Below are 72,089 nucleotides of genomic sequence, written 5' to 3' on the forward strand. Positions count from 1 at the left end.
AGGAGTTCAGCGTTAAGTCCAAACTCTACGAGAGCGATTTTGCGCGCGATGGTGACGAGCGACGGCTTCGAGCGACAAAACGGGCCGTCGCTTGAACAAATCGCTCGGTGTTGTCGCTCGATGGCACGTTTCTAGAAATCTAGAACTCGTCGCTCGTCGCCCGGAAATGCTATGAGCGACTAGCCAATTGTGCGAAGCCGAAACTGGATGTACATAACGGAAATACTACTGTTTGTCGCACGGAATGAGCAAACTAATGAATTTTACACATGCATGGATGGATGGATGGAAAAACTTTATTTTCGTCAGAACGCATGTGCGGACGATTCCGTGCTAGATGGCCATCAGCTCATGGCTGACGGCGACCTGGGTGGCCCACTCCACGGCCCTGGTCTGGACGACCGGGTCTGAGCTGGCCAACACGGCCTCCCACTGCTCGAGAGAAGGATCACGCATAATATCCGCCGGTGGCGGCGCTATGCTACAGCTCCATAATATGTGGTCATAGGTGGCCAGTTCCTGGCACCATTTGCATTCCGGCTGAACGTCCGGGTAGATTTTGTTTAACACGTATGGGTTACAGAAAGATCTCGTCTGCAATCTTCGCCAGACGCTTTCCTGCGCCTTCACCAATTGCTTGTCCGGTGGAGGGTAAATTCTCCGCTCAAGTTTGTAATGGTTAGTAATGTCGTGAAAGGACACCCGCCCATCTCTCGTGGACCTCCCTGGAACGTCCGGCTCACCTGCTCGGCTGACGAAACCTCGAGCATTTATGTGAGCTGCCTCGTTCCCAGGGTTCCCAGAGTGGGCCGGTACCCAGACAATTTCCACCTCCGTAGTCCCTCGCCCCGTGGCCCGATTTAGTAATCCTGCCGCTGTGACAGAGATTCTGCCCCTCGCCAAATTTCGGATGGCTGTTTTAGAGTCGCTGAAAATCAGGTCAGCTTCAGTATTACCTATAGCTAGCGCTATCGCCGCCTCCTCTGCAGTTTCTGAGGAGCGGGTTTTGACTGATCCAGAGGTGATTAAGCGTCCCCGCCCATCCACCACCGCAACTGCAAATGCGTCATTGTTCTTATACTCGGCGACATCTACGTAGACCGCCCCGTTGTACTTCCCGTACTTAGCATGTAAAGCTCTGGCTCTTGCCTTCCTACGGTTCTCGTGATGTATCGGATGCATATTTTTAGGTAAAGGTTTTATGTACAAGCCCTTGTGCATTTCTCGCTTCACCTGAATTTTCATGTCCCCAGCTGGAGGATCAACTCCAATGCCGATCCCTTCCAATATATCCCTCCCTACTATCGTTTTGGAAAGTCTACTGAGTTGCATCGCCAAGTGTGCCTCCCGCAGTTCTTCCAAGGTGTTGTGCACCCCTAATCCCAGCAGCCTTTCGGTGGAAGTATTGTTAGGCAACCCAAGGGCCGCCTTATACGCCTGTCTAATCATAGCCTCCACCTTGCCTTTCTCCGTCGCGTCCATCTTCACACTCTTAGCACGGTAACCTTTACTAAAGGGGTACATTCTCACAGATTTGTGCACCTTTAACTTATAAGTTACAAATCAACCTTTACAAATTTAACTTCTATTAAAGGTAAGAAAGCGTACACCTCAACTAGAGGTTACAACACTTTAACCTCTAGTATAGGCATACAGTATTGAGTGTCTTTGCCTAAATATAAAGGTTACTTTTACAATATACCGGTTGAACGATTAAAATGTTCACACAAAGCGGCTTGCAGGAGGTCCCAGATGGACACCGTGCAGCGCATGCTCCGTATATAGAGCCGGTGTCGCCTAGCAACGGGGACGCGGCTCTTCTTTCTGCGGTATGTTTCATAAAAGCCCGTTGCTCTGCGCATGCTCCACCAAGGCAGTTGTCGCATAGCAACAAAGGTGCGTCTCTTCCTTCTTTCGCGCTTCTTTCTGCTTGCGCCTCTTCTTTCTTGCGCGCTTCTTTCCGCGGCCGGATTAAGCAGACTACAACCGTGCGCGGAGAAATCTGAGCCTTCGCGGAGGAAGCCCCTCGGCCAGTCCTTTCCGGACGCTGCCTTTACATGCGCTTGCGCTTCGAAATAGTTCACGTGTCCACCTCGTGCGGTTTTCGGAAGAAAGGGTGTCGCTGTGTCTCTCTGAACCTAAGTAAGAAAAAAGAAAAACAAGAAACTTTGCATTTTGCAGGCAACTTAGACCTTACGCATACCGCAACATCTCTTGTTTGGCCTAAAAAATATTAAGACAAAATGCAGCCTACTACCCCAAAAAGTACAACAAAGGTGACCGCGGGAGCCAGAGAAATTTCTTTACTTTTGAATAGTATATTGTAAGTGACAGACTCATTTTTTTTGGGCTACAGTTCTGTAGCTGATAATCAATAAATGAGGCAAATTTTCGCTTTGCCAACGACAAGTGTTCAGACTTTTGGCTCACGCTGTTGCGGTTTTTATCCTCCTGCACATGCGTTTGTGTTTACTCGGTGGATTGTTCCTAAGGTATCATCTAGCACGCGAAAATGAAAAAAAAATGAATTTCAGCTCACTGATTCTACTTTTTAATTTTTGCATGCTGAATGATACCCTTGGTACAATCCACACAGTAAACAAAAATGCATGCGCAGGAGAAAAACACAGCACGGGTAAAGGGCCTGAACACTTGCCGTTATTCATAAGCAAAGCAAAAATTTGCTTCATTTATTGCTAATAGCTACACAATTGTACCCAAAAACAGTATGCGTCTGTCACTTGCTATGCCATTCGTAAGTGGAGATCTGTACTCCCGCACTCCTCCTTGTTGTGCTTTGTGATCGCTAGATAATTTTTTGACTAGATATCATTGCAGTCGAAGAGATGTTACGGCTTGCGTAAGTTGCCAGCAAAACGCAGTTTTTTCTTTTCTTTTTTTTTGCTTAGGCTGAGAGAGACACAGGGACACCCTTTCCTGTGGAAACTACACGAGGTGGATAGGTGAACTATTTCGAAGCGCAACCACGTGTAAAGACAATGTCCAAAAAGGACTGGCCGAGTGGCGTCCTCCGCGAGGGCTCACGTTTCTCCGGGCATGGTTGTCGGCTGCTTAATCCGACCGCGAAAAGAAGCGCGCAAGAAAGAAGAGGCGCAAGCAGAGAGAACCGCAAAAGAAGGAAATGACGCACCTCTGTTGTTTGGCGGCAGCCGACTCGGTGCACCATGCGGAGATTTGGCCTTTCTGGAACAAAACCCAAGGTGGCGCCTCCCCGTTGCTAGGCCGCACCGGGCTCGTCGGACCATGTAAAGAGCGGGGCCCACATGAAATTCTCTGAAAAAAAAAGGAACGCTCAACTGAATGTGGTGTCAAAAGTTTACTTTCATTTAAATCACTTAAATCATTGTATTTCAGCCAACGAAGGGCTACCATGATACTACTATACTGTATCCCTTGGGATTTCTGACGAAATGAAACTCCCCGTGCGGCACCTTTTGAGCAAATATGTAACGGTAATGTTCTCAAAAATACAGTTCAAAACACAATTTGAACGCCTGAGGAGGAGGCGCCATTAGCTTGTATAAATAATCTGAGTATAAATTGACAGTTCCACAGGCAGTATAAGGTTAACTTCAGAATGCAACATCTTTATTTGAAAATACAACATAGAATACACCAGAAGTACAGCAGGCCTTGCTGGCACATGACTAGATCTGAAAATTCAACAGAATACTATCACTTGCATCATAACACAGGAATTTTTAAAATCATATCACCGTGTTTCAGCCATGCATGTCGTCAATAACTTCGTCTTAACTGTCCATGTAAAAACTTGTACTGCTGTCAGGAAGCAAGAAAACAAGGCAAATATTAGTATATGGGATTGAAGGAACAAAAACTGGACACTTGTGTTCAGATCCACATTGGACACTACATAAAAAAAGCTTTCCACATCAATGTGCAGCATTAGAGCAGGTCAGTAAAGACGTTGCCAATGCAATGTAGTCGATGCAAAGAATATACAAAGTATTGGCTATAGGTGAACCTAAAAAAGAAGACTGGACCACAAGGCCATGCATGCATGCAGCCCATTTATACCTGAGCAACGTTTCCTTAGTGTTAGCATTGACCACCACTGGCATCAAAAGACAACTTGTTGCTCTTACAAACATCAGACAAAGCTTAACCAGGAGATGTGCGAAGTGCTGGCTTGTGGGCCAAATGACAAAAGGCTGGAAGTGGTGATGCTTACAGCATAGTGAACTCTCAGTTTAGATCCTTGTGACAATGCAAACATGAACATTTTTTTATTAAAATTACTACATGACACATTTTACTGTCTAGCTAACAATGTCAAGGATGGGATTCAAACTTCTTGAATGCACTACCTATTTAAAATAAATATTGAAAAAGGTCATTTGGGCACTGCTATGCAGAGTACTGCACAATTACGCTATCATCTAGAGGCTAGCAGTTAGAATAACTCAGTGACAAAGAAAGGCCGCCATAATTCACATTGCACGAATTTAAGAATGTTGAGCAGCTAAATAAAATACTTGTGCACAATACTAAATGCCACTTGCATGAATGGATGTATTACCTCAGTAATTTTCAATAAAACAGTTATAGAAAGGCATGCAACTGTAATGCACAAAATGATGCATCTGTTCACCGCCTCCTGGCAACAAGTGAACATTAATGCAAGGTGAAAATTGTTAACTAGACTTTGAATCAAATCACATTCTTTTTCTTCAGAAGAGCAAAGAAACACTTCAATCTGTTATTTATGAGCCCTCTAGGCACAACATTGCTGGGAAGCACAAGTTTCTGCATCAGCGCCAGGAATGGTGCAAATGCATATGGATAATCGAGGTTCTTGATGTAGTAGGTTAAAATACAATAAATTACAGCTAGCTCCAGGCTGCCGTTCGAGACCCAAATTATTTCTTGCCTGCTGCCAGCATAAACACACGTTTGCTCGCTGCATGTGTAGACGTGGGGAGCTGCAATCTGGATATCACCACTGGGCAGTGGAGCCTACAAGGACACTTAGAGCCTATAAACATTCGCCTATCAAACATTAAATATGCAGAGCATAATGTGAACTGACGAAGTAAAATTTATCAAAAACGTGCAGTACTGCAGATGCAGAGCACAACTCAACCCGAAAGAGCCCAACCATTCTACATCAAGGAAAATTAGAACTGGCTCACCTTTAGCTCTCATAAAAGCATGCAGGAAAAAGCAATGAAATGTTATTTTACCGAAAGTAATCAGTATAATACCAATTTTCGTTTGTTTGCTCAACTATATACAACTGAAATCTCACTAAAGGATACTACTGTTTAGCGCGTAATTATGCCCTGTTCCCACAAGATACGCATTAACGAGATTTCACCAGGTAAATTGGTGCAGCATCGCACACTTCATGAGCTGGCTGTGTGCACGTTCCGTCCGGCAGGATGTCTCTTACGGTTTTTGCTTACCTCACCTTTACTAACTTTGAAATGCAATAAATCACATTTAAATTAAATTGTTAAATATAAATTAACAATTTCGTCTAATTTCATTAATTTGCTCCTTCTCTACATTCTGTGCCTTCATGTGTTAATTATCGTGCAGTCTAGCTAAACGGAAGTAGTGAATAAAAATAGCACCAAAATACTACCATACCTCAATTTAAGCGCATATAAAGTATGAGCAATGCCTCCATCCTTAGTATTATTTCAGGGGAAGAAAATCTAAGGCGACAACATTAAATCGTGCAATGATGCTCCGCTCGACTCGCACCACTGACCAATACAAACGATAATGCTACAATATAAGTACTGAACAGGAACACAGATGTGAGTAAAAGTAATCACAAGGTGAATGCAGAGAGCTTTCTGGACGATATGTGAAAAGTTTGCAAATTATTGTAATATTTAGTATCGTTACATTTGAGATGTTTTCCTTATGAACTAGTAAATTATATTTCCCCTCACATACCTTGGCCGCATTCAGTATCGCGGATCTCTTTGCCCATGGCAACCACTGGGCTGTCAAGTGGGGGCTCTTGCACATGGGACTACGGTGCGGAGTCTGGAACAAACAAGTGAAAACAAAGCACCCAATAAAACCAATTCTTTCCTGTATGCGCTATGCATTTACCTTTAGAGCAGCTAGGTTGTGATTCCTGCACAGGCATTCAGGCCGATTCATTTTCTATGGAGGCACCAACTGGGACAGTCCTCTCTAAAGCAAAAAAAAGAAAAAGCATATATATAGATCCCACGCACTGTGGGAATCGATGCAAGCAAAGCTTTCTGTGCTGTTTGCGTTCAGTGGCAATATTTGGCGGTGATGTTGACGGCCTACGACAGTCGTGATGCGATGTTAAATGTTACCTTACGTGCACCACTTGTGTTTGCCTACGTAGTACACCAAACAGCGAGGCGTGTTTGCTCGAGGCATTGTTGTGCGCCATTGTTCGTATGCTGCAAGCAATTTAGCACTGCCATTCTTCACACGGGCGCATGGCATCGTGGCTGAAATGTTTATTTGCTCGACAGCCGCTTGCGTGTTGTCGTCTTGACACTGCGTGTTGTCGTCTTGACGCTGCGGTACTGAGTGCAGCTTTGCGTCTGCACGCCTGCATCAGTTGTCATCATGTACAAACTTGCAGGGTGTTTATTTTTCAGAAATAGCAGAAACGTGCCGTTTCATTCTTAAACTAACATTTTTACAGTTTCTCCGCAACTGTTGCCATGTCTAGTAGCGACTCTTCTTTTATTTAGGCGACCCCAAATGAAGCATGCTTTCTGGTGGCGTCTTTCCATTCTTCCACATCATAATATGTATGCAAGGCGCCACGAGCGAATATCAACTATTATTCATCCGTTTGGTCAGGGCGTTGGCTTTACAGATTCTCTGTATTATCTTTCCATTGACTATCTCCCCTCTGGAAATTTGCACGTGAGTACAAAAGCGCTGCAGCTTCTACAATGCTTATACCGCAGGCTAACGCGTAATTACAGCGCTCCAGAGGTAATTGTGTCGATGGCCGAGGAGTTTCAGAGGACATTGTGACGACTAAAGAACTCCAGAGGGCATTGTGGCGACGCCCGCGCAGTTCTTGCTGGAAAGGGCTCACAGACGTCACTCCCGCGTCCCTACTATGTACAAGTACAATGTAATTTCTCGTACACTGCGTACATTATGTACATTACGTACTCAACCACTCCCCGACGCCGCGTGCAGGTCAGCGACAGCAGCAGCAGTGGAAAAGCCGAAGGAAGAGGCAAAAAAAGCTTCGCTTTAAAATATTTGATACACTAGGCAATCAAAAAAGCTTTGGCCAACATTCCACATTATACTAACCATATTGCACTGAGGAGACTAGATGTGCAAGCTTCCACAGTTTCATGTGACACTGAGGCCTCGAACAGCGGTGCCTGGCACATTGCATTGCACCTTTGCCTCGGCTGCATTTTTCGTTTCTGAAATTATAGACGCAACGAAACGACATCATTAGTGTTCACAAAGTAATGCAGAGCGCATTGCAGAGCTGTAGGCAAAAAAAAAAGACGCGTACATAAGCAAAATTCGTGCGAAAGCTATACAACATGTATTCTCTGAAACAACGCTGTATATAATTATACATCATTGTGCGAAATTGGAATGCAAGTTGTAAGAGAAGGGGTGACGTTGCGGTAAAAAGAGAATTGTGTATTCTTCGCAGTTAGTCAATGCTAACCACCGATTCTTATGTTAAATTACTGGCCCGTTTGACTAAAAGAAAATAAAAAACACGCATTTTTACTCAAAAAGCGAAGCACTAATAGCGATAGCAAAGCATTAGACCACTACACAAACTAAGGTACGTAGTTTTACCTGCCGTAACAGTAATCATTAGCTTACTAATAACCATGGTGTCACGCGAGCACAGGCATTAATGAACATATCTCATTTGACGACCGCGAACAATCGCTATCAAGTTGACTTGAAGAACGCAGAGGGGAGCGAACGTTTGTTTTGTTGCTCCCTTAAACGCGTCTCCGAACTTTTGAGATTACGCGACCTCCAGCACTACTCGCACCGAAAGAAAGCAGAAATGCAACCACGAACCGTCTCGGCTTGCCCGACCTCTGCACACACCGCAGATTACCTCCAGGCCAGGGCGCGGGCAGTCACGCACCACCACAGCATGGCTAACGGAGGGTGCACGAGGCGAGTTGTGCAATACTGAACGATTTCTGTCAAGTACATCAGCCCAAAGCACGGCGTCAGTACAAGAAACGTATTGTTGAGGTCATTTAGTTGCCCTGACACAACTCATCCCGCCGACAAGCTCAATATTTTAGAAAGGTCTAATCCAATATTTGCACAAAATGACAACATGACAACATCGAATTTAGCTCAATGTAAATCGAAGAGCATAAAGAAGCAAACATATCAACAATAACCTTTTTCAGAAACACTTACGCGAAGCGAGAGCATGCATCATGTCAAATGTTGAATTGCGAACTATAAAGAATTCACGTACTATCCACCCAAAAATAATTTAAAGCAAAAGTTCTGCTTACCGAGATCACATATTTTTCCGTGTGCATTTGGGACGTGGTCACAATAGTCACACCTCACCAGGTTGTCACTTTCCGACAGGCGCAGAATGGTGTATCGCTTGCACTCACAACCCGGCTCGTTGCAGCGACCGCGCAACACACCGAAAAGGTCTCTGCTGCACAAAGGCATGAGGGTGCAGCGGATGGCGCAAATTCCCAGTAGAAGCGGTAATAACTACTGCAGGCTACAAGTGGTGGCAGCACACAATGGTGATCGGATGGTATCCAAACAAGTCAAACATAATGGCCGTCTCAGAACGACACCAACGACAGGACGACAGCGCGCTAACCACTCCCGCCGGCTCCGAGCCTCCCGCTCCCGCTTAAAATCTTCCCAGCGTGCAACTCGAGCTATCTCGATTGGGCCGAGGAGGAGAGATGATAGCACCGTGGATGGCCGCGCTCCGGTGTGGCTGATGCCTGCTCGCTGCCGCCATGTTAGAAAAAGGCACTTAGAGGCACAAGCAAAAATGAAAAAAAAAATGAGAACAAGCAATGAATTACAGAAATAAATGTCAGAGGTGCCTGTGATGTTATTGGTGTGATGGTGGAAGCATTTCGTGTTTGGACAGTGGTAAAGATTTCATTTCTCAGTTGGCGGCTTCACACATTTAACGCTCTTTTCATCTGTCTATGTCTCCTAAAAAAGACAACGGAGCGGACGGCGCTCGCTTGTATGTGAGTGTAGAGGCATCCTGTTCATTTCACTGAACGTTTGGCGCGTTTCGTGTCTGCTGTAACTTAAATCTGCGGTCGTTGTAATGCCAATCTTCGGCACAGCTTATAATGCCCAAAGAAAGTTGGTGGTGGAATCAGTTGCTACAAGTTTTTAAAACATCCTAAGTGCAATGCAGAATGGTTCGCCGACATGTAGGTTGTTTATTTCAAAGCAGTTACGCCGGTCGCGTAGCGCGTACCGCATCCCCAGCTCCCTCGCCGCGCGTTTATACTTCAGTACACACGCTGCCTAGCTGGTACCGCGTGTCGGCATGGTTTTCTTAGGCACGCGCTTCTTGCACACTAACTATTAACCTCATCTTGAGCGCTTATGGTTGAATTAAGCATGGGAAATTTTTGGTTGACAGCATCAAGGCAGTGCAGGGAATGAAACGAACCCGGTTAAAGGCAGAAAATGTATGCAGACAACTGAAAGGTTCTGAGCAGGGACATTTTAGTAGACAAGTTGAATTATATTGATATGTGATAGAACCATCCAATGTTTTCAACAACCTTTTACTGAAAGACCCAACGCGTTCGTGTGCTTTTCTTCTGCTGTTCTTCCTCGCCTCGTACATGAATTTTGTTAAAACATATTCATTTTTTCTAAAGAAACTCGCCCGCTATTGTTTCTCGTGTTGAAATACCGATGTTCCATGCCTGTCTCATGGTGGCTAGAATGCGTGCGAGAGCAGGGGGCTTCCGTCACGTTCGACCACTGGGTTTCGGCAGGCAGTGCACGCCACATCATTCGATGACACAGTCTTCGTTGCTGATATTTCAAATAAGGCTGTGTGCCAAGTATGGAGGGTAGTCAAAGAACAGCGCGCAGATGAACTTGCAAGTGCGATCATGCTTGATTTATTTTTTGGTTTTAAATCGTGAAAAATGTAACTGCTTGGCTGACAGAAATTAAGACCGAATACAGCCCGAACTGCCGAAGTCCTACGTTTGTAATAACCAGATCATAAATGCAGAGCACGAACACATTAGGATACATTTATCAGCAAACGTCCAATCCATGATGTAGGTCTCCTCACTGATGCGCTGCAGTGTTCTTTAGAGGTTAAAATCTAAAGGTTACAAGGCGCTTTGCGCTGAATTAACCTTTAAATCCGTCAATTTTGACTCTTGTAACCTATAGATATATATATACGTAACAACATTTAATCAAAACATCAACATATTTCGCATGTAACCTTTATTTTATAAGTTACTCGTGATTACAGGTTACCATAAAAGGTACCGTGCTAAGCGTGCATATAAGGCGTCGCATACACTATTCTACTGAGCACAAACGCCTGTACCAGCTTACACAAGTCCTTTTCCTTGACGCCTTGTTTACGATTGGCGATTCTCCTGATAAGTCTCACGGTAGCATTGACTGTATTTTTGAGCCTTTCCAAGGCCTCCCTATTCTTCCTGTTAGTCTGCAGATACAGACCCAGGATCCTGATCGTTTGGACCTCAGCGACCGGTGCACCCCCCACTTTCACCTTCAGCGGTGGTGGCGGCACATAGTGCCTCGCATGTATCCCTCTTGGTTTATCCCTAAGCACAAAAAGCTCGGACTTAGGCTGAGAGCACGAGAGTCCTGCCTCCCCCGCTAGCTCCTCCACAATATCCACTGCCTGTTGTAAAGTTTCCTCCAATTGTGCGTCGCTTCCCTTTGTTACCCATAGAGTAATGTCATCCGCATAAAATGTATGTTTAAGTCCCGATATCATTGCCAGCCTGGGCGGTATCTTGATCAAGGCGAGATTAAACAAGAACGGCGATAAAACCGACCCTTGTGGTGTCCCCCTGCCCCCCAACGGGAAAGGATCCGATTTAAATTCTCCGACTACAATCTCCGCAGTCCTATCCTCCAGAAATGATCTGATGTATCGGAAGGTTCTCCCCCCCGGTCCCATGTCCGATAGGTTCCTTAATATTGCCTCATGGGTGACATTGTCAAAGGCCTTTGTGAGGTCGAGCCCCAAGATAGCCTTCGTGCCCGTGCCGTACCCAGGATCAACCACGTCCTTTTTGAGCTGTATCATGACGTACTGCGTTGATAAATTAGCCCTGAAGCCAATCATCGTTTTAGGTATCAACTCCTTGTCCTCCACATAACCCTGAAGCCTGTTGAGGACCACATGCTCCATCAATTTGGCCAAGCAGGACGTCAGTGAGATGGGTCGAAGATTCTCAATACAGATCTTCTTCCCTGGTTTAGGAATAAATGTAATCCTAGCATGCTTCCACTCTGCCGGGATCTCCCCGGCCGCCCAATATTTGTTCATCAAGTCCGTGAGCGCCTCCACTGACTTGAAATCCAGGTTCCTCAGCATTTTATTAGTAACCCCATCTGGACCCGCTGCCGACGTAGTACGAAGCTGCCCCATTGCAAACTCCACCTCCGCCACCGTAAAGTCCGCATCTAATTCGAGGTTTTCCTCTCCCGAGTAATCCGGCAAGAAACCGCCCGCCTCCCCATTTATGTAACGACTTCGGAGTTCTTGAATGAACTCCCCAGTCGTGCCTTGATATTGATGAACTAACCTAGCCATTTGACCCTTCTGCGCCGATTTGGTTGCCGCCGGATCTAAAAGGTGCCTCAACAACTGCCATGTTGTTTTGCATCCGAATTGCCCATTCATCCTGTCACAAATTTGACCCCATTGTTTGCACTGCAAGTCCAACGTGTAGGTTTCGATTTCTCGTTCTAGCTTGGCCACCTTCCTACGGAGGACCCCATTATGCTTTTGTTTCTTCCATCTCCGAAGGAGACTCGCATGCGCTTCCCACATGTGTAACAGTCTAGAGTCCGCCGTAAAACCTTCCTCCACCGTCGGAACCTCTGCTGTGGTATCCTTCACGTCCTGCTTGAGCGCCTCAACCCAGGCTCCCAAGTCCTCGATTTCCCCGCTCACTGGGTCATTCCTGACTTTCCGAAATCTGTCCCAATCCGTCACTCTAATTCCTTTTACCTTGTCTTTGTGCTTAGCAGCACTAAATACCGTGGAAAGGATGTAGTGATCACTGCCCAGTGGCTGTCCCGTGTTTACCCACTTTGCATCCCTAATACCTTTAACAAATGTGAGGTCCGGAGAGGTGTCTGCGCTAACGCTGTTGCCTATCCTCGTATGATCTAGCGGGTTGTTCAAGGTTGTCCATTGTAGGTCCTGAGCTACCCGCCAAAGCCTATTTCCCTTTGGAGTGGCTCGGATGTAGCCCCACTCCGGATGAGGCGCATTGAAATCTCCTACCACAATGAGTTGAGCCCTAGCCGCTAGCCGTTGCGTCTTTATCAAGAGGTCTGGCAAGCCCAGCCCTTTATCTTTAGGAGAAGAATATACATTAAGTACAAAGAGACTCTTATCGTCCTTTCTTTTGGGCAGAACCTCTAGCAGGACGTAGTCCTCTCTGCTGCTATCTATGGTATGCTGAATCGCCGTGGCGTTGCGATGGACTAGCATGGCCGTGAAGACGCTCGATACACCCCCCCGATCAATCTCTGGCGGTGTAAATGCCTTAAATCCCGGTAATTTCACCCACCCACTAGCCTCTTGCAAAGCTATAATGTCAGGCTTACTGTCCAGATTTTGTATGTGCAATTGCAGGTTCCCCCGCTTGCGACGGAAGCCCCTGCAGTTCCACTGCCAAACCTCAATTTGCTGGCGAGGGGCCATGATTAGGCACTAGGTTTACTAACATCGGCGCTTGGCCGACTACGGGAGGCAATCTAGCCTGTAGCGTTGCATTGAGCTGTTGAAACATGCCCATAACCTGTGTTTGGAAAGCCCGCATGTCATTGGTGAAAGCGTCAAGACGCTCCTCAATCTTGTCTAGTCTGGCTTCGATCCTGTCGACCCGAGCTTCCAACCTATCCTGTCTTTCCTCCAGTTTTCCTATTCTGTCCGCAAGGGCAGACATTTCCCCCCTAAGACTAGTGACTTTAACGACTGGCTGCGGCGTGTCCGCCGTTGAAGTTTCTGCCACTCTTTTTGCATTAGCTCCCTCATCCGCCGATGGCGGCCTCTTAAGCTTCCCCCGATTCTCCACCTCCATAGCTGTGCTCTCGCTCTCGCGAGAAGCAGTCGCCTGTGCCGCTTTCAGTGGGGCCTGGACCACCGGCGTCTGTACCCTTTGTCCTTTGTCGCTTTTAAGCGCGCGTTCCATCTCTGCCATCCTGACTTCCATCTTTTTAATCGTCTCAGCCTGCTGCTGCACCTGCCTTTGTAGCTCCTTCTCTCGAGCAGTCTCACTCTGGGAGGCCACGTAGGGCCAGCTCACCTTTTTTCTCGTGGCACTGGGACTTGCAAGAATAAGAACCTAGAGCAAGACCTTCAGAAATACTTTGTGCTGCTTCTTCAGTAAAATATATCAACTTAAATTGATAAAGCATGCGTCACGCTGGTTTAGGCGCGTATATTGCTGCCCTCATGCCGGGAAGTCGTCGTTCAAAGCCGTCGCTCGCGTGGAGTTCGGCTTGCAGACGACGAGTGAACGCGACAGCCATCGCCTCGCTTGTAGCGCTGTCGCTGTCGCGTGCAAGATCACTTGTAAGGGGTTTATACTTGTACATACTACACGTACGTATACATACTTGTACATACTACATGTACGAGCCGATTGCGAAGAGCAGGCCTCTCCAAGAAGCAAAAAATACTGGTGCAAGCATTGCTTTCGACGAGAACGAAGGCGAAGTGTTAGCATATCCTTGTGTTGGAAATGTTCTTTGGCGAGTATGTTTTTTGCTAAGCTGCATTCAGCGTTCCAGTGAGTACGTTTCCGGGAAAACAACTGTAGTGTTATGTTGCTGCATGCCTCCTCGCAGAACGTAAGCGGTGATGCGATCTTCAGCATTTGTGCGCTGCCTCAAAGCTGTCGGCAATCGACACAGACGGTTCAAACGCGGGAAAAGTTTACCGGCTGTTGTAGCACGTGTAGCATAGAACCTTCGTCATCGCGCCATCCGCACGCTACTCGTAACGGGCGAATTCCGTCGGCTACGTGAGATGGTCGGTTTCTTATGTGTGCGAGAGAAGGGGGAGCGCAGCGTCTTGGCGTGAGCAGGCTTTCTTACACATGCAAACTTTTCGCTTGCACTGCGTTATGGTAGCTGCATGCAGGCTGTTTCACAACACACATGCGAATAGAAAATTCGAGGCGCTTGGCGATGAAACCTGCGTCAAGGGTGGGCGATAAACATGCACCTTCTGTTCAGCGTGCTATTTTTTATAGGAAAACCCAAAGCACGCATTATTGATAACCTCCGGTAGTAATCGTCACGGAAGTGCATGGTTAGAGCACAGCACTCTTGTTCCTGAGCGCTTGAAGTTGTTTCGCTTCACAGCAGCCTCCCACTTAGCTGAAAGCTTCTTGTCTTGCAGGAACTAATGGAACATTGGAACATCGTCGCGGCCGCTGGTGTTCGTGCAAGCGTAGGCTGCACAGAACGCCGGCATGATCGGCCTACAGGTTCAGTTGATGTTGCGCACGTCAACTACCACTCCTATATACACACAAATAAAGGAATGTAGGGTCGTGCAAAGCAGATTAGGACGGCACGCACGCAGAAATAAACCCGGTCAGGCACGGTCGCGGAGACTGCGAAGGAGCGGAACACCAGTGTTGACGTCACTAAGCCGCGGTTTCCGGTCTCCGCTCGCATCGTCAGTGTCAGCAGCTGCGCGCGGCGCTCGACGGGGGGCGGAGCTACAACGCAATTTTAAACGACGATTGCGTCGCTCCTAAGCGAAAAATCCCCCCCACCCCCAAAATTTTGTCTTCATGGTTTATAAGGTTCCCACATCCGTATATGAGCGTCTTATTGAATTCGACAGACTCTTCAGCTTCCCTTTAAGTAGTAGACAAGGTACTTCGATTTCTTGTGCAAATAATGTCCGCCTCTTCGAATGGACCTGCTCAAGGACTAGAATTTTAGAACAGATAATATTTGAAGATTACTGAAGGTCTATGCAGAAAAACCCGGTATAAGCAGCCGTAACTTAAATTTCGGCATGACGACTACAGCTGTTAAAAATACTCGACTTCAGAAATATGGTCTGTCGCTACATTGCTCAAGTGCTAACCACATTACCATCGACAGTCATCGTGAGGTACGAGTTCTGTCCTTATATTTTTTTCTTGGCTCATTCATCATCATCACCAACCTATTTCAGGTCCACTGCAGGACGAAGGCCTCTCCCTCTGATCTCCAATTACCCCTGTGCTGCACCAACCGATTCTAACTTGCGCCTGCAAATTTCTTAATTTCATCACCCCACCTAGTCTTCTGCCATCCTCGACTGCATTTCCCTTCCCTTGGCACCCATTCTGTAACCCGAACGGTCCACCGGATACCTAACCTACGCATTACAAGACCTACCCAGTTCCATTTCTTTCTTTTTATGTCGATTAGAATATCGGCTATGCCCATTTGCTCTCTGATCCACACCACTCTCTTCCCGTCTCTTAACGTTACGCCTATCATTCTTTGTTCCATCGCTCTTTGTGCAGTCCTTAACTTGTTTTCGAGCTTGTTTGTCAGTCTCCCAGTTTCTGCCCCATATGTTAGCACAGGTAGAATGCACCGATTGTACACCTTCCTTTTTAATGATCATGGTAAGCTTCCACTAAGAATCCGAGAATGTCTGCCGTATGCGCTCCAATCCAATTTTATTCTGTAAATTTCCTCATGTTCAGGCTCCCTTGCGAGTAATTGTCCTAGGTAAAAGTATTCCTTCGCACTCTAGAGCCTGACTGGCGATCCTTAACTCCCGTTTCCTTGCCAGGCTATTTATTGATCATTATCTTTGTCTTTTGCATATTAATTTTCAACCCCACTCTTACACTCTGTTAAGGTCCTCAATCATTTGTCGTAACTCGTCCCCAGTGTTGCTGAACAGGACAATGTCATCTGCAAACCGAAGGTTGCCGAGGTGTTTGCCGTTGAGCCTTACCCCTAAGCTGTCCCAATTTATTAGCTTGAATACTTCCAAGAATGCAGTGAATAGCATTGGAGAGATTGTGTCTCCTTGTCTGAGCCATTTCTTTATAGGTCTCATCCTACTCTTGTGGAGAATTGGGGTAGCTGTGGAATCTTCGTAGATATTTCTTGCAATTTTCCCTTCCTATTGAATTTTAGGAATTTTTATGGAAACTGTCGGTGCGTTCATATCTCGTCAAAATAACAAAAACAAAATGGGAGAAGTAGATGAAAAATACCAGAGAAAGATGCATGGCCACCAACAAAACATTTAGTTGTTTAGAAAAAATAATGGTGATAATGTAACTTTTTCTAGCTTCAGTGTGGAAGCCTCACCACAGAAGACATAAGAATAGGACGAGCTGAAAGATATCACGAGATCTTTTTAACACAACTGAAAGGTGTGAAAAAAAAAGAAAATGCATTAGCCTCACCGAATTGATCTATAATCCAGGATTAGAATATGCTATACAATGATGTGCACTGCGAAGCCCCAGAGAGCCCTTTGAGTGGCTGTGTACGCATACAGTAAGCAACAGGAAGAAGGTAAGCAAAGGACACAAAGGGGAGGGGGGGGGGGTGGAGGGTAAGGAGACTTTCGTGGAAGCATGAGCTCGACGCTGACAGGAGATGGTTTGCAAGTGAAAGTTCAATTTGAGTACTAAACAAACAGGTGAATGGCAGCATCATATACCTAACATGTGAAGAACACTGCGCGTGACTTGCCGAGTGTTTGCACCGTCCTCCATGTGGAGGACAGTGGCTTGCAAGGTTGAAGTGATTCGCAAAATGTCTCCCACCATTGGTCCACCATACTGTCCATACAAAGTTGAATGTTCTTTTTTTTGTATACGTTGAGCGTCTCAATGGTAGGGAAATGACTCAGTGCTCTTGTATCTCCTTTTGGCACACCTACGAATGGTTCGAATTCGCTCAGTTCCTCCTCGAAATCTGTATGCTTTGTTGTGTACGTAAAGGTGTACTTAGCCCCTTCCATCACACTTGTACTTGAGGTCCTCAATACTACAGGCAAGACAAGCTTCCTTACATGCCTTTTCCACCTTTTTCTTCCAAGTTGAACATTTTACTTAGTATATAGAAAAGGAGGAGCTACCATACTCTAGGATTCTCAAATAGGTGGGAATATGGTCACTGCAGCAAGCCTCAATATCGGAAAACCATCGAACATGTGGCTCAAGACAGCGTGACATCAAAGTAATGTTCAAGCAACTGCTATAAGTCGACCGCGCAAGTACGTTGGACTGCCATCGTTCATGGTGCCCAGTTTGTGGTTGTAAGCAAATTGCATAAGTTTCTGCCCCCTGGAATCAATTCTGGAGCTTCAGCAAAGCAAATTATGAACACTGAAGTTACGGGTTCAGGGTCTAGGAGTCACCATTAAGATGTCTCGCAGTCGATCACATTCAAACAGACTAGATTGGGAAATTTAGGTACCGATAAGGGGCGAAAACCACTTTCATTGTAATGCGGGGACACAAATACTGGTTTTCATCATGAAGTCGCATCAAATGGGGAATGTACGTTAGTTCTGTTCGGTTATAAGCAATTTGCTAGGTTCTCCGCATATCTACGGTCGATGAAATGAAAGCGCCGTACCAAGAGAGCCTTAATCCTTCCGAGACGCTGGGTTACCAATATAGGAAATCCTTAGGCGAAAACGTATTGACGAAAACATGATGTCCGTGATTTAAGACATCAGGCATTGTACTGTAAAATCATCGAACTGCGTACTTTATCGCGAAGTCAAGGCAGCGGACGAGCCATGGCGCCTTTATGCAAGGTTTTCAAGCACTGGGTTTAGAGCATTCAAATTTTGCACTCCACTTCGAGCACTTGGTGAATTCCAATTGCCCACAACCATGCGAATCACTTATCAGAGACGTGAACATCATCCCGATTTGGCAGTCCCGGTTTTGGGCGAGGCACAGAGCATTGTGGTACCCCTCCTTGCTGAAGCTCATCCGCAACGATTATCCTTCGCAATGGAAGCCATGCTTCTCCACGGCATTCATTTGATCTGCTGTATTCTTGGTGCACGGATTGGATATTTTCTGCAGCACTAGCGCAGTGAATAACAAGAGGCTTTGAGGAACGTATCTTCTGTGTGCGCCAAGTAGAAGTCCTTGACAAGCCTCTGCAATGAGAACGTCGCCCAACGTCAGCAGCTGCTTCTCGACAAGTCTCTCACCATTTTTTTTTCCAAACGAAAAGTCCCAGCTTAACCTTTGGATAGTCTTTTGATGAGCTGTCGTGGGGCCCCTCACAGCTCGGAAATCTATAAGCTTTAGCCTGGCAATTGCCTGCATAATGTTGTGCAGCAGGACGGGAACACATCGTAGTATTTCCAGATGTTGCTCGCATGACCTGGCACTTCTCGCATTTTCGGCTCTCAAGTTGCTTGGGAAGAAATGGCTGGAGAGTATGACGCAAATGACGAAGCTTTACGTGCAATGGAAGGCAGTCACTCTTCAAGATGACCTTTACACCTTGGGAATTTCAGAGAGGAGGCACCTCGAATATCTTGATGTTCCGAAAGTGCACAGAGGGTTAGGGGCGACTCCGTACTGGAGGGCTCCATGTTAATTTTGACGACATGGGGTTCCTTAATATGCACCTATATGTAAGTGCACGAGCGTTTTCTTTTTTTTAGAATTTTGCCTCCTATCTTAAGAATACGGTCGCCATGGCTGGTAATCAAATCCGCAAACTCGTGCTCAGCACACAGCACTGCAACCGCTGAGCCACCACGGCAACGAACAGTGTAGAAAGCACGAGAATTGTGCATGCGATTCTCATGTTTCTTTTTGTTCATCTAGTGACACTGTCTAACTATTTTTTCGTGGCAAAAGTCTTCATCGTCAATTCATGCTCTTCACTCACTGAAGAAGGCTAGTTCAAAGTGCCAGCATTCATTATATTTGAAAGACGATATCACAGTAAGTGCATCGCAGGATGCATCTAGTGCTGAAACATAATTATACTACAACGGAGTAGCATGGCAGCCACTTCATACGAAAATTTTTCCCCCGATAAGGCGTCCAATGTTGTGGTCCTTGACTGCAAGGCCAAGATCATTGATTTTCAGACAGCCTCGATTTTGATGCTGGTCGAGGCCCCACAAGAACGATAAGGTCACATGCAAAGCGCGAGCATTATGGCTAGCAGATAAAATTTGCCAGCTCTCCCTCAATCACGGTCATAACTGTGGAGCGTGTTCACAGCCCTTCATTGAGATTTACTTTCACATCATACAGCAGTATACTATATTGTTTCAGCATATCTAACCTGAATGGCACTTCACAAAGAGGCCTTGAAGCCACTGGCAACTGTTAGCTGTTCCCGGTCAACAGGAACAAAGACTTCTGCATAATTTAGTTTTCCTTCAGAATAGCCATAATGTTGCAAAATGCAAAACACCTGGTCTGAACACCTCCAGTTCGCAGAATTTCATGGCAAAAAAGAAAAAACTGACCTATTGAAACGCACCTTCAACACAAGTTGAAAAGATCTGCCAGTGAGGACAATTCGACACCATCTTGCATGTCCACACCTCATGCACATTTTAATTCCTCACCAGCTCTGCACCACCTTACTCTCTCAGACACACCATTACTTTATACGGGTGAGGAACCCAGCATAACGACATGCACCCACAAGGTTTCTTGTGTCCACGCACAACAATCTACAACTGTTGCACTGCTAGCTACAACATTAATTACTATCAGAAAATTATTCTGCACGTTTGCACTGCAAAGTGCAGAAATGGGTTTTATGGTTCAAAAGCATAAACATTTTCCAAAATCTCTTCGTTCTCTGTAATGTAATATGCAGAAACACAGCTAAGGATCAAACCTGCTGCCCTGCACCTCATATTGCAGCTTCTAGCAATGGTGTCTCATTGCTAAGAAGGAATGCAACACAAAGGACAAGGTCGCTATGTCTTTTCAGTTTGCCCATTTTTGTTTATCACAATTTTGTAATTACTACATTTCACCACTAGTTCCATCTGCAATTGCAGAATGAGATATAACAGCAAAGACAACAAACAATGTTTCACTCCACAAGCACAGATTAACTTTATTCAATTACAGTGAACATGCGTTTGTAAATACTGTAGCACTTGCTCTAAACAAGATAACTTGTGTAAATTAACAAGCTAAGGAAGTGATAAATCTGCCAAAATATAAGCCCACAAAGGCTTTCATATTGATTTTAAAAAAATAGCCCTTTGGAGAATGCTCTTATTGCTGCCCGAAAATTGTTGCAGCAGCCAGTATTGAAATATATATATAGTTACCCACCATAATAATCAGAAACACATGACAGCTATTTACAGACGACACAACTCTTGAGGTACACTGTAACATGAGACTTGGCTGTTTGTCCCAGCTTGTGCAAATGCAATGAAAACAGGGTTGATCTTATTGTGCGCACTTGTCCCTTCCCAAGATGACTCACCAGAAAAGGCGCAACTGTGAGGGTCGAAGCTTAGCAACATTAAAAACATTTCTTGTTCAACAATATTAAGGCACAACGACATGGTATACAAGGTAGGGATGAGCTTTGGTTGACAAAGGGACAGAAGGTTTTCCTGCCAAAAATAGCGCATGAACTTGTCTGGTATGGGATCAAGGCCACAACACACAGGGTGTGACTTATAGCAGCTGCCATGAATTGAATGAGCAGACCAACAGCCAAAATATACTTTGCACAATGTCCACCATTACTTCACTTGGTTAGCAAGGCAGCACGCAAAGATAATTCCAATAATCTGAAAAAAAAAATGATGAAAAATAATCAGCACATAATTTTAACTCAATATGGCATTGGCAAGACTCCCCAATTTAGTATAGTTAAAACTCAATATAACAAACTATCAAACTAAAATGAAGTTCTCAGTGTAATGAAGGGCGTTTAAAACAATATTACAATATAAATTTCACTGCTGTCGTGAAGAAATACGGAGGCAATAAATAGAAAATACCACGGATGCAGATGGTCAAATGGTTAAATTACATGTGGCTGCTCGCGAACATACCCTTCAAATTGCACACGGTACTGCAGAGAGCAGCCGCCGAAGCCTAGCAGTAAGACCCTCTCACTGTCATGTTCTGTATAAAGTTTAAGTGCAGTAAGATCTTATCATATTGCCTGCACAGTGTGCTGTAGGTGCGAGTGTGAGCCGAGAAGGTTGGTGGCTTCATGCACGGTCTTTCTGCGTGAGCTTGTGGGGGGGGACACATAAGTGCGCGTCTACTTCTCTCGCCTTGCCATGGCTACGCATGGCTGTCAGATCGGCTAAGCACATACACAGCCTGTGCACCATTTATCTTGGAGATTATGTGCCCCAAGTGCAATGGTAGCAGGAACGAAGGTGGCAATCTTCCCATGTGCTTAGTGCTGAAAACTTTCGGAGATGCGTTATAGCAAGGGGCCCATTTGTTCCCTTCTGACTGAGCTCTTCATGATAGCGTTGTCCCACTGCAGGCGACACTTTTGGCCGCTGCAGTGGAATGGATGCAAAAGCCTCGAACGCTTTGCTTTGTAGCACCACAGATGCGAAGATTTAGTCGACACAGGTTTAAATCTTTGGTCGCAGACTCAAATTGAACAAAATGAAAAAATTTCTGTCGCTGAAATTTAATTTTTCAAACTGCCCAATAATTAGGAAAATGTTACAATGCCTTCTGTGTAAGAAAAATGTGTCGGCAACTACACTTATTTGCATAAAAATTTGAATTTCAATAGAAAAAAAGCCACAGTTCCGCCCAAAAAGCAAAGCACCAATTGCGATAGCAAAATACTAGATAGCTATATGAAGTAAGGATAGTAGTTTAATAAGGAGTATAAACTTGTAAACATTCGCTTACTAACTAAATTAGCAGTGATAGAATGCGCAAGCGTGAATAAACAAGGACGTAGAAAGAGACAAAGAAACAGGGCTGTCTCTGTGTGTGTTTCTACGTCTTCGTTCAGTCAAGCCTACACATTAAATCATGGATTCAAAACAACTAGCCTGCCAACATCTTTTAACTAAATTACAAACACGGTCTCACGCACAGGTAAACATGAACACATCTTGCTTGGTGAGTGCGGAAACTTGACGTCAAAATGCTGAAGTGAGGAATAGTGGCAGCAGCAGTTAGCGAATAGACCTTCGTGCATCTCTCACTTCAATGCGAATGAAACGTCAAAAGACAGCACATACGAAGCTACTGGCACTATGCGCACTCTGCAAACATCCCAGATTGCTTTCAAGATACGGCAGCCGCACGGCCGTGCTGTGAGCAGCAACCACCAGAGAACCCCCTTGCCTGTCACTCCTTAAAGGGCCCCTCACCAGGCCCCATAGCAAATTTTAGTTACACGCTGGAAATTTTTACGTGTCCTCTAGGAAGCGTTCTGCCACGAAAATTGTTCAAGTTTCAAGTCAGCTCAGTAATTGCCGAGATAAATATATTTCAGTGCCGCAAACCCACAATTTCAGCAGGCGGGCTCCACTGCATAGCGAGACTCCCTCCCTCTCCACTCGCCCCGTCTAGCCTTCGCAAGCGAAATTCCTTCCCTGTGTTCTCCCATGCTGGACCTCGACGATTGCGTGACACATAGGTCACAAGCCCCGCCTTCAACTTTTTTCCGGCGCTACGCATTTCCGCTGATGGCGTCATGTGTGGGCTGTTGTCTCGTTCGCGTAGCAAATGATTTTGCACACTGTGCGCAAGGAAACATGACTAGCGGATCGCAGAGCATGATCACGTGCTAGAGCACTGTATAAAATGGCATAGTTTCGGTACCTATGCGTGTAACTGCACGACCGTGAGAACAAGCAGACGAAGCGGAAGTACATATCTCTTGCTTCGGTGCGAAGTAAAACAAAAAACACGCAGACATTCCATTTGTGTGTTTTAGTATTTCTTTAAACTTCAATTCGACATTCAAGCAACAGATCGCACAGATAATACATGTTGTCTTTAATTCTCGAAGTCACGTGTCACCACGAGTGACGTCAAACTGGACTCAAGTACGTAGGCGCAGGGACACGAGTATGTCATCCACCGGCTTGGAGCGTGGCGGCCGCGAGGAGAAGGAAAAACGGTGTTCAGTTTGAAATTTCAGATCTTTCCGCGGCGCGTGGCGATGTAATACTTTGCAGACACGATCCTTATTGCTCAATGTATGGTCTGCGCTTGTCAGCTTAAAATGACCAGGCCTGGTGAGGGGCCCTTGAAGTTAGTTCTCACGCTCAGCTCGTTCCAATTCTATTCACTACCTGCAAACTTTCAGCACAACTAGGGGAACACCATTTGCTCTCACGTATGCAAACATTTTCACGGGACAGCTTGAAGTAAACCTGATAAAATCATACCCTTTAAAACCCCACACCTACCTGTGTTACCTTGACGACATACTTATAACATGGTAACATGGCATAAGCATACTAACTGACCTAATTAGCTATTTAAACTGCTTTCACCCTAGTATTGAATTTACTGCTCACAACTCTCCCAGTCAAATCAACTTCCTCGACAGGACGGTCTACATAGAGAATGGAAAACTGAGAACAACACTTTACCGGACGCCTACGGATAGGCAGCAATATTTAGACTACACCAGTCATCACCCGCGACACTGCAAGCGAGAAATTTTTGTTGGAAAAGTGAAACAAATAAGGAGATTCTGTAGCAAAGACAATGATTATATCCATCACTTAAATGTCCTTAAAGCAACACTAGCTGAAATTGTTCAACAAACAAACTACCCACAAGTTCCTCTCGACAGGAATATGACGTCACGTCAAGATTGGAGAGGCAATCGCAAATAGCTAAGAAACAGCCTACACCAGACTAGAAGACCACCAGCCTTTATAACAAAATATTCCAATGCCCTCCCAAACATAAACAACATTCTATGAAAATACACCCAATATATCAAGTAATGAGCATCTGAGAAAAGTGTTCTCGGTGGTACGAAGGTTGACCTATTGCTGCAACAGAAACTTTCAAGATATGCTAGTGCACGCAAAAATCAGCCAACATCATTCCCTTATAATAAAAGCATGTTTTTGCATCCCAGGTGCGAGATCTGCAGGCACCTTCAAAGTGACCTTAAAATTAAAAGCACCACAAATAGCTATACACACGAAGTTAAAATTAGCTTTACTTGCACTTGTTGCAATGTTTTATGTGCTGAAATGTTCCTTCTGTAAGGAACAGCTAAACGGGACAATCAATGAACGGTTAAACGGACATCACATGCACATAGCTAACAAGTTTCCCAAAGCCGTCACCGAGCATTTGAACCAACCAGGTTGTAACGTTGAACTTGAACTCTACATCCTAGTCAAATTTCCATTCTGTGCGAGACAGAAAATACAGAGAATCTTACCTCGTTCATAAGTTCAAGAGATTGTAACCAACAGGCATAAAGATTTCAAAGTGGGCTTTATAATCTATTCACTATGCTAAATTTCAAGCTATAGACAACAGCACCTAGTTATTTTTATTTCTAATCTGATTGCTTAGTTTTCCCCCCTCTTCCTTTCTTTTATTTTAGTAATTTATATATTTATTCATTTCTTTTCCACGAGCACCATTACCTGCCACTGTTTTTCTCTCTCAGAGAGACGATAGTTTACAGCCTGCCCCCACTCTTGTCGTCCAGGCCCCTTCCACAAATAAAGGAACCTACATTGACAAGTCAACCGGCTGACACGGCGCTACCTTACGGTAGCCAATTTAAACAGAAAAACATGCCCTCCCCCCTCTCTCTCCTAAATGCACAAAGAGGGGTGCAGAATAAAATAACTGATGGTTTATTACATGCCAGAGTTGTGTTTGGCTCAGAAAAACTAATGGATGGCTGTGACTATGTTGGATTCTTTAATCTGCAGAGGCATTTTTGCATTCCATCCCCACCAGAATGCAGTCACCACAATTGAATTGAAGCCCAAGGCCTTGTAAGCTGTAGAACATCTTCCGAGTGGTCATGATGCATGTGGAATAAGATAAAAAGAGACTGGTGCTGCAGCTGCCTATTAGACAGTACCTTGAGCTGTGTTATTCATACTAAGACATCTTACATGTTGATTCAGGGCAAGAGACAATGTATGTAGCATAGCAAATCTCACCTCAATCAAACCAATACCAATTCCTGCAACTCCAACATAAACTGCATACTGCGAGAGGTCCTCCTTCACTTTGTCATAGCAGCCCTGAACAAAAAAAGATATAGCCATAGTAAATTGAACATAATGTCACCTTACTTTCCTACACAACTGTGCAGTTTTGCTGTTCACCTCTTGATCACAATGTAAACGGCAGTGTATATAGACATTAAAAAAAAATACACGCCTCTGACAATCCTAAAGCGATCCTAGCCCAATGTTCTATTATTCAAGCATTAAAAGCTACTTGTGACAAGCACAACAAGATCGCCAAACACAGCACAGATCTGTGGACCGATAGTACACTGCCATAGCAAAGAAACACTACAAAGTGGTTGTTTGTAGTATATGACATCCTACATGTACAATGTAAGCATTAACACAATTAATTTGGGGGTAATTAACATTTCTTAATTATGCAAATGATTTGCAACTTCTTTATTCTGAGTTTATAGAGGCCAAAACCACAATCTGGTTACGAGAAATGCCACAGTGGGAGTACTCTGGATTAATTTTGACCACTTGAAGTCCTTTAACATGCACCCAAAGCACGGTACATGATCATTTTTGAATTCCACCCCCATCGGCCCATAGCCAGCCAAATCGAAGCAACAACCTGGTACTCGGCAGTGCAATGCCATAGCCACCAAGCTACTGCAGCCGGTAGTACAGGAGAACAGAGCGAGACTGTGACAGACAGGCATTTTGAGTGCTTCCACCTGCTGTGTGCAACCAAGTGCAATGAAAACTAATGCTTGCCTCCCTTAAAAGTGCAATGCCCCTTAAATTTAAAGGAAAAGCTTTACAAATCACATCACATTAGGAGTTCACTAGCCACGATGCATTCTGATAAGCAAACAATATGTAATGAGCATGCAAGATGGCATACCTTTTCGTAATAGGTATTCTTTTGTTTGGCGCAGTCTTCACCATCAGTACAACAGCTGCCCGGTGGTGAACGAGTTTTAGTTCTGGACCAGTCATTGGGCCCATTCACACCGCAGCACTTCAGCTACACAGACAGCAAACAAATTCCCTTTTAATTCAAGCTTACAAACAGATGCCAGACAAAGCTTCAAGCTAGAGCAGTGGAAAAGCCAATGTCCTTCCCTGATTGTTAGATAAACAGGTACCACATGCCTCTCATTCGAACAAAACTGGCACTTATGACACGAACCTAGCAAGAACAACTTCAGCTAGACCAACAACATTGAATCACAATTTGTAAGACCAGGGGAAAAGATCCTCTTCAAAGCATCAGCCCGCATTATTTTTTTCTCAATGGTTGATCGTGTTTCTTTCACCAGTCATGTCAACATTTCTGCTGCCACATTTTGCATGCCAATGCAGTGGAACTCCAAGCTTGACTCATTTCACAAAGGCAGCCACAGCTGCTAACACTTACATAGACCTCTGTTAAACATAACATCAGTTGCATTCACAACAAGCTCTTGATTGTGTGTTTTGTGTTTGTGTTGAAATTAGACCTTTACATCAATTGCAATTTTCAATTGTTCTTAGAGCCAAGCTAGATATCTCTAGCACACAGAAGCATGGACACCTCTTTCAAATGTAGATACAAAAATTAGCATAGGGAACTCATGTATACGTATATCCTCCCTTTGGTTAACTTAATGAAGTGACACTATACTGATATTGAATCATGACGCCCAGAACTCGACAATATGCAGCAAGAAACGCCACAAATGGTTAAAATTAAGACAAGATCTGTGTCCAAACATAATACAGTCAAACCTCACTATAATGAAATAAAATATAACAAAATAATGGATAAGTAAGAGCAATTCTCTTTGAAATCCCCATAGAGATTCATAGTACAGTACATGCAATAATGGATATATGAACTTTTACTGTATATTACACAGGTGCAGCCATATCTTCAGATATGCAACAAAATGTAAGCTAAAAGTAGGCACCATAACACTTCTGTTTGCAGCTATATTATGTTTAGAGAGACAAATTAACTAATGAAAGGAAGGAATGAGGCAGGCTGACAAATGAAACTAGAACAGATAACTGCCAGCTGTTCAGGAAAGAGGGGATAGAAAAATAGAAATGCAAGACAGAAAGTAATGAAGGAGGTAATAAAGAGAGGAGACATTCCATAGGCTAAAGTAAAGCTGCCACAAAGAATAAAGTAAGGCAGTGGGAACAGAAAGGGAAAAAAAGTCACTGTAGGTAGTTCAACTAATTTTAATTATGGGATTCCACATGCCAAAACCATGGTTTGATTATGAGGCACGTCGTAGTGAGGGGGGGCTCCGGAATAATTTGGACCACCTGGGGTTCTTAACGTACATCTAAATCCTAAGTACACGGCTGTTTTAGCATTTCGTCCTTATACAAATGTGGCTGCTGCAGTGAACACGCCACATACATCATAAGTTAAGAACGGCAAACCTCGGAATGATTGCTGCCAGTGGAATTTTTGTTTGCTGTTTACACTACAATATCACAACACTTAGCATGGAAACCCTTGTAGACAGTATGTGAACCATGCTAAATTCAAGCGGACAAAATAGAAAATCTGGTTAATTGTTGAGACAAGGATGTAAGCTAATCTTTTTTCCTGAAGACTTGTGGCATGTGAAGAAAGATGAGGCAGGCCTGCAAACAGCCTGAAGTTGTTTTATGTTTAAAGTGCACGGATATCCCCAAAACAAAAATATTGCATGCAATGCATTATGTATCAACTTAAGGAAAAAAATGTCATACATGACATGAATGAAGGCACAGCCCAGCACTGATAACCCTAAACCATTAATAAAAGTGGCCGTGCACCAGTAGCACGCAGCAAAATATACAATTACTGCTGTTCTCGCAAGAAAATTGTGCACTCTCTGATCTCTACAGTCATTGTTCCTTCCATCCATTAAAACAAAATTCAGTGCAAAATTTGACATTTCTAGCAATGACCTGGCAAGAAAGATCGGGCAGCCGCCAGATAAGTTTTAGTAAAGCATTTTCTTTGGCGAGTTGGTTCATATTTGAGAAGGAAAGCAAGTGCAAAAGAAACAAGGATGATCAAGACGAGTACACAGGACTGACGCTTCCTGCGTACTCGTCTCGAAAGTCCTTGTTTCTTTCATGCTTCTGTTTTCCTTCTCAGATAATTTGAAAAAAGAAAATTTCTGTAATGTTCTAAACGCATGATCGATAGAAAAATATTCCCTGCTGACACAATTCTTCTAGTATAATATTAATTGTAACAAAAACTAAGAACAATGCCTGTGCCACATTTGATGCTTTTTGACGCATGACTTGCTCTCAGAGGTAATAATTTTAACTAGTATCCAGGTTTAAAAATCCACTCGCACACGACACCAGGGCCACTGCTCTAACTTTCAATGTTCCAGGCATGCCTCGAACAATTTCTCAATTCTTTGCAATACCTTAAAATGTGATTGAAATGGCAATCTCATTTATAATTTTTCAATCACAACTGCCACAGTAACTGCTTTCCTTGCTAAACTTGTGCTTCAGCATTCAAGTTTTGTTTCTTACAGAAGAGGGGCTACAGGTTATTGATTTTGCATTTCACATACAGTAACTTGTAAGATGTGCACTGCCTCTTTCTATCGGACAATACATTTGAACTTATTTGCAGTAAATGCAAGAGTGCAGTTATGGACAGACACCTAAGACTTAATACCATTCTGAATGCTGACTGTCGCTAAGGGTCAATCAGTAATTAAATTAATTAGCCAAACTATACAGAATTGTACAAGGTGTTTAGTGTTGCAAAATGAGTGGGTTAAAGGCAAAGAAATGAAGCAGAGCACTGCACACAAGCCAGCAAAACACACTTTTGTAGACACATACACCGTAACATCTACCTTTTAACAACCACATTACGGTAGCCACAAAAAGCAGAGCTGCACAAAAAGAGCTGCTAAAAAGCAGGGGCTCAGTCACAATTCAGATTCTTGCGTACTAACCTCGTGCTGGATGAAATCCCAAGCTTCCCGAATCGGCTTCAGCCTACCTTCACCTTCTCTGTCATAGTCTTCCAAGGTTTGCTGGAACCTATCTTTGGCAATGTGTTCAACCTGCATTGAAATAGATTTCACTCGTGATGACAGTCCAAATGTATCGAGTAACATGAATTCGAGACTTTAAACCATGAATGCCAAGGTTCACAAAATAAACCATCCTGAAATTAAAACTACCATTTCTTCTTTCCTTGCTAGTTTCCTAGCACATCAAAAACACATACCACAGACGCCGCAGGCGCAACAGCCCGATGCTCAAACCTTACACATCAACCAAGTCCTAATCTCAAAGGTGCACGCATTTTATAAGGGATGAAAGAGAGCATTATAATATTTTTCAGTCATCTGAATTCTAATGAGCATTAAATATCAGTACACAGGTTTTCTTGCATGCTATCACAGGAATTAAACTCAAAACCTTATGCTCAGCCACAGAGCATCACAGTTCCTTCTTTAGCCAGCATGGCAGGTTGCGTTGTCACTTGCTCTTGCCAGACAAAGTAGCAACACATCAGTGCTTTTCTTTATGAAGCAACCCTGCTTGGCTTTACAGAAACTCCAACAGGCAAGCACTTCAGAAACACAGCAATATTGACTATAAATACATGTACTAGTAGCAAAGAACCAAGCAATCAGTCTTGATTGGAACAAATTTATATTGCACCTTTACACACCAATAAGAGAGGGATAGAAGTAAATACACCAATATGGGGTTCATAAACCATATTACACTAAATTAAAAATTAAATTCTGGGGGTTTTATGTGCCAAAACCCCGATCTGATTAGGAAGCATGCCATAGTGGAGGACTCCAAATTAATTTTGAGCATTTGGTATTCTTTAACGTGCACCTAAATCTAAGTAGACTAGAATAAATTATAATACACTAATACAGCAGCAGCATATAATATATATACATATATATATATACAGGGCTAGATGTAGTACAGATAAGTACCCAAGTTAGTGGATGGATTGATAGCCATCACCGTAGCACAATTGGCAGTGTAAGGCTCGCGCAATGAGGAGGTCGTGGGTTTGGCTCCCACCGGCAGAAAGTTATCTTTTCGTCCATTTTAATTTCTCTTTTATATTATTTCCTACATTTCCATTTCAGTCACAGCTAATTTCCCCGATGCTTTCCTTGGCTTCACTGTCTGTTGGCTCCATATGGTCATGATTACCAAGAATTGAGCCCCTGTTTCCCTTCTCTCGTTTATATGTAGTAGGCTCGGTGTAAGCTGAACATAGGCAGGACACCATTCCAATTATTCCGACCCTGGATGCCATGTACAACAACATGGTGATAAGGGGGTGCTCCGGCACCAGCCACGAATTCCACCTCCAACACAAACTTCAATACAGCTAAGCATGCAGCACACAATCCTCCGCCGCTTCACTGCGCTGTGCAAATGCGATTTTCTGTGCACTAGATTGCTACCACGTAAATTTTAGGACGACAGTATGCCACATGTGCTTCGTTTAGAAAAATGTACTCTCTCTAATCTGGGTCAAATGTGGAAAATGATTCACACCTTAAATGTTGCGAAAGCACAGCTCCTGCATCATATTGATGGCATGGTGCAAGTAACTGAAAAAGAATGCGAGCTGGCATGAAGGAAATGAGTGTTCGTGTTTATATTTTTTTTACCTCCTATTATCTCAGCACATTCTGGATTTATCCAAGGCAGAAGGTAGTCTGATACAGCAATTTCCCACCCACACGATCCTTATAGCATGAAGTTGCATTTGATTTCAACTATATCACATTTCAGCTAATGAAAGAATCAAGGCAAGCATGAACAACTGGTTATTTATTGCTTCAAAAATGGAACCCACTGAGTCAGCAAAAGACACGTTTACTGTCAGGAGTCTGCAGAGACTGAAGGTAATCATTCATATTATATGCAATTTGTTGAATTTATATGAAACACTTCAATGTCAGAAGGTTGTGATTTAATTGTTCTCACTCTGTATACCGCGCTTCTTTTTACGATATTGCATCCCTTGTTCAATCACTGCTGATCAATCCATATGTATTGAACAAAGAAGCTGCCATGTGCAACACGAGCCCTGTGCAGCGAAAGATGTGGGGAGCGAAAGGCTCATACATGCGCACACCCGTGCAAGTTCGTCTTGCTCTGCTAGGGAATAGGCAAGCACCAACGTCGGTGAAGAAACTTGGTGTGGTCTATACCCCATAGCATCGGCTGCAATGCCACATGAACTGAAAGAAACTGTTCATCTGCAACTTTGCAGCAGCCATTTATCCTGGTCCAGTATATTTGAGAAAACAAGGCAGTCAATCGTTAGCAACGATGAAGTTCTTGCTCGCAATATACTGCCACCCACGCCCCTCCTCACCCACCCATGTCAATGCCGACAAGAATAATTTGCGTGTTTCTTAATGAAATAAGTATGATATTGGTTTAGTATAAAACTCGCCATATTCTGTGGTTTTACGTGCCATAACCACGATCTAATTATGAGACACTGTAGTAGGAGACTCCGGATTAACTTTGACCACCTGGTGTTCTTTAATGTGCACCTTAATCTAAGCACATGAGCAGTTTTGCATTTCGCCCCCATCAAAATGTTGCCAGCATCAAACCTACAACCTCAAGCAATGCCATAGCCACTAAGTTACCTCAGCAGGTGACAAAGCAGAAACTGCAAGAACTGTTTATGTATGTGGATGGTGCAGAATTGACAGTAGTACATGCAAGTTTTGTGCAAATACTGAAATGAATGCAAATAATCTAGAGAAGCTAATTTTTCCATGCAACTACTACTGTCAATTAGCAGATCCAGGTCTGATTCAGGGAAGTAGAACTGCAACAACAAGTTTACGCCATATGCATGGCGCTAACAAACGTATGAAGACCAGGAATTCAAGGCCATATTTGTATTTCTTACCTTGTCCTTGTACACAAAGCCCAGTGCGCCAGCTGCTATTTCAGCCACCAGGATCAGGAACAAAAATACTGAAAACTGGAGCAAGACCAAGCCATCAGACATGTAGATAAGTCCTTTCTGAACAACTTTCAGATAGGCACTTCCTGAAGAAACACCACTAGCAAAAAAAGCTAAGTTGCCTTCAACACCACAAAGCTTAAACCATTCTGCTAAAGGTGTGCAAATATTCAATACTTTCGAATAACGAATCGAATAGCGCCCAATTCAATTCAGTCACTATTCGTAAATGTGAATATTTAAATAATATTCAAAAACATAAAATTAGAGCAAAAGTGCACTAAATTTTCACACCTGTGGGCATAGTAAATACATATAACAGGAAAGCTTGCACAGTGGCTACATCACTTAGGTATCCATGCTTAACAGGCTGTACGGCAATCATTTGCACACTCTGAAGAGCCTTGTGGATGAAAAAGGAACTACTTGGCTTCTAATGCTCCACTGGTGCTTTTAATAAACAATGCTTCATAATGTACTATGTAATGACAGAAACTTGCTAATCTTAAGAATACTGGGATGTGAACATTGTTGCATATTAATTGTGATAATGGCTGTTCATTATCCAAAAAAGCTATTCAAAAACTATTCAGTATTCGATTCGCTTCAGGTGCTATTTGAGTCGGTCTTAAAGATCACTATTTGCATACACCTACATTCTGCAGATATACATTTCAAAACTGTGAGAGGCCATGAAAAAATCTGTTGCTGCTCATTAAAACAAACATTAAAACAGCCCTTCACTTGAGGGGACAAAAATTTGTGCAAACAGAAAGCTAGTAGGATAACTTGACTACACTAAGTTAACCTGAACAAACGCTAATACAGTGCAACTGGCTTGTAACGGTGTCACATATCAGCCACCTCAGTGATGACTAGCTCTTTTTGCATTCTGCATTGAATGCCACTGCCAGTGAGAAACCACAGCAGTGTCAAGAATGGCGGGCTGCGAAACAAGATTGCCACACAGTTACGACAGGGCGACACGACGCGCACCTCTCCCTCTCCGTCGCTACAGCTGGGAGGCGTTCAAAGAAGCGGCCTTTGCGCTGGAATCCGCCGCCTTCCACCCGCCCCATCGACATTGTGACGGGACTAGTTCGGCGTGTGTGAACAATGATTCCGGAGTTCCCCAACGCGGAGCTGATTTGACACGCATGGACAAGCTGCCGTGGGGACGACGTATTTTGGTGCGTCTCACGCTTCGGCCTAGCACGGAACAACGAGCGACCCTCGATCGGCGCCGATAGTTCCCGGAACGGCACCCCGCGCGGTTGCCTCTGTGTACAGAGCGCGGTTGCCTTTGTGTACGTAAACTGATCTGCAGTGCAGCGGCGAGTTGGTGATGAGTAAACGAACAGTCGCCGCGTCGTAGGACCGGCGGATCGAGTGTATAAAAACTGTGGTTGTGCGGATGCTGAGGACACTTCTCTTGAGCAGTCATGTTAGACTGAGTCACTTCTCTCATGCAGTCCTGTTGGACTAATACTCTTTCTCAAGCAGTCATGTTAGACTGATTTAGTTTTTGTAAATAAACCCTTTTCCTCGTTCTCGATGAGAAACAGTTCTTCACTTCATCAACGATCTCAGCGTAAATAAGTTGGACGACGGCATGGGCCAGCTACCTTCGAATTCATGCCGTACTCCAATCTTTGCAAAGGACCACGAGCGATGGGATTGAGCCCCCAATCCTGACAGCAGGTAATTAATCCATTGTTCCATGAACAACAAATAAAGGAATTCCTTGCAGCAAAATTTTCAGATACAATTTGAACATGTAGTTAGGTCTAATGCAGATAGTTGTATATATGGGTCATCTTAAAATATGAGCCATGTCATGCTGCACTCTGTTATAACACCTGCACTAACTTGTGTGTCCTTACATGAGTAAATATTCTGGGCACATTAAGGTCAGTCCAGGCAAGTCTTGCATCAATGGCATTTTCCATTTCTGCTAACATTGCCACAAGTGTGATAAAATTTTGATGTTGCAGGTAAACTTTTTGACCAAGAAAATTCAGTTTGCAATTAGGCACAACTCAATTTTTATGTAAATGAACAACTTGACACCAACCCACAACCAAACCCCTACATAAGCCTTAAATTATGCGCATTCAACACACGTCTAGGAATCTAAGAGAAGCTTTCATGAAGTGGTTAATCAAATGCTATAAATTAGCCCTTTTCATTCCTGCATCTTTGGTGTAAAGGAAACTGGCATGCGTATGTGTGCTGTCACACACCCATGCTACACAACGTGACACACCCAGCAATCTTAAAGAGCTAGTTGGTGCTGGAATGATACAAGTGCAATTGTGGCCTAATCATTAGTGCATCAAATGGCTGTGCTGGAGGACCAAGGTTCGACTCCACTGTCTGGCAAGTAATTCTTTAGTGCGAGCTATTCGGAAAGACAGCAGCACCAGGCAGCAGCCACAGTCAAGAAAGTCTGGGAGTGTTCACAAAGAAAGCTTAGATTTTAAAGAATTCAGCAAACTACTCTGTGCTTCTTCACAGTTTATAGAAAAAAAAACTGAGACACACACACACACACACAAGATTTTGCAGGAGTAATACAGTCACTTTTCTAGATGTTTTTTTTTTTGATAAGAACAGTGCAAGAAACAGGGACAAACAAAGGAAGACAGAGCGCTGTGTGTGTCTTCCGTTGTTTCTCCCTGTTTCTCGCGCTGTTATGTTAAACATGAGCTATCAACATGTCCAAGTCTCTACCTTTCATAGCTTCTACATTCTGTCCAATAACTGATAGAAAAAATGCATCTCTCATGACTAGCGAGCAATTAAGGATCACAGACTCCTACTTGGAACTCCCAGAAAGAAGCCATCAATGCTGGCCTCCTGGCTATGGCAAGATTTAGGTAAAGAATGCCCCATGCACTCAAGTCAGATTTACTGTAGCTCTGAAATTTCTGAAGCTGCTTGATTTCTTTACCAGGCTGCTTGTTTCTGATGTCTAAACAACTTCAGTCAACCACCATCCTACTCTGTATAGCTTCAGATGGGCACACAGAGAACCGCGCCGGAACTTCATAAGCTGCACTGCAGGGAAGGCTATGCTATCTTTTGAGTGGATGTGCAGGTTCCTAATTACGTTCAGGGCAAAAGGAACATGGTTCCAGCGTTCACTGAAGTGTTGACTGCTCTCCACTAAACCTGCAGTGCAGCAAAACATGTCGTTTGTGTGAGTGAACAAGGAAGGGGAATCTGCTGCATGTCACAGAGAGAGGAGGAGGGGTTGCTTATTGTGCGACACTGATCTTTCAATGGTACAATAGACCCTTTTTCCAATTCGCAAATGTGCTTCTCTGCACTGCACATTTGCCTAAATAATGGCGGCACCAGTCATCATTCAAATGAAGACAAAGGGTTAGAGGTGCATATGCTGTCTCGCTTGCATCTCGTGGATGGTTCCATCATGAGAGCCAAGTCTGCATTTTCCATCCATAACACAAGCAATGGTCGTACACACGGCTTGATAAAAATACTGCAGCTATTGGCTAGGCAGGAAGCCGTGCAGGAAATCTAACTTTACAACTATGAAAAGGGTCTATTCAGCCAGTGTCTTGCACACGAGTATTAGAAGCAGAAAATGAAGGATTACATCTGGTTTTGTAACTGGATGGCTGATGTTACCCAATGCTTTCGCTGCATTGCATGGCGTGAATGGGCAGGTTCAAACAGTTCAAGAAAAAGTAGACTCCTGCTAATGACATCACTATTATGTATAATGTATTGATATTTTTTTAACACTGCACGAACCTTTGAACACATGGTCCAGGAGGCCAAAAAATAATCACAAAAAGCACATACATACCAACATGAGCATGCAGTAGCTCTCCTGCATGGCACCACAGCATCCTAAGAATGCGACAAGGAAGACGATGGAGCCGACAACTATCAGGATGATAGGTGCAGAGACATAGTCTTCACCAATGACTGGTCCTGTCTTCTTGAAAAGGTGCAAGCTGTAGCCACCACAGACTATTATTACGATACCAGATATCTGAAAAAAAAAATGTAACAATTATCACATGTGAAGCCAGGAACTCGCCTCAGCATGAAGTGTACAGATATTTCACATTAATTTAAGCACATAAAGCCTTATGAACATTAATTTAAGCACATAACAGATTCAGACGCAATGTCACAAATGGCATCAATCATAGAAAACATGGCAGCCAATCGATAGAAAAGCGATCGGCTTTTTGGCAAAGCGTGGTATCTGAAGTCATTACAAGTTATGGCCCATTTAATTTCCTGGTATCAAGAAAAATTTTTTTACTGTAATCAAATTAACAAACAGAAATGTTACAGTTCCACCAGATCTCCAGAGTGGTCAAAAGAATGAATCGGTGAACATATCAGTTCGCTTTGGTACTAAGTGCTCTGCCTTATGACAACTTCCAGTGTTCCACAAGGATCTTTCTTAGGCCAATTATTTTTCAATATGTTCGTTCTTCAAGAATGTTTGCATAATTCACGACTCCTTTTGTACACTGACGATATTAAACATTACCGTGAAACAGAATCAATGCAGGATTTTGAATTATTACAGGAAGATCTTAATTCTGTCGGGGAGTGGTGTGCTTTTAACTTTTTGCATATGAATCCAACTAAGACATTTGTAATTTCTTTTAGTTGCAAAATGCCCACTTTACTATAAGAATACTCACTTGATAACATTCCTTTGAAAAGAGCGAGTTGGTTTAGGAATACTGGTTGACTCCTGACTAATTTTCAAAGAACATGAGTCGTGCATTGTTATGCATCCTACAGAGAGTTAGTATCAAGAATGACAAAAAAGTTTACGAATGTCAACTTTGTTGTTCTCTTGTATTCTTTTGTACACTCGAAGTTTGAGTTCAGTTCTGTCGCATGGAACTGTGTTAACTTGACCAATGAGGCAAAAATTGAGTGTGTTCAGCAACATTCCAGTAGTGTCCTGTACAATCCATTTCTGGGGAGCCGCATATTTTATGCCTATGAGCGTGTAATGCACATGTTTAATATTAGACCCCTTGAAATGATGTGAAGATATTGCAATTACTTATGTTAGTATAAACTAATTCACAACTACTTCTGTCCACAGTTACAGTCAGCTGCAGCGTTCTGCATGCCTCGCCCAAACTTGCGTAATCCCAGCATTTTCTACATGAATTTAGCTTGCACCTCTAACGCTATAGCATGTCTTGTAACAACAAAATACCTTGTGTTACGATGCTCTCGTATTTGCTCTCTATCAGACTTCTGTGTTTGATTTAATTCAATTTCTTTTCACATCTTGTACAACTGCTCTTTCAGGTTGTCTGTACTGTTTTCTGTTTGTGTAACACAAGTGCACCAATACTAAGGCATAGAGCTGTTCTTGGGCACTTTCAGAAATAAATGAAATGATATACATAAATGTGTGGTGAGAAGCAATGCATGAGTGGTCCATTACAGCTGGTTAACGTCCAACTATCATTGTCATGTAAAATGGATAAAAACTGAGGCAGGCTTCCCTTGACTATAAAAACATTAGTTTTGTTTAATATTTAAGAAGACAATCTCCGATTAATGAGATCTTGGTGCTTTTACTCAAATACATACAGATTCTATGCTTCACGAATACTACTTGCATGCAACACAATTATTAAACAAACTGGTCACACACATTTTACGCAGTGGCAAACTTCCTTTGCAACTGGTATTTCTGCCATTAGATCTTCAAAAAAAAAAAATTTAGCTTACACCTCATTACCCAAGCTGTCTACTTTAATCTTTAAATGATGAACCCTAATAACAAAATATGCAACAGAAATGCAGCACTGATCATGACAAAAAGTTACTTTGTCCTTTTGTATAAGAAACAATATCCTGCATCTGCTGCATGCCTTGTGAAACACACGCACCTCCTCTGTGAACCAGATAACTATTTGTAAAATAAACGAGCTTTCTCATTTCCAATCAGGTCATTGAACCAAAAATACTGTAATTGGAAAATTCCTATACACTAGCAACAAACAACAGTAGTGCACAAAATTGTGCACTATACCTACTGCATGCTTTATCTACAAACAAGCGTTGGTGGGGTCACAAACATGCCTTTAAAAAAAAGCCAAGATGACAAAATGACATTCACTAACTGTTCTCTCATTTAGGGAAACCACAACTTCTACCGTGCTGCAGTGAAGTATAGATGTCCATGTATCACAGTTTCTGCTACAGAGGAATTTTCACACGTATACACCGAAGTTCCTTGAGAACAAGCGATATAAGAAAGAGCACACACCTCTATAGTTAAATTATGCACCCCGTGACACCACTAAAGCTTGCTACCTGACCATTTTGTCTCTGCAGGAAATGCCCACCCATATGAACACCAAAATTTTCCGCTTTTACACCTTGTTGCTTGCGCTGTTTTAAAGCCACCCAAATCAAGTACAGTCAAAGCAAGTTTGCTAGTAGCCGGACAAAATTGTGTTACGAACAGTGGTGCTTCAGCAATATTTCTTCAGATAAACTATAAGGTGACCTCAACACTTCATAACCACTATGTGTACATGCCTTTTTACACAACTTTATAATAAACAGACAAGTAATAATAAATGCAAAGAATGATCACAATGCATTACATCACCTCCATCGGGAGAAAGTATTTGGAGGCCAAAAACAAGCACTTAGCTTTAACCAATTTGGTGACAGAAATAATAATAATAATAATAATAATAATAATAATAATAATAATAATAATAATAATAATAATAATAATAGTTATTATTTGCACATAACAAAACAAGATAACCATTCACAGTGCACGAGGCTGTGCAGAAAGCTGAAAACATGTATGCAAGTGCACCTGCAAGCCCACCATCCACAGTAAAATTAAATTAAATTCTGGAGTTTCACGTGCCAAAACCATGATCCGCTTATGAGGCACGATGTAGTGAGGGACTTCAGATTAATTTTGACCACCTGGAGATCTCTGATGTGCCCTTAATGCATGGGACATGGGTGTATTTGCATTTCAGCCCCATCGAAATGTGGCCACAGCGGCTGGGATTTCATTCCACAACCTCGCACTTAGCAGTACAACACCATAGTTGCTAAGCCACCACAGTGGGTTCGCCATCCATAGTATAAAATAACAGATTGAAAAAAGGGGGGAGGGGGGGTCGGGTCTTGGATCTTAAAACATTGTTTTGACTATAGTGTGCAACTGGCTACTCTTTCCTAACAAACAATGCCATGTTTGTAAGCCAATGTTAGAGACACTAAAGAGAAATGTTAAGTTGCATTAATAAAAACATGTGCAGCTTGCACTAGTGGTGCAAGGCTGGAGTTAACAGCGGAGCTTGTGATCACCTAGTTTTTACGTGGTTTGCCTAAGTTGTCTGTAGGTTTTGTGAGGTTATGCTAGGTTTTGCTAAGTTGTTGGTAGGCTTGGCTAAGTTGTTTCTAGGTTTTGTAAGGTTATGGTAGACTTGGCTGAGTTGTTTCTAGGTTTTGCAAGGTTACGCTAGGTTTTGCTAAAGTTGCTGTTTCGGCGGGCTTGCCACTAAGTTTTCGCGCAGTCGTAGGCCGGGATCGCTTTCTAGGTGACATCAAGCGTTCAGGCGCCGACTCTCGCGTTCCCTGGACAAACTTCGGATCCTCGACTCAGCGTCACCTCTTCTCAGCCGCAGCTCTGGCGCGGTGTTCCAGATCAGCTTGGTCGCAACGCATCGCTTCTCACTTGGCAGTACGGTGCTCTTCCTGGGAAGCCGCTTCTTCAGGCGTCTGGACTTTCTTCGGTCTTCCTATAGCAGCAGCAGGTACGCACGAAGTAGAGGAGGCGAGAAGTGTGTCACCACGCCAGCTGTTCCAAGCTTTTACTTGCCTATGATGTCACAACTCCGCCCTATGCAAGTAGGGTGCGAGGGGGTTACGTGGCTCGGTGCTCTCGCAGGTGGTTGCTAGGCAACGAGAGGTGACACACCGCTGGGCTGAGTTTTCTGGTAATGCTCCACGGTGGAACTAAAGCTTAAACAGCTCCACTGTTCACTAAGTTTCTGCAATAGCAAAGCAGTCACTTATCTTGGGTGAAGGACTGGCAAGTCGGACAAAATGTAAACAAAGAAAGGTGATGACACCACCATGAAGCTCCCGCACCAGGTAGCCACCATGTTATAAATTTTGACTGCGTCTATATACAGGTCTAATTTACTGTTTATTAGTAAATATGGAGCACTACATTTCACAAGAACCAAAAACAACCTAGTGTGTTTCAAGGACTTTTCCTGTGCCAAAACAGTCCAAATATGAGAAAATATTTTGAAATCCGTGATGTCAAACCGATGTATTAGTACAGAAATAAAAAAGGTTGGCCTTCATATCCTCTAGTAATAAATTATTTTCCCTCCAATATACGATAGTAGAGCTTTGAAAGAATGCTCTACTAGTTTACAATGACTTAGCCTTTCTTTTTAGTGACATTTTAATAGTCTACATGTCCTTACTTGGAAAATAACTGCAACACAAAAAATTTTTGAGCTTCCCCAAGCAAGGCTGCAATCAGTTTTTTCTGTATTTGAACTACCAGGCAACTAACTACAATCGCACGAAAACGCGTGAAAACAGTAATGCTTAATGCACAATTTAAAGTTGGTAAGCTTCCAATTTAAATACACAAGATGAGACAACAGACAAGAAAGGAACATAAGTGCTAAACCTAACCGAATCTATGTCGCACCTTTTCCAATTGTGTTACGACTTTGATCTAAATGAAGTTTAACTCAGCCCATCAAACAATAAAATGACTGCTGTTTCAAGCTCCTCAATTACATGACTTTCATGCGACATTTTTCTAACTATAGCCGATATTGTACAATTAAAGGGGAATTTATTTGCCTCTAAAAAAAAAAGAAAGAAAAACTTCAGAAAATAAAATAAACCTCAGCAGTGACTGTTTCCTAAAATGAATTACTCCAAACAGCAGTTATGAGCGCCCACAAATATATTCTATTAGCCCGTTGCTAGAGGTAAGTGGATCGAATCAACAACAAACTTTTTTAGCATGCTACCAGTTCACCAGCCGTCCAGCACATATCACCCGTGTAAGCTGCCAGAGTAGAGAAAATGACGGCATGCATAAGCCTGCCAGTAAGTCCAACTTCTACAGCCTGTCACAGATGCCAAAAACAGCAACAAAGTGGTATTCACTACTGTGATGGGTGTGCTAGCTAAAGGCACAACTACATAAAGTAACAAGTATGAAAAGCAGCAAAAGATTTTATTATGCTATTATTATGCCAAGGCTTTTTTTTTCTCCTGAAGAATGAACATGCACACACAAAGCTTGATTGCTTTAATGTCCAATGTGTGCGTGTGTACACAGACACACATTGGACATTAAAGAAAAAAACTTATGTAAAGTGTTTTTTCGTGCGTGAAAGAAGCCTGTGAATACACGCAAAGTGCCTCGACCGGACAGTCGGGCTGCAGTTTTGTATGCATGCGTGGGTTTCTTTCATGCTCAGAAAAACTTTTATGTAGCACGTATTCAGCAACAGAAAGCTCTATTGGGAGTTCAGGTTGCTCTACAATTTTCTCATTGACACTTTAATCTAATTATACTTGAGTTGATTAATTAATTAGGTCTAATTATGTAATTAGGCGGAATGAAAATACAATCTGGGTATTTCCAAGCGATGGCAAACAATATTACTTGTATTCTGTCCAGCTACGTGGCATTCGCATATTTTTGAAGTTTGGCGCTAAAGTTATGTGGGACAACCTGTACATACACCAAGTTGAGGATTACAAACCCATATTTCATTGCCCTATTTTGGAATTTAGTAACACAACCTCATGCAGCATTACTTGGCAGACAACCACATTTTACAATCCTTATTCATACGTGTATGCCGACGGAAAGAACTGTGCCCGTTGCTAACCTGTCATACTAACATACAGCTACAGTGGTTGAAGTGGCAAGTAGAAACTACAAAACTTTTTCCAGAAACAAGCAACTCAGCAGACTAAAGGAAAGCACAGCTAATGTCTCATGCCTGAATATGCACAGCTTGAAGCTCAGTGTAATCGCAAGATCAAGCGACAACACTACAGCAGCCAAAAAGGCACACCGCCCACAAGTGTGCCTTTTTGCTGCTTATACTTGTTTCTGTGTCTGTATATTGTCGATTTGCAGCGACGTGCAGCAAAACCCTAGGCCGACAGTTGAGATGTTTGCAAACCTGCAGAAAGGCCAATCACAAATATTGAAGGAACTTAGCAATATTCGTGAGAGAGTGGCAACAACAAAGCTTTCTGTGAATACCTTGAGAAATCAGTCGCAGGAAGTTGACCAATTGCTCAAAGACATATGCGAGAAGTGTTTCCAAATTGAGGAGCTCAAGAACACAATAATTTCATTAGAGAATTTAGTTAAAGCCCGAAAAATGGCAGATATTGAAGATCGCAACCGAAGATGCAATTTGTTAATTCGTGGAATTGAAGCGGCAAAATAGAAGCAGTCTTAAAAAAAATGGTAATTGATGAAATTTTTGACAGGAAACTCAACCTATCCTGCCACTCAGTTCGTCGAATTGACTGATTGAAAGGCGATCCCATTCATGACCTGTCATTCTATATTTTCAAGACTTCTTTAAAAAAAATGTTCTTCGGAATGTGAGAAAGCTTAAGGGCACCCGTCTGTTTATCCAAAATGAATTCAGCAAATCCACACTGCACAAGCGTAAACTTCTGTGGCAGTCTGATGAAACCGAAAAAGCAAACGCGTTTTTTTTTTTGACATACGATAAACTTAAAAGTTGATAATTTTGCTTGAGACGATGTTGCAAATAAATGCGTTCCCATCTTTGAAAATGATGTACAACATGTTCCTACTTGACAGAATGCATGAGGTGGATTTAAACAGCTACGCACGCTGAATTTAAATGCTCGGAGCATACTGAATTAAACTTATAAGCTGGATGGAGCATCTTTTCTACAGGTATGACCCTCACATCACAAATACAACCTAAACATGGTTACATGATAGTGCAAGCGATGACATGACAGTGACATCATCCCATCAGATATTTGGACGTGAGCGATTATGTCAGGAAGGCGGTGTTGTAGTTGCAAAACACGCTCTCAGTTACAGTCACAACAAAAATAGAAGACCACAAAAGCCTTTTCTTGGCTGTAAATTGCTGGGATCACGTCGTCGCAGTGTGCATAGTGTATAAGCATCCATCTGCCCCACCGCAGTTTTCATTTAAGCTACATGACCACATGTCATCGGATGTACGCAGTAAAATAATTATGGCCGGAGACCAACTCGCCATCAATCAACTGGTCTTGTAAAAACAATCGTCCACTGGATAATCCACTGCTTGACGTAATGCTGGCATGAGACTTCGAACAACTTGTGCATGACATGACTCGTGAATGCAGTCAAGGTGGTAATATATTAGAATTGGATTTTATTAGCAGAAGCCTGAATGACCACAACATCACAATAGAAGATGGTACATCTGACCAGAGGCTAGTATTACATGCTGGCTTTCACATTGTATTAGAAGTAAGCGCAGTCACATTTTATGGTACAAATTGAAGGAAGTTGTTCTGAGGTGTATCAATAACTTTGTCCCTACTTGACGCATCCGTTATAACCGCCTAAACCCTTAGTTTGACCAAAATATTTTACACATGAAACGTAGCCTAAAAATAAAAAAAGGAAGAAACTTAATGCTAATTCAGACCTTTCAATCGAGCTTATCGAGAGCACTATCATCTGCTAGACAAAGGTATTTCTCTGTTACTTTATCCACATTTATGAAAACAAACCCGGACAGGCTTTAGCATTACATGAAAGGCACCATTCATAAGTTAATAAACCAAGACACTTTAATCATTGTTCCCATGGTTATAGCTCAAAAGATTAATGAATATTTTAATTCCGTTTTTTTTTTGCCATGTGATGCTGAGCCACAACAGGCCGCCACGTCTCGCAATGAACCGTATTTAAAGAGACACAAAAGCGAAACAATAATTCAGTGTAGACTGATGAAGCATTGTTTCATAACCCTGCAGGCAGTCATTTCAAAAAGACAGTGATTATTAGATGAGAAAATGAAGGTCGAAATATCAGTTTGAATTTCGCGCGGAAACCTCAGCGCCGGTACGTCAGCGTGACGTCGGGGCTTCCAAAGTATGTTTTCGCAATTGGGCAGCGTTGGTTGAGTACAGGTTCCCGAAACTTGCCATGTTTAATATTTGGTTCCTTTAGAACACAATGTAGTCAATTTGTACTGCTATATATAATTAGTAGGCCCTAGAAGATGCCATAAAAATCCATGATGTCACAACCACCAGGTGCAGGAACTTAAGTAGGTAGGCGTCACCACCCGTATTTCGTTGTTGCGCTTTTTCTGGCTTACCAAACGTCTTATCGTTCCAAGAGTGGTGTTTTTGGTGTTGTAGGAAGGTAATTTACTGCTGCAGAAGAAATTATTTTTCACTTTAGTGCCCCTTTAATATCATATGAAGGCATTTTGTCTTTGGTACTAAGCATTAAAGAAAGATCGTCTGGGGGTTCAGACAGTATTCCTAATGCCTTCCTGCGTTGATATGCTGAACTGGTATCTCGCATCTTGACAACCACCTTTAGTCTATCTTTAACCTTTGATATATTACCCGATAATTGGCTCAGTTGATTACCATTCACAAGAAAGGCGATCGTCTGCATGCAGAAACCTACAGACCCATCTTCTTAACTTCCACTTGCTGCAAAATACTAGAACACGTTATCGCACACTTTATTAACAAATTTCTTTAGATTAACTTAATTTCCGAATTCCTGCATGGTTTCCGAAAGGGGTTAACTATTACGCAGCTTGTAATCATTCACGAACTGGCATCGCTTTAGATTCTTGAGGACAGTTGATCTATTATTGCTTGATTTTAGTAAGGTGTTCGACCATGTACCACTCGGAAAGCTCCTCAGAAAACTTAAAATGTTCGGTCTTCCAGATTTTATAGTTAACTGGATAGGATCATATCTGGTCAATACAACTCAATTCGTAGATGTCAATGGCTTCTGCTCTACGTTCTTACCTGTTACCTCAGACATACCCCAGGGCAGTGTACTTGGTCCCATTCTGTTTTTAATGTATATTAAAATTACGTTATTCGCAGATGACTGCATGATATTTCATAGGGTGATGTGCCACGAAGATCAATCTAACAGGTATTAACTAATGGTGTTCAGAATACTCGAAGTTAAGTTCAGAGAAAACTGTGCTACTACACGTAAGGAACAAGATATCCTGTCCACATTACCTACGCTATAATCAGTTCCAAAATAAGTCAGCAACTACAAATATTTGGGAGTTACCACAAGTGATACCCTTTCCTAGTCTAGGCATGTCAATGACGTTAAGCTTAGTTTAAGTTGAAATCTGCACCTCCTGAGCTGAAACTTTCAGCTTTCAATAGTATCATTTTACCAAAATTAGAATATGGAAGCTTTGCATAACATAAACAAATTATAAATTGTGCAAGGGAAAACCTGCTGTTCGTTTCATTTTCAATAAATTTAGGTCAACTGATTTGCCATCCACACTTATGCTCGTGAACATTCCCACACTGGAGCATCGAAGAAAAATCGCGAGATTCCTGTACAACCTATGTGAAGGGTCATTGCGCCTTGGCAAGCGAAAGTATATTCAGCAGTTTGCAACGCGCGCATGTCGTCACTGTCATTCTCGCAACTTGCTTCCCTATTCGTCTCGCACAAACATTTTTAAACATTTATTTTTTCTACGCACTGTCCAGGAGTGGAATGCCTTGCCTGACAGCCTTTTTATCAGATACGATAACCGCATTTGAGCATGCTGTGACTGCCCTTTAAATATTGTGTCGCGGCTGTTCTGCCTTGTTATTGTAATGTGTTCATACATTATTTTTTATATATTTCGACAGTGAATAACTAATAGTGTCTAAAGAATTCCACCTGCTTGGTCTTATTTAGGACCGCAGCATACCTGAAGGAAACAATACTTAAAGAACGAAGCGAAGGTCCCTGTACGTGAGCTTTTCTTACATATAACCTCGTGCGTCGCAGAAAGCCTTCACCTTTCGCCAGGAACCATACTTGCGCGCTGCGTTTCTGCAAGCACGCGCAAGATGTCCATATCGCTGGCTTTCGAGTGAAAAACAACTCGAGACGAGGCATTGTATTTACATCTGTGCTCACTTTACAGTAATAATGTTTGCTAGCAGTTTCAATTTCATTTAAACCAAAGAAATCAGTCGATTTCATGAATGAGAGATACCGCCTAAAGTTAGCGCTCAAACACCCGGAAAGGTAAGCAGCCGCAGGGACACCGTGAGCAGGGATAAAACGGATAAAGCGTCGCAACACAATCGGCAACACGACAAACATGCTAATTTAGCACACAGCAAGCTATTGGAGACGACCGCGAAGGCGTTAGTGTTTGTTTAAACTACGCATCTTCTTGCGGTGATATGGACAGATAACTTTCGACGTCAACGTTACACGCGCGTGAATCTCGCGCCTAAGCGGGGCCAGATGAAAAACCAATTTATGCGTTGTACAGCAGCGAATTGCAGCATGCGAATGCTGAGTATTCAAAACGGGGTTGCATCAGCAGGTTAATTTTACAGCAACATGACAAGCAAAACTAAAAAAAGTTAGCTGCAGCCTTTTCACGCTCCGAGTAATTGACAAGTTGCAGCATAGTCCGGAGATAACGTGAAAAAGCACACTTCACGCGATCTGTGCGACGCTGCCGAGAAACACGCATTTGCAAATACCCCTCGTTATATGGCCAACTTCCACAACAGAGTATCGCAAAGCTCAGGCCTGACAACGACGGAACTCTCCAGGAACGACTGCCATACGAGGAGACACTCCCAGCAAGCTGGTCCAGAAAAAGAGCCCCTCGCTCACCACCGTTAAACTAGCGACACGTATTAGGAAATGACAACAGATGGAAACAACGCTTGCGCGCGTTTCACAACTGCTGTCACCAGCATTTGGCATGACACACGCTCATCACAACACATACAAAATGTCGTCTGCTACGAACAAAGCGCAACAGGAAAACGCAGAGACAGTAACACGAAAGAAAAATTCGCACTTACCGCAAAAAAGAAATTAAATATGAATATCAGGTTTTTGATACACGACATCCCACATCCCTGCACCATGTTTGCGCACTACTGGGGACGAGTACAAACTTCAGCACAGCAAGGGGCGCACAACAACGCAAAAGCACAACCTTCCGTTCCGCCTCCCGAGCTAAAATGGCAAAACGCGTTTTCCTCCGCCGCGCCTCCTTGACGCGCGCGTCAGCAAGGGCGCGCTGCTGCTAGTGGTGACGTTTCACATCAAGCCTATGATTGGTCACTATAACACTTTAATAGTTACATGGTTATTATTATACCAAGACTTAAAACCAAGGCATTTCTAACCCTGTTTGACAAATATCTGCAAATCTTAAGCAGGATTATATTTTTGCGCGCACTGATCGCGCACGTCGTGTAGCAAATAGTTCGCCGCGGCGGTTGTTGCGCGCGCTGGTATGCGCGCAGCGCGTGGACGCTCGAGCACGCCCCTTTCGGCCATTCCGCACGCTTCGCGCCCTCGTTTTCAGTTCCTATCTGAATGCCGCGCCTTACAGACGCGGGAAACCTGAAGAGATGCCCTTAATTAGTGATCGTTCATGCATGCTCGCCGAGAAACCTCAACTTGAATTGGCAAGTTGTTTTCCAAGGTGCATGGCGACATGAAGTTTTATGATTAACGTAGTGATCGTGGTTCATAACAGCCTCCCAATTTACCTAATGAGTGCGCGCCACCGATACCTCAGCGATATCTGCTGAAGTAGCTCGTTTGGAGCGATTGTTAAGCATCTTCTGGGTCAACTATTTCGTGTTATTAAACTTGGGGGGACAATTATACAGTATTTAATTATATAGTAATGTATTGCAAAAGTAATTAAAACTTACAGAACTTACTGCTATATTGAATTTGTTTGTTGACTAGCGGCCACTTGCACCAATATGTGCACCTCTGAATACGAGGCGGATACGACGAGGCGTATTCCGGCCAACTTCGACACAATTTCCTCTTTCTTTTCGTTCAGTGACTCATAAAAAGTTTATGGTTCAGTAAATAATTATCTGTACAGAGACGCACCATAGACGTAGCCACAATAAAGCAGTTATTATTATTATTATTATTATTATTATTATTATTATTATTATTATTATTATTATTATTATTATTATTATTATTATTATTATTATTATTATTATTATTATTATTATTATTATTATTCCATTCTTCTTTCTTTCTTAACTGTGTTTGCGTGTAGTGTAACATATTTATATTCACAAACACGAAGGCGTAGATCAAGCTTCAGTGGCTGCTGTACGTACTACCAGGGTCATTCAATACAAAAGTATTGAGGAACCTTGGCACTATTTTCACTAGACGTCGACATTTAAACATCCTTCATTTTTATTATACTAAACTACTGAAAGCTGGGAACGGACACAATGAACATGCGACTTGTTTGCAGTTTGTTGATGCAGATTACGGACCGCTTTGCTTTTCCTTTCCTGTTTGCCCAAACTCTTGAAGCAGCCATCCTGCAGCAACAAGTCAGTGCGGTTGACATAGAGGCACGAATCTCCGCAGAGTCGACCAGAAAGCCAGTGGCATAAGCTAAATAACAAAATAAGGCAAGGCCCACAACGATAAAGCACTAATTCAGATGTCTTCCTTTCTTCCTTTTTTTTTTCCTGCAGACTTAACAAAACAACGACGCAATAACAGCGAGGAACAGAAGGCCACATGAGGGGAAAAGGCACGCCGTTGTGCTGTCCGGGTCAACTAGAAAACTTGGAAGAGCTCGCTCGGTCCCTGTTCCCCCACTGGTTATCACGCACGCTTCAAATGATTAGAAAACTGTATAAACTTTAACCTTTTTTCTTTCTTCTTACGCGAATTGTGTACTCAAGCGATGGAAAATGTGTACTACTTTAATTTCATGTGTGCTCTCCTGAAATCCTGCCACTGCCATTTTGCTGCCAATGTACGGGTGGCACGGCCTAGTCAGGCAAATGTTTGCCTTTAGCCGTGTCCCCTAAGACAATCTGTTCATTGTCTTAAATAAATCAATAAAGAAAAAAGAAAGAATATGTGATGCAGCTTTTTCAACTGCGTAGTGAGAGCGGTCATTAACAGAACTGCAGGGCCCAAGCGGCGGGTTCTTGAGGGGGGAAAATTTTTAAACATAAAATGAGTAATGCGTTTCAAACAACATTTGCAGCCCAGATTGTATATACTACCACAGGAACAAGCAATATTCTCTCCCTCTCTCTCTCTCTCTCTCTCTCTCCTTTTTTTTTAATCAATCACCACCTACGAAACGACACTTCCGTATCAATCACAATCTTCGGGAATTGCTAAAGCACGAACATTTATGATACACAGCTGTAATTTTCCACTGCTTTTTCAGAATCCTCTGTCGCCGCTAAAGGCTACATGACGAAGCTTAGCGATGATGAAGCTATATTATGAAGCTAGAGAGCTTAAAATTTGTTTTATTTTGCTTTATTACGTTTATATTTTTAGAGTTTGTTGCGTTCGTTATTTTCCCGAGTTCTGGCTTGCCGATATCTTCGAACTGGCCTAGTGCACACACAGCGTGCCGACCCTGCTCCTCGCGGCGTTCGTCCAGGAGCGCCCAGAGAACAAGTGCCAGGTTCTCTGTCTCAAAATGTCTGTCGTGGACGGAAATTCAGTGACGTAGAACGATGACTCAGAGCCGTTATCGTAGCGGCAGCGTCAATGGCGCGTGAAAGATGTCTAGTGGCTCGTGCGTGCGATGGACGTCCGGAGAGAAGCGAACGCGCACGCCGAAGGGGAAGGGGGAGGCGACAGTTGCCGACGCCAGCGAAAAGCAAACGTTCGGTCGCCGGCGTCGTCGACGAAGGCGCGCGTAAATACAAGATAATCCAGCACGGGCTCCGAGGTAGTACGGCTGCGGATGTCACTCGATCGGCGGCAATCGCACCGGAACGCGGGCCGGGTGACCTGTGGCACGACAAAAATGGAGCATTGCCGTTGCTTTGGCAGCCCCGCCTAGCATGAGGCGCATTACTTCCGCATGTGTTGAAACACCGGGAAACGTTGGCGAACGTAAGCCGTAAGCCACCACGCGCATCGTTGTATCAGTTGTCCTCGAGCTTCAACATGCTGGCACGTGGTGCGCTTACCTTCCTGTTGGCAAAATGTGGCGGTTTGTCATGCTCTGACGTGCTTATTTGCAGTCGACGACGCCGTGTGCGTCACGCAGTAGTTCAATGCGACAGCAAAGTCTTATGAAGCGATAAACGAAGGATATGAACCCAATATACTCTTATATATAGCGACGTATGTTTCTCACGCCTTGCAGCGCCTGAAGCAGGGCTTGAAGTGGTTAACTAAAGTGTATGCATGCTCTGTAGTTTTGTTCTAGTTTGCTCTTTCTCTATGCATCATTTTCAATTGTGAGTTAAATGTTTTTCATCCTCTCTACTTTGTGTTTTGTTTTGTGTGCGTGGGGAGTCCGTGGTACGATGTATGTATGTATGTATGTATGTATGTATGTATGTATGTATGTATGTATGTATGTATGTATGTATGTATGTATGTATGTATGTATGTATGTATGTATGTATGTATGTATGTATGTATGTATGTATGTATGTATGTATGTATGTATGTATGTATGTATGTATGTATGTATGTATGTATGTATGTATGTATGTATGTATGTATGTATGTATGTATGTATGTATGTATGTGATACAAGGGACCGAGGGTTCTAACCGCGGTAATTAAAACTGTTCGGAACCGCACTTTCCTATTTGCATTTCTGCTTCAGTAGTCCGAAAGAGAATAAGTGGTTCGAGATAAAATTGTACCTTAACATACATTATAACTCATTATATACGTAGGGTATGTTCTTACGTCTCCTTGAGCAGAACCACGATTTCAACAAACGCAAGCACAAAGCCTGTTCGACATTTAGCTATCTCTCTTCATATGTGTTGTAATAGTTGTCAGTAGTGACTGCGCTATCACTACCCATATATAGGCTTGCATTACGAATTATATATTTGAATCATACTGTGCAGTATAAATCTTCTCACACTGTTAATTTTTTCTTTTCCTACTCAGGCTGCATTATCTTGGGAATGCTTCATGGGAAGACGAAAGTTCGAATTATCCGAAGGCTTGTTTTAAATAATTTATTCTTAAATGCATTTATAATATGATGGACCAACCGAAATTTGCAGGTTTTTTTTTTTTACATGATCGGAATTTCAATTTGTACTATAGTTTATACAGCGCCTCAGCGAATGCAGGCATGAACTTTCGCAATGCAACGATCGACCATTGCACAGAGTTTTTCGCCGACAGAAGAGAACTGGATAAGAAGAAAGCGCTGACGTACGGCTACGCACGAATGTGGCTCTCGGCTATTACGTCACTACTGTTAAGGGAATGCGCGGTCCATGGCCTTGGCTTTCCGCAGGATATCGCCTTTTGGGCGAGGCGGCGACGCTGAATGTACATGGACAAACACGCGATGCATCCAGCACAATGCGTGCCAGAGCGTGCGCCTGTCCTGGTTCACGACGCGGCTGCTGACTCACAATTTTACGGATGCGACGAGTCACGCAATTACAAAAGGCCTCCTTGACGTCTTTCCGTTTATCTTTCGCGCGGGCTCTCTTCAGAGGGCGGCCCGTTGACCGATGCATACGCAGAGTGAGTGACGCGGCTGCCGTGCGGTTGTGCCAACTGCCGTTCTGTTTTCATTCTAATACGCCGCAACGTTGCCCTTCGCCCCCCCCCCCCCTCTTTCTTATTTCGGGAAAGTCGGCGGGGTCCGCATGCAAACGAACTCAACCGCCCACGACTTTCGCCTCGCGTCGAGTTAAGTGGGCGTTCGCGGGGCTGTCGTAGTAAACAGGCCGATCGTGTTCGCTGGTGGACAAGTTTCGTTCTCGACGCGCGACCTCAAGTTTACCGCGGCAAAGACCTCTCGCAGCCCAAGCAGCGTGCGCTTGACGCCCGATGGGTTTGTAAAACACGCCGCTGCGGACGAGTTGCTACTGCATTCTGCAACCGAGGTTTCAGGTTACATTTCCCCGTCACCGCATGCGTGCACTGAGGACCACCTGCAGAAGTTTGCGCATCGTAGAAGCAGATGCGGGTTCAGTTCGTTCGTGAGCGTCTTGGAGGCCGCGATGAAACGCTCCCTGGAATTTGCTCAGCCTATGCGGTCTTGACGACCGACGCAAAACAAAGGTACTTTGCCTTCATCTGGCTCGCGTTGTTGTCAATAGCGTACGAAGCACCAACTCTCCCAGTGGCGGTAGCCCAGTGACTATATGGTGTCACGCTGCTCAGCTCGAGGTTGAGGGCTCGATCCCGACCGCGGCGTCCGCATTCCGATGGAGGCAGAATGCGAAAACGCCCCTGTACCGTGCACTCGGCTGTACGTTAAAGGACCCTAGGTGGTCAGAATTAATTCTGAGCCACCCAGTAGGCATGCCTCATGTAATGAGATCGTGCTATTGGCACCTAAAACCCCAGAATTTAATTTTCAACCAACTCGCCCAAGCTTATATACATTTGTGAATTCTCTGGAGACCACTTTAGTGTGTCATTCCACTGCCGCCGCTATCTTGAAAACGCGGAGCTGTCAACACGAACTTTCGCTTACATTTGGTATAACTAAGTAAACGCACTTTATACAGCTTCAAACACGTCCGTGGAAATGTTTTGCCGTTCGCAGGATAGCTGTAACGGCATACATGCTGCATACAGCTAGCTGACCTACGACTGCAGCACTGCAGGGTTTTGTAGTCTTTATAGTCGCTAAATAAAACAGAAAAAAATTTAAAAAGAACGATACTCTGCTGTAAGTTTGTTTGCGTGAACCACACGCGAGTTGGTCGCACCTGTGCATGTATACAGAAAAGGCAGGGGTGGCTGACGCACAGCTGCACATTTCACGAAGCCATGAATACCTTACCAAGTTTGCGGCTCTGAATCACACTGTCCCGTTCAGGCGGTTGACGTTACCTGATAAACCCACTCGCGCCGATAATAGCGTTTGCGTCAGACCGACACATACATATTATACGGGTTAGCGAATGTCTCATATTTCGGCCGGATCAGGTATTCCTTATCTCCATTCCGAATAGAATACTTTTTGCTATTCGATTTGTATTCTATTCGAGAATATGACATTCGATGTTTTCGAATGCTGGGCGAGGTAATCTGTACAGTTACTAGAGCACATGCGAGTGTGTTTGTCTCGTGCAGGCAACACATGAAAGATGATCGAAATGCACGCTGCAGGCACCTTGCATGTGTCGCTCGTTCACGACATCCTCCATTGAGCGTGTCTCCCTAGACACTCATCTCCATCCCTTGAAATACAGCTGCATGCTTGTGTGAGAAGCAAATTAGTTTTAAGTTTTTCCTACACCCCTTCTCTCTCTCTCTGTCTCTCTCTCTCTCTCTCTCTCTCTCTCTCTCTCTATATATATATATATATATATATATATATATATATATATATATATATATATATATATATATATATATATATATATATATATATATTTTTTTTTAACTGAAACTTCCCTAGTTAAACACCCCTAATCACAGAGCGTCAGGCACACTCGATTTGCTTTTGTCCGATTCATGTGAACGCCGTGTAACACCACCACATGTTGCGCTGCGCCATGGGCTCGTCGCGGTTGAACATGTGCCACGAAACGTGCTGCCGCGAACGCGAACCAGCGGCTGGCCGATCCCTGACACCACTGCGTGGTCCGCGCCGCGGGCGCTGCGCGCGCCCTTGGCTCGGCCAGCCCCTCGTCCGGGCGCGCGCGCGGGCGGCGGCTGTGACGTCAGCGCGAGGTGAGGGCCCGCCAAGCGCCTCGCGCGGTTCCTTGGCCCACTTGTCAGCTGCGCGGCAGCGCGTATTTATGGCCTGCAATGCAGGGCCGCGCCCCACTCGGAGAAAACTCGCTGCTCGCGGCGCTACGCTGAAGCTCCACGCACCGCCAGCCACGTTCTAGACGCCGGCGGGGCTTTTCTTTCTCCCTTTGCCAAGAACCGCTGCCATTTCAGATATTCCGCACGAATGGCGCTGCAACTTCACAAGCCTGGATGACGGAAGGCCTGCACGTGCAACCACCCGCGACGTCACCGTTACGAGGGCAGCTTTGACAGGTCGTCATGCACATGCATGGTACGAATGCGCGCTAGGTGATGACTATCAGAATTGTTTATAGGGCAGCATTCTGTTGCGAAACGATTGGTTAACGCCCTTTACATAACGCTTCAGGGCATAAAGTACTAGATAATCCCGCAGGAAACGTACTTTTTCTTGGAAAATTCCACTGACCACCCCAGCGCAAGAATCAACCTTTACAGTGTAATGGCGAACAGCCGTTGGCAAATCTCTGAACAGTGGTTAACTTCTCAGAGTAATGAGACATTTCGCCGTCGAAACAATCAGAATAAGGCTGAGTGATTTGCCAGTCCGCACGATGGGTCCTCTCTGTGTAACGTCGCGGTGATGGGTGATTTTGAGACATCGGTTATTTTTGTGAGAGCGGCGTGTGGGGCTGCCGCGTAATTGCGGCGTCTCGCAAGCGTGCAGGACGCGGACTCCAAAACGCAGAACACGTGTGATCGCGTGATTGGAAAGACGCGACTGTCCAGCGCTACATTGCGCAGGTGTCGCGCTAATGCGAGTTCCACGAATTCGTGGCGATGTTGCAACCTTCCTCACCGAGGTATTTGCTGCGCGTGAACACACATGCCGGAACGCGATGCGCTTACTCGGAACGGCTCTCGAATGCGGCAACCTGCTCTACGCATCCGCACAACAGCCAGCAACATGAATATTAATCTGTCTTAAATAAGAAAATAAATAAAAATATATATAGCACTGCTCTACGCGTGCGGAAGGAAGGAAGGAAAAAAGTGGAGAAGGAAAGGCAGGGAAGTTAACCAGTTTAGCTTAACCGGTTTGCTACCCTACACATGGGAGAGGGATGGGGGCGATGAAAGATGGGTAAGGGGAAAGAGAGAGAGAGCACATAGCACAGCACACACACATCGTCCGTTAGAGTCCATCAATCTGGCATGGTACGTGTGCGGAGATTATGAGTCTTCCAATACATGCGAATGCAAATAAAATGGCACCTATTGTGAAACCAAAGAGCTTTGCTCGGAGCATTGCATGCAACGGCAGCTATGCAAGTAGATTCTGCTCGTTGATGAGAATGACCGGTCAGTGTATGAGAAAAAAAAAAAAATCTACAAGGTGCCGCCGCAGCAGCAACCAAATATATGTTCAACGAAACAACGAAGAAACAAAGAACCGAGAACAACTTTTCTTCTATTGTTATAATAAAGGCCTTCTCAGAATAACATTCGTCTTCACTTGTCCCGTGTAATCCTATATAACCAACTGGCTCGAGTTGTGTGGAAAGAGGTACTGCTTGTTTCACCAAGGGCGCCACACTGCACCGTCGTGAACGTACTGACTATGTCGATTGTGGTGGTGGTGTTATCGGGTGTGGAAAACACAGAAGCAAAGGTAAAAAACTAAGTACATGCATCATTTGTGACATGTAGGAATGTTTTAGCTACGTACGTATCGCATTCGCATGTGCTTAACTTCAGAAACCTTACGGGGCTCTTGAAATATAAAGGGGAAAAAATACTCCGTGAGAGGAATCGGGGTTGTTACGAATTGCCAAGTCCATTCAGTGCACAATACCTTGAAATCCGTCTAGAGCCTTTGATATAATATGAGGCATGCGAATAATAAATGTTCGTAAGAGGAAGGGGTAATAGAATTATTCCGCAGAGGCATCGGCAAAAGGCTCCGTAGAGGGCGGTGTAGTGCATGCAATCCGGCGCTATATGTACCCCTCACACCAAAGTTCCTCACAACATGCCCCCTATAGCTCGCCCACAAACGACCCTCACAACACGTGCCGCTTTCAGCACAACAAAACCAGAGATTGCTTTTCTGAGTCACACTCAGGTCAGGGCATCTCGGAAGTTCCCTGATGACCAGAAAAGCGATCACGTCGCCTTGAGCGCAGCAAGAGCGCTTTTAACGCCACGGCCAGTCCCCGGGAAACGAGGCGGCAGACCTTGGACGAACGCGCGCGGTCCGCAACTGCACGTGGCAGCGCTCGGAAAAATGTTGGCATTGCGAAGCGTCTCACACTGCTGCGAACGTTGCATACGCGCATACGTGGAGATCGCCGCGCACCTATCCCGGCTTTCTTGCCGCCCTTCCCATAATTTTCTCTAAGGCTGACAGCAGCACTTGGATGCGTGTCTCGTTGGAACGCATCGCACACGCTTCGCGCCGCTCGGGCGCCCTCATGCTTTCTGCACGTGCGCCACTCGCCGAATGCTGCGTACGTACCGCTGGGCCCGCATTCCCGCGGCCGGCATTCGATTCTTTATGCTAAACGACGAGGACCCGGAAGAGAGATGCCTAGCGTGCCGCCTTTTGAGCCAGTCATGTAGCGATTTGCCTACGGACAAACGCTCTCTGGTAGGCTTGTGCCAAGCAAAGTGACGCAAGTGGAAGTTGCACGAAAGCTCATCTACGATGAGGAAAGTTGGAGCAAGCGCAAGAGAGGTATGAAACGGAGTTGGCGAAAGCTAGCGAGAAGAAAAAAAACCAATAAAGTTTCGTGTTCCTCTTAATTGCGTAATCTTTTACGCTACAGCCTCGACCGGTTGTTTCACAATACTTTCCTCACAATAAAGCAATTGTTGCCGTGCTATTTTTTCTTTCTTTTTTCCTGCTTTCAAGCCTCGTTCTTCGATACTTGTGACGATCCCGGAAAAGCTAGCATCACATCCTCGCGATCGAAATTTAGATATGGCTATTATTTCGACTATTTCAATTTTGGCTGTTAGCCCGACGCTGACGCGTACAGCTGATGACGAAGTCAAGGTCGTCGCCCGTTCAGCACCTGGCGTAGATATTAGTCATTTCCGGTCGTATTATTGGTATGAATATTATTGTCGCTTCTAAAACACTCAAATTTTCGACATTTCTTCACCGGTCGTTTCTAGAGACATATCTACTCAAGCTTCAGAGGGTCGTGAAAACCATGAAGAAATTCTGAATCTCAGATACACAAGTGAACCTAACGTGGAATGTCCCACAAAGATCACGACCGCTATATACGGAGTACAATGACCGAACGATAGGATCGCAAAGAAAACACGGCATTATCGAATAATGTATTAAAGCTCGTATATTCTTCCGACAAAAGGTTGATGGAACGCGGGAAGGATGTGAAGCCCGGAGTTTAGATGAGACATTACGATTGTACTGTCGTGCAGCGCTTATTACAGCCCTGGTTGGATATGACGCCCTGCAGACTGGTTTTAATAGTTCGTATGGCCGATGCGCAACGCCAGTTCACTCGCTCAGTAACACAGACGAAACGTGAGTGAAAATTCAGCTGAAATAATATTATCTCTGGTTATGACAAACGCGGCGAAAGACGAAAAAATAAACAAAGATGGGCGGTGATTATGAACCCTTATCAATTAACCAGGCGTTCAGTTCTACTTCAATCCCTTTCAAGTTCGGCCCGTTCTGCGCATGTCAACCTTCGTACTTCTTAATCAGCGCGAAAACAACGGAAGACGCAGAGGTTATAAGGACGCAGGACGAGCGCTGTCTAACAACTGAAATTTATTGAACAAAACGCTCGAAAAAGAAAACGCTCGAAAAAAAAAAAACTATACCTGCGTGCGCAGGAAACCAACTTGCTGCGCACGCAGGTAGTTGCTATTATCGCGTTTTCTTTTTCGACTGTTTTATTCAAGAAGCTTCATTTGTTAGACAGCGCTCGTCCTGCGTCCTTATAACCTCTGCGTCTTCCGTTGTTTTCGCGCTGAATCAGTAAGTATGCATCCTTTCCAACTCGCCCATCCTTCTACTTTATGTCAACCTTCTACGGTTATACCGCCATACTGTAATGCGAGTTCTGCCACCACCTTCGTTTTTCATTCGGACAAAACCCCGGGAAACGCACACATGCAAATAGCAGTCGTTTCCCCATTGCTCACGCGCAGCAGCCGCCCTGCGCTTGAGTCAGCCCCCCGCCGAAGCAGCAAAGGCGACGTTCGCGAAACGCGGCCAGGAGGTAACGCTGAAACACACGTGCTGCGGTCGTTTGTGGCAACATGCCGCCGTTGCAAGCTGGAGCGCTGGAGCGTTCGAACCGTTTTAGCTCAGTCCCTCCTCGCTCCGTCCGCGCGCTGCATCGAAGCCGAGCGCGTGGCCGCTGTTTGTTGGACTGACAACAGGTCAGTGAGCGTCATGGATGCGCTGTTTTCAATCGATTCCATTAAAGTATGGGCATCCTCTTGCGGAGAAGGCCAGTTCACGCACGTTTTGGTATGCGGCGGTGCAAACCAGCGTCGTCGCCACTTAATATTCTTGACCTCAGATTGAGCGGCATCGCACGCATAGAAACGCCTCGCGGCCGCGATGGGACTGCCAGGGTGCGATCAGCGCCGACGGCAGCTTATAGGCGTCGTTGGGCGGGAGCTCGCTGAAAGCCACTATGGGTGAAAGCGGATGTGCCGCGCCGCCGCCGTCGCTGGGCCATTAGCCAGCCAGCGTGACTTCCGACGGCTTCTTCTTATAGTGCCTCGCGGAAAACCGGGCGCACTCGCTTGTGGGGTTCGCTTTGCTGCCACCGGCGCCATCCGCAGCGTCCCGCTTGCAGAGCGCGGTGAAACCGGGCAGTATTATATACATATACACATACTCGGCAGAGGAAACAATAGGGGATTATGGCTAGCCGGGAATGCGGCGCATGTGCAGCGAACAACGCTGGATTCGGCGCGAGCGCGCTAGGTTGCGGTGGTAGTTCTGTACTCAGGCGCTGAAGTTCCGAGCCAGGGCGTCGTACCATTACCGGATTCCCGGTTTATTCGGACCATTCAGTTTAATACCAACAGTTCAGGAGATGCTCTCTCCGGAAATACTATTAAGAAATGGGGAATGATAACGTAAAATCATCTCTCAACCTCAACCGTGGGAAGAGAGTTGCAAACAGCGAATTTATGACGGCGATAAAGAAAGTTGGCCCACGAAGACGAGCCTACAAAAATTTAACAATCCGCATGCTTGTCGACTCGCATGTGGAGCCCGGGAGCTTTTCGATCTTCGAGTGCATGCCAAAGAGGTGTGTCGAGAGACGCTGAGCAAAGTTTGCCAGCCTTGAGAAGTCTATAGAGTTTTTCGATCCTTATCTCAACGGGGCCCACTGTTGCCTGTGTGACAGGAGTATTAGTCGGCATGAACGGAGACGGATGCGCAGCTGCATATCGGCATCCGATCCATTGGTGGTGCCTTGTCAGGTCGGCTGCACCGGTTTCAGAGAGCACAGCACGTACTCGCTCACACCCTCTGAAAACGGAGGACATGCCCTTCTCGTCATACTTACATATTTTAAATCAATATCTTCAGCCCATATACCGTGAGGTGCCGTCCGATACGATTTTCTGTTATTAATGCGAAAGTAAACGAGATGCGCACGCTGTCATCAACTTTCAACGGACACCTGCTGACCTGGACAGTACTGATAACGAAAGACTAGATGCACTCGCGTGCGAAGCACTGTGGAAGTTCCCGGAAAACCCGTCAGCAAAAGGGTTATCAACTCCTCAAAACGATAACTCGCTGCGCCCTTACAATCGCTCTAAGCACCGCCGCACGACTCTACCTGTATACTTACAGACAGAACTTATGTCTCCCAGTGCTGGGAGGGTGGCGGGGAGTCCCTCATTTATGCATGAGGTTCTCGCGCGCGCGCGTTAGTGCGTGCGTGTGTGTGTGTGTGTGTGTGTGTGCGTGTGTGCGTGTGTGTGCGTGTGTGTGCGTGTGTGTGTGTGTGTGTGTGTGTGTGTGTGTGTGTGTGTGTGTGTGTGTGTGTGTGTGTGTGTGTGTGTGTGTGTGTGTGTGTGTGTGTGTGTGTGTGTGTGTGTGTGTGTGTGTGTGTGTTCATGTGTGCAGGTCATCGTTCCTGCTTCCCCCTTCAAACCTGTCATTAGAATAACTGGACAAGCAGGACAGTATTAATTTCGAAAAGAAATGTGCAATAAAAACGAGGACACTAGACAAATGTCATCGCTGAAACGAATGTCTGCCAATAAAGAAACAGATATACTGGACATCCCCTATGCAGTGCCCCAGTCGAGGGGCCCTTGATGCATTAAATAAATAAATAAACAAATAAACAGTCACTCTAAAGGCTTCGCATATAACATACGTCACACTTCCCAATCATACCATATGAGTCATATATTTGCCCTCATCAGCCGATGCACCGGTACGGTCTTGCACACAACGGAGTGAGGTATTGCTATTTGGGATATGATACGGCTGCGTTTATTCTCTGCAGAGCAGGAAGTTTTCCTTTGCAAAATACACAAGCAGTCACATGGAGTGTGCATGCGATAAGTTATCGGCATATCAACGGTTGCGGTGTTAGCTGCAATAGGCGACACACCAAGCGACACTGTAGAGTGGCAGCGAGAAACCTTTCATCGGCGTTTCTTTGGGCATGGCAGATGAATGACATGACGTTTACGTTGGATAGCAGTTCATAGCGGCGATATTTGAGGCCTCCCCCTAAATAGCTTTACCATGTTATGACATGCCACAATACGACTGTCAGCGAGGGTGCGTGCGTATCGATATATGTGCTGTATATAAAAGGGTAATTAAGATTTTCCCCCTGGTATAATGAGCAAGATTACTTTGTCAGTTTTGTGTGTGGTGGGAAGTTTGGCCACTGAAAAGGCCGCAAGCACACAAATTGCTGTTATCAAGAACATCCCTCCGAATTTTCCAGAACATCCCTCAATGCGGATTAAAGAGAAACAAAGGATTGCGGATCATCAAAGAATGATCTCGACAAGAAAAACAAAACAATCTAGAAAATTTGCTCGCACGCACACGCACGCACACGCACGCAAGCACACACACACACGCACACGCACACGCGCGCGCGCGCAGACACACACACACACACACACACACACGCGCGCGCGCGCGCGCACGCACACACACACACACACACACACACACACAGTTCCATGCGCTATAGTTTCCACGTAGCGATCGTGCGGATAAAGTTTTCCGACCCGAACGACTCCGCGCGGCTTGTGAAATTCAACCACTCCTAACAACATTTCAGATAAAACTTGCTATGGTCACCGACAAGTCAACCATGCAGGAAATGTTCGTCACAAAAAGCATGGCGCGCCTGCATTTCTCCGTCTATACGTTTTAAATGTAGTTTGCTTGCAGATGCCATCGGCCCGAAGAGGAGGTGACCCAGCTGTTCAGCAACAGTGAGCACCGAGTACGCATGACTCAGGAGCTTGTGTGGACACTCAACCACGGTGATACACGACTCACGTGAACAATGACATATAGCCAGTTGGGGGACAAAGGCAGTACACAACACAGACGGGAAAAGCGATTAGGAGAGTATCTATACTCATTAACACCGCAAAAATTTGTGTGATTTACTTATTTACTTTCGTACCTTCAAGGCCTAAATGAAGCTACAGAAGAGAGCAGGCACAATATAAGTTCACATGTGTTAACACGTATACGGAAGACAGCTATATATGCCGGAGGAATTGTAAAGAACATCTAGCACACAGAAAAAACAAGAATCGCAACAAAGTTATCGGTAAAGTCGAGAAACGTCTAGCACGCAGAAGAAAGCAATACAACCACAACCAAGTGCTACGAAAATATTTATCATACAAAGTAATTCTAAAATGTACCTATTAACAGCGATAATTCTGAAATCGTAACAATCAATCTAAATAATCAAAATTTTCTATTAATTGGTCAAAGCGGTTTATATGGTTTTCACTGAGCCCAATATTTATGCAAGCTGTGAATTTGCATTTCTCTATGTATTCCTTTTTGGGTTTTGTTCAGCGCTTTTCCCTACGACTTAGCTGCGAATGAAGTTCTTTTTTCGACCAGAAAGTAACCTCTTGCTATCGACGCAGTTATTGTGCACGCACTTCATAGTACCTGAAGAAAGTTGATTTGATCCGATTTGATTTGATTTGATTTGAAAACTCATATTGAGCGTCGAGTTGTCAGTTAGTTTAACCTCGCGCTGCTGACTTCCATACCCTCCTGGTTAAATCAGTTGGCAGAGCGACCGCCGCTACACTTAAACTTTTCAGTGAATGGAAGGACAGCACGAGCTGAAATGAACCTTCAGGACATGCAGTGGAACAGTTCATCGTAAAATTAACGTCGACGCATTTCTTGCTAGCATTTCCAGTATCATCGCGATGCATCAATAATTCAATCACTGATCATGCCTGTGGTCAGCGATGGTCCCGGGTTCGTTGCGCCGGTCAGGAAAAAACTTATCAGCTGCGATGTCTTGTCCTCGAGTAATCCGTATGGATTTTTCACTCTCGCTTCGTATGCCACATTAAGGTTGATGACAAATTTTCTTTTCACTAATTCGAACGCAAGCCACGGGATTTCACAGACAACAGCATCTCCCAGCGCGAGATGATTTCGAAAGGGAATAGGTCCGGGCATGTTGGTTATTCACCGTGATAAAATTAACATAGCGCAGTAAGGACGAGGGAGAAATCGAGACAGGGTAGCGCTTGTCCTGTCTAGACTTGTCCCTAGTCCTTACTGCGCTATACTTGTATCACGTCTTACCCGCCGTGGTTGCTCAGTGGCTATGGTGTTGGGCTGCTGAGCACGAGGTCGCGGGATCGAATCCCGGCCACGGCGGCTGCATTTCGATAGAAGCTAAATGCGAAGAAACACCTGTGTACTTAGATTTAGGTGCACGTTAAAGAACCCCAGGTGGTCGAAATTTCCGGAGTCCTCCACTACGGCGTGCCTCATAATCAGAAAGTGGTTTTGGCACGTAAAACCCCAAATATTATTATATTGTATCACGTCTTTTGCGAGCATGCGGGCGGTCTCGCTACGGTGCAGCGAGACTGCGGTGCTGAGTGCGTGTGGACTTCACAAGCACAACACTAGCCGGCATTGTTCCGTCATCGGCAGACGCAAGCATGACGGTCAGCGACGGCGAACTATCATTTCAAATCCTTGCACATGGACCACACGATGTTGCACTGCGGTGCTTCGACTGCCATTGTAGCTTTCTTTTTTCATTCTGTCATAGCAGCGATGAGACAATGACGTCAGAAGACATATGAGAATTAGAAATTGCTTCGAAAGATATGGTTTTGCTCCACGAGCCTTTCTAACCTCCTTTCTCTGTGTTGTCTTCGTGTATATACTTTTCAAGTATATCTTGGCGATCGTCGACAAGAAAATCGAACTGCAAGAACGTAGGCCATGTACAAAGAAACATGGACTCCGCATGCCGCATAGAGTGCTTCAACGCCGATTTCGACGCAAAGGACGAGCTTTGGAAATGCAAAATAATTAAATGCATTGTCGACAGAGGTGCTTATCAGAGGTGCGGTGTTTTCGCAGAAGTTATGTCGAATGGTCGCTTCTTGTGGAACTCAGAGGTATTAAAAAGAATAAAATGAAAAAAATATATTCGCGTAAAGTTCGGAGAGGCGATGAGACAAAGCGAGCGTTCGGGCAGTATAAGCAGGCTCTCCGAGCGGAGATCGTGAGACCGTTGAAATTGCAGAACAGGCTGTGGTCGTTGTTACGGGCTTCAGTTAGCGCGCGTTGAAGCGTGGATCTTGCTTGCGCTTCCTCTTTGCCATCTATATATATTTCTTGCATTTTGTTTATTTTCTGAGTACAAGGCAGGCAACTGTACAGTGGCTCTGGTTAAGTTCATGCTTTCTTCTTTACCTCCGCAGAGTCCATAGTAGGAGCCCTGGCTTTTTAGTTAGCACGCTCTAATACTTCGGTTTGGTATGGGGATCGACGCCGAGCTCCGTTACTTCTGCTTGTCCATCGGAGAGCTTCCACTGGTCCGTTCTGGCAGCGCGCAGTCTAAGAGGTCGTTGCGTTCTTTGGTTATTGCACGAGAAAGGGAGGATCACACCCACCCGCGCTCTCCATCCTTGCTTCCACATGAAGGACAAAGTCAAATGTTCGTTAAATTACAGAGCCTTGCGTCTCAAAGCCACAGTCTGACCATGAGATACGCCATAATGGGATACCACGGGAATAATTTTGAGGCACCTCCGGTTTCATAACGTTCACTCGAAGTTACACGGCCGTTTTTTTGCATTCTGCCCATCACACAAATGCATCCGTCGCAGCCTGGAAGCGAAGCTGCGACCTCGTGCTCAGCAGCACAATGTCGTAACCACTGCTCCACCGCGGAGGATAAAGCGAAAGTTCGGCCATTCTTATAGTGTCGATCGCAACAAAACTCCATCGATATTACTCAAACTTCATTGCGACACGGGGAGTTTCGACAACACACCGGCTGACTTAATGCCACAAATGCATGCGCACAAACTTGACGATACAGGACGGCTAAAAAAATGAGCTAGAGATGCTTCCCGAAGCTTTTCACATCCTGTAATATCTCTGGTTATACTCATTGTCTGGTTTTGCGCGAATATACCTCGGAAGGCGCTAATGAACGAGACTCGCGCTCAGGAAAACTATGAGTCGTGGGACTGCGGCGAACCCGAACGACACTCTTGCAGTGCGCAAGGGCATTACACTATACCCGGGGGCGTTATACCGTAAGAGCGCACCTAGTGCACGGTCCATTTCGGCTGCTGTTGGAGTGCTGATTGGCTGGGGTGGGGTACGAGCAAAAAGTATACAGGCGCCTCCAGCCAGTCTCCTTGTCGCCCGTACAGCTCCAGCCAATCAGAGGTGGGCGCCAAAACGGACAGTCCACTAGGCGGACACTTACAGGACACCACCAGGAATCTCAACATCACTGCGGCATGTGCGGCGCAGTAGCTTCTCGCCGGCCGACCTGTGTCCTGCTGAAAGCCGAAGGGGATCGAGAGCTGCCAAAGGCTTTGAAGACAGAGGGAAGGAAAGGCCGAGAGTGCCAAGGAAGTCTCCGCAGGACGCGTGTTTGAAACGCCTGTACTACGCGGAAGTTGCGACGGCGAACTCGAACGCTCAGCGGCCGAGAGCGTCCGCTAGGATCGTGCGGAAGGGCCTCCAGTGCAAAGTTGCTGCGTCGACGGGGAAAAAAAAGCGGCTCGGCCACCTGTGTAACGCCGACCCAGCGTCTGCGCGCCCGCGACAGGTGTCAGTCGCGATGCTGTGCGCGGCCCCCTCGACTTCACGTTGTCGGGGCCCTGCTGCATAGCGACAGCAGCGCGAGCGCCGTGTGCAAAGACGAAAACGCGGGCGCAGAAACCCCCGACAGACATCTATGGTCATTTGCATCTCTTGGTTTCGTTCACGCAGAAAAACGGTTCCTTTCAGGGCCCTCTGCAAGAATGATTGAATGACTGCCTGGCTCAGAAAAAAGGGAAAATGTTGCTGCAGAAATCATCAAAGATGATAGTCAGATTGAGATAACAGCTAATGCAGACCGCAGAAAACAAATGGACACACTGGAAATACTTACGAAACATTGAGTTGGCGAGTGATTTATTTGGATGAAATTGTAAAAATTGGCATTTATATGTTGTGTCGTCGGCATATCCACAAGCAATAAATTATTCACTGATCAAATGATGATAACACGAGGTGGCAGGAAAAAAATTTCCGGCAATAAAGCGCATCTCGCAAACATGCTTAAACACTCAATGTAGAAGAAAAAAAACAGCAACAAAACGGCACATTTCATTCTGCACTTTCTAAACGCAAGTCAATCAAACAAGTGAATCGAATAATACAAAATAAATAACCACACAAAGGCATACTAAGTGTTAATACAGATATATAATGACCCTTTCTGTGAAGAAGGTTATTAAAGTTTTCAGAGCTGATCGATGACGCATTGTCCCACGGCCCAAGTAACGCTTATATGCTGAAAGGAAGATCATCCAGGATCATCAATAATGCAACAAGTACATGACAGCGATCAAAGGTAGTAGGGCGCTCAAGCAGGATAACATGGTAGTTTAGGAAAGATCAGCTGGTGTAGCAGGTTTGCTCATTAAGGTAGTTTAGTAAAGCCGATTGGAAAGAAGATAATTCCTTAATGTTGACGATGAATTGCGGAAGGACGTTAATCTTGTCTTCAAAGAACATCTTCGCTGTTTGAACTTAGGAAAGCTTAACAGAAGCGGTTCTACGTTCTCCCATGAATTGCCGCACGTGCAACAATTAACGCATGTAGCTAAACGACGTATACGATACGAAAAGCTACCTGTATACGTAGGCTATACTTGCAACCAGATACGGTGAAGTTTACTATACTGACGTCGATAACGGCGCTTGACGATGACGGCACTAATTATTGTCCACATGTTTAGACAGACGGCGCGAAGACGCGTGCATGGCGTGACGACAACGGAGATGATGACGGCATCATGACCAAGACGGCATGACGACAGCGTGCCGACGATGGCATGATAACATCTGCGCAATTGGCGCATTCTTTACCGCTGGTTTAGTCCGCGGAGGCCAGATACTCTTCCGACGGTTCACTTTAAAATCGTGATCATCTCACGCACTCTGGCAGTCGTTCTGAGTGACGCTGCGGTGAGCCGGCAAGACGAAGCTGCGTGTCTTGACAAGAGGCGCGTATAGCTGACTTCGGCGGCGGATGGGCAACCGTCAGCCCAGGCGGCAGAGAAAAACGACGCATCAACCACCAGCAGCAAAGTTCACCAAAACAGAAAGCAGATTTTCTCGCGGAAGTAACGCATATGCGCCCTGCAAGACACTTCGCACATCTAACTGCAGGAGATTTTAACGCGCCGCATACGCCTTGGAAGTACTCAAACAACATCCACAAAGGCACCTATATATACGTCCACTGGATCTTATCATTGTAAAACGTCACGTTGCTAAACGATATGTCGACTCACGCACGCTACACATGGCATGCCCTCCAGTGACCATGCCCCAATAAATGTAGTACTGCACACAGTATATTATAAACGAAGAATATGAAAGCGCCGCTTAACAGACTGGACTAGCTTTAGGAAAGAACCAATGGAAGACATAACGGAGCATACACTACAGTCATGGAGCGAGTCCCTGAAGAAGCGTGTGAAAGCACATACCACAGAAATGAGCGAAACAGAACACACACCCAACATAAATAGGCGTCTTCTTCACATGTGGGAAGCGAAACAGAGCCTGATAAAATGATGGAAAATAACAAAACCAATAGGTGACTCCGAAGGCGCATAATGCTACTAAACGAAGAGATTGCTGCGTATTCAGACCGTCTCACCCTCGAAAGCTGGCATATATACTACACAATCTCAGCAATATATTGCTGAGATTGTGTAGTATAGATTGTGTAGTATACACTACAGCTGGGGTCGTCATGGCACCTTATAAGGGCTCTTTTAGACCCAACGCAGGCCAAAACCGAAACAACAAGCTCACTCCGCAAGCTGCTAGATGGCTACCAAACACCAGAGGATCTGTTTCAAGAACTACATGACAAGCACATAGCCACAGCATCTAACCATCAGTATGCCAATTACCTGCACCCAGAGCCTACGAACTTCAACCTTAGTGGGGAAATTACACTCGAGGAGCTAAAGCAAGCGATAGCCGAGACGAAATACAATAAAACTCCTGGTCCTGATCAAATAGCAACGTCGCGGCTTCGAAATCTCACCAAAGACGACTATGAATTCCTCCTTCAACAAATGAACCAAGCATGGGATACAGGACAGCTGCCACATGACTGGAAAACGGCTAGGATAGTGTTCATGCCAAAACCGGGAAAGCCCCTAAAAGTTCTTCATGCCGTAAATCTTCCCGTCTCTCCCTTTTTCACAAAGTTTTTCACTTGAACCCCCTTTTAAAAGAAACCCTTCTTGCCCCTCCGTTTTGTATTTAGGCCCGCACTGACCATAGCCTTAAAATCGGGGTGCCATTGTGCCGTACAAACCGGCACAGTGATTCATTCATCCCCAGGACAAGCACGGATTGGAATCGCTTTCCCGCCTCAATCGCACTCATCACCGACCCTACTAACTTCAAGACCGCCGTTCAGAATGCCTTTTGTTAATATTTTTTGTTAATACTTTTTGTTTGTATTTTTACAGCATTACTTCTTGTTTTGACTCCACTCCTTTCTGTAACGCCTTCTGGCCTTGAAAGTACGTGAAATAAATAAATAAATAAATAAATAAATAAATAAATAAATAAATAAATAAATAAATAAATAAATAAATAAATAAATAAATAAGTTGAAAATCTCAGACCAATATCTCTTACCTCCCGTGAGGGGAAGCTATTACAGCGTATGATACTCAATAGGTTCCGTACACATCTAGATAGAACGGCATAGTTAAGCTACTTCACTATAAGATGCAGGCCGCTCATACCTACACAGGAAGTGTTGCTCCAATTACAGGAAGGTATCACCGCAGAACCCAGCTTCGCCCAACTAAGAGCTACCCTTGTAATATATCTTAGAAATGCCTTCGATTATGTTACACACGACGATATTCCACAGGAACTTGGAGCTACTGAATGTAGCACAACACTATATAATTACACCCGTAGCTTTCTCATGGAGCGCACCTTCATGATTACCGTAGGTGGCATGACGTCACAGGCTTACCTGCGCTTTCAGAAAGGCATACCACAAACAACAGTAAACTCCCCCCTTTGTTCAACCTATAGCCATGTGCAGAATACACAGGGCACCACACGTTCTAGACATCAAATACACAATTTATGCCGATGATATTAAAATCTGGATAAAAAGAAGATCCCCAGGTTTCATACAAGACACACTTCAGGCTTTCAACAACGCCCAGGCTGCGGCAGCACAAATTCAATTCCGATGTGCTCCGGAAAAATCTGGACTTCTTGTAGTACATAAACCCAGGTGGAAATCTCCATGCATTACGATTATGCGTGAAAACACACCCATAACCCAGCAAAAATGTTTGAGGATTATAGGGCTCCATGTACAGAAAGACGGTGGCCCCGCCGCTACAATACAATTGCTTACACAAGGAGAGCAAGTTCTTCAAATGATGCGAAGTATATCGAATAGAAACCATGGACTAAAAGAAGCAGGCATGCTACGCCGTCGCGACGCGTTACTTATATCCAGACCCCGATACCATTTGCCTTATACCGATATCTGTAAACAAGATACGGCACCCATCGATGCGTAAATTCGCAAGGCTATCAAGCTATCAATGGGACTCCGCGTCAGCACGAGCACGCAACTGCTTGCCGACATGGGATGCCACAATACCATCACCGAAATAATTACTACGCACAAACGGAGGCAAGAACTCCGGCTGCAACAGTCTGCGCAGAGTAGACACATACTTAATGCTTTGAACCATCATCCACACCCGTACCAGCCACATTACCACTTCCACCGCAAAGTAGGTCACTCCTCAAAATCGCACCACTCCCCAGACAAATGCACCCTGAGATAAATAAGGGTATAGGCGGACACAAATAGTATAGCATACTTCAAAAGACACATAGGGCGCAACCCACATGGCACATATTACTACACAGATGCTAGCGTCCGAGACAAAGGTACTGCTATAGCGGTGATGGATCACACCATTCGGACGCTGCATAACGAGTGTTAGAAGCAGCAATACATCTCCCAGTGACCGTTATCACTACACCTATCATATTTGCTGATTCAATGTCAACATGTAGAAAACTCATGCATGACGACTTCCCTAAACATATCACAACAAAGCAGTTACAAGAATGTCTCCATCGACAGGTAGAGATTGTCTGGATTCCTAGCCATGAGGGGATGTTGGGGAATGAACTAGCTAATCAGCTTGCCAGCGATATGATACTCGAAGGCTCCCAAAATCCCCTTAACAAATATATTCGTCTCACCAACGTCTCGATCACAATTGCACTTATTTAGGGACGAGCCCAGGGTATATTCTGGACTACACCAAAACATTACAAGGCAACAGGGCACACTCATCCGACAAGCTCAGACGAACACCCTGCTCACTCCAGCACGGAAGCACCTCCTCCAAGGCCTACTTACTGAAGACCTCCCTCGCTGTAGTCACTGTGGGGTGTATCCTCCCAACACATCGCACATCATGTGGCAATGCCATCCAAAACTGCCCGCTTACCCAAACCCCCAACTCCCCCACCTATCCCTTCTGCCGAATGGCTGACCACCGCAACTACCCTTCACGACCAACGATTCATTGCGGTCTTTATCGGCCTAGCGCTGAATCATGTCGCAAGCGACGCCCTGGCCTGAGGGCATCGATGCATTTTTTTAATCGTAAAATAAAGGGATTTCATTCTCTCTCTCGAACGGCAGCACTTGCGTCTCAATGAGCTGAAGCTGGCGTTCGGCGACGAATGTACTCGGCCGCTCAGTTGAACACGTGTTCTCAGGCGAGAGAGCCAAGGAATGCCATTGATAAAGAAAGCTATCACATAAGTAAACATAAGAAGAAGGTAGGTGTTTGGTAATGCATTCGTGAACGGTAAAAGAAGGCTGAAGCAGTGGCCTAAAACCGTGGTAACAGCAGACATAACAAAGCTGCACTCTGACAGAATACCCCGCTGTATACTGTCAGTATAAACCAATACATGGCACACTATTATCCACATTATTTGAGACTTGCGCTAACGAAAAGCGCATATTTCGAACGCACAGAAAAGGTTATCATTGCAAGGTCACTGTGTCTTGGTAGAGTGTTTACTTTAACTTTGAGCAGTTATTTTTGCATTGCGTGAACGAGGATGAGCAGAAGGTAATCGGAGGTGAAGTGCAGGGCTCGGGATGCTATACGGCATTTCAGTCTTCAAGTCGCGCGTTGTATATAGATAGCAACGTAGCCAGGTGTCAAGGACTACTGTATATTACCTTATCTACCGCGAGCTATTAGACGATGCTCGCGCAGACATACTTCCCTGATAAACTCGTCCTTATCGTCGGTAGGGTAAACGAGGAGATGCCTTCCTGCGTGCACTAATTTCCTACCATGCGGTGATAAGAGTAGAAAGTTATAGCTCAGCGAGCCAGAGGCCCAGTGGGCCAGCGTAGACGCCAGTGCACATGCGCGGTACAACATGCGCAGTGGCGTCTACGCTGGCCCGCTGGTCCCGCTGGCTTGTTGAGCTATAACTCTCTAGTACTTATGGCGCTCTCCAGTAAGCGAACATGAACAATTAACACTGCCTGAATCGCCGTGCGGGACCTAACATTAGCCACGTGAGATGATCAAGTGAAGTAAGCACAAAGTAATGTTAAAATAGAAAGTGGCTTATTATCATCTAAGCTAATCTGTCGGACAGGCACGTACCCAGGATTTTTTTTCGGGGGGGGGGGGGCCCGCCACCTCCATCATCATCATCATCATCATCATCATCATCATCATCATCATCATCATCATCATCATCACCACCACCACCACCACCACCA

The 72,089-nt window shown here is 44.6% G+C and overlaps 1 protein-coding gene and 1 long non-coding RNA gene across 2 annotated transcripts; both read right to left on the minus strand.

Moving 5' to 3' along the window:
- Positions 1-3,582: 3,582 nt before the first annotated feature.
- On the minus strand, positions 3,583-8,993 carry LOC135901282 (uncharacterized). Its single transcript, XR_010564080.2, has 5 exons — positions 8,526-8,993; positions 7,321-7,439; positions 6,112-6,195; positions 5,950-6,042; positions 3,583-3,801 (listed from the first exon to the last, which is right to left on the minus strand). It is a non-coding gene; the product is annotated as an uncharacterized lncRNA (long non-coding RNA).
- An 11,336-nt stretch (positions 8,994-20,329) lies between these two features.
- LOC135901261 (23 kDa integral membrane protein-like) lies at positions 20,330-47,755 on the minus strand. The gene is made up of 7 exons (XM_065431005.2): positions 47,580-47,755; positions 36,262-36,450; positions 32,370-32,444; positions 29,401-29,511; positions 26,331-26,453; positions 25,406-25,489; positions 20,330-21,049 (listed from the first exon to the last, which is right to left on the minus strand). Exons 1-7 carry the CDS (start codon positions 47,643-47,645, stop codon positions 21,002-21,004), a joined length of 696 nt encoding a protein of 231 aa, XP_065287077.1. The 5' UTR covers positions 47,646-47,755; the 3' UTR covers positions 20,330-21,001.
- Positions 47,756-72,089: the final 24,334 nt, after the last annotated feature.

The sequence above is a fragment of the Dermacentor albipictus genome, chromosome 1 (assembly GCF_038994185.2).
Source record: "Dermacentor albipictus isolate Rhodes 1998 colony chromosome 1, USDA_Dalb.pri_finalv2, whole genome shotgun sequence".
NCBI classification, from domain to species: domain Eukaryota; kingdom Metazoa; phylum Arthropoda; class Arachnida; order Ixodida; family Ixodidae; genus Dermacentor; species Dermacentor albipictus.

What these genes read in the sequence shown, in the direction of transcription:
- LOC135901261 (XM_065431005.2), bottom strand. Translation starts at nt 47,645, where the DNA reads ATGGTGCAGGGATGTGGGATGTCGTGTATCAAAAACCTGATATTCATA. An exon ending in GCTACTGCATGCTCATGTTG is followed by an intron (nt 32,445 to 36,261) that starts GTATGTATGTGC and finishes GTCTTGCTCCAG; the next exon opens with TTTTCAGTATTTTTGTTCCT. An exon ending in GGGATTTCATCCAGCACGAG is followed by an intron (nt 26,454 to 29,400) that starts GTTAGTACGCAA and finishes CTGTCTGTGTAG; the next exon opens with CTGAAGTGCTGCGGTGTGAA.